The following is a 72,089-nucleotide window of genomic DNA, read 5'->3' as shown; positions in this document are numbered from 1 at the left end:
GAAAAAAGTTTATCTCATTATATTATTTCTGGGTTATGGCCTCTTCCTGTGCTTGATGCAGGACAGAGGCAAAGACTGGAAAGGAAATACTCCACCTGAAAACATTTTAAATCAAGGACCTCAAAAAGTCAAGTAGGCAGTACTCAATTGCAGTCATTAACAGAACAGTCCACCTAATGTCAAACTGCCAGCAGGTAACCAGGGCCACGTCTTGATTTTGCACTGTTTAAATGCACTCACAGCATAACATTCTACTACAGATGAAGAGCGCAGGGCATTTTCTAACCCTGCTTCCCCCTAAGATTCCTGTTCAGTCATTTCCCCTGGGGTTAAAATGGCTGGACAATACCTTTTTTGGAAACAGTATGAATTTCAATGAGACAATAAAGGAACATGTTTGAGGAGCTCAGCTGTGCTCGAGTTTATCAGTTAAAAAATTTAGAAAACGTCTTTCTGCTTGACATCTGCCTAGTTGTGTGACAAGGATGGACATGTCATAAAAGCTGACAAGCAGCATTCTGAGTCTTCCGCTCCTGGTCCCAGAGTCCAGCCAAGGTGATTTTTCCTTCTGTGTCATCATAACTGTGTGTGTGTGTGTGTGTGTGTGTGTGTGTGTGTGTTTGAAGAGTGAGCCAAAGGTCACCTATACATAGAGTTACACCAGGAAGCCCCAGTTCAGGGGCCACCTCAGCCAGGGGAGCCCAGGACGGCCCTCCCCCATGCCACTGTACTTCGCTGGGGCGGCCAGCAGTGGTGGTCGCGGACTTTGGAGTGGACAGGAGATATTCATCATTTAGTGACCCAGGAGCCACTTCTAGGAGCTATGGCAGTCAGGCTCAGAGCTCCCAGGCCAGCCCAGCAGACAAATCAGTGCCCTCAGAACAACTGAAGACAAGGAACAAAGTATTCTGGGGGATTCGGAGCCTTGCAGTTTATGGCTCCTAGTCTCACATCACTTGCCAGTAGTAGCCACACCCAGATACAAAAAGTTTGTTGTCTCTCACTGAATTCCTTGGTGTATACCTGTTTCATTCCAGATGAAAACCACTTTTTACCCTAACTGATAACAAACCACTTCTGAGATGAAAAAAAGTTCTTAGGAGATAGGGATGGCCATCTCAGCTTTATCCAGCTGTGTGACTGTGCTCATGTCAACCTCTCTGGGCTTCTAGGTCCTCATTTGTAAAACGACACATATATAACACATAATCTCTAAGTTCCCTACCTGCTCAAAATTCAGTATGAATGGAGTTAAAGTTACTAGTATTTCAGTGAGGCCACAAAATGATAAAGATGCACATTTAGTTTTTAAGGGTTTAGATTCTTGGGTTGAATAATTTACAAGACATTTTCATTTCAGTTAAACTCAACTCCAGATCCACTGAGAATTTAAACATTTGAGTATATTATGGGTCATTCACTTTGGGACATTTTACAAATATTTGTTCAGCGTCCACTGTGAACTAGGTCCTATGCTAGCAGTTGAAGATAAGTGACAAGTGAGGCATGAGGCATGGTCCCTTGCCCTTGGAGAACTCACAGCCTAGTATGGGAGAATTAAAACAGCAACTGCAACTCACGGGGATGTGGGTCAATGACATGGTTCTGTGGGGAGACAGGGGAGGCACTTGAAGGGCCAGACACAAAATATCCAACCAAAGAACTGACTGAGAGGAAAGTGAGCCAGACAGGAGGGAGCCAGACATGGAGAGCAGTTTGTGCAAAGGCCCAGTGGTGAGAGAAAGAACAGCAGCTTGGGAACCATGAAGGGACTGGAGTCTAGGGACTAAGGATCGAAGATAGAAAAGGCTGAAGAGGTTTTGGATTATTACTATTAAAAAAACAATTAAAAATCAGAAAATGCAAATTAGAACCACAATGAGATACCATTATATACTCATGCTGGCAAAAATTTTTGTTTGACTATACCAGGTATTGTCAAAAAAGTGGAACAATTGAATCTGTTATATGTTGTGTGTAGTGAGAATAAATACTGGTACAACCACATTGCACAACAGTTTTGAGATTATCTATGACCCAGCACTTCTAATCCATTCATCACAGCACTGTCTATAATACCCACACTGACAGCAACTCAAATATCCTTTAACAGTAGAATAGATATGTAAACTGTGGGAAAAACATACAATGGGATACTATATAACAGTAAATAGGCCATCTAGAATGGTGTGCAATAATATCATTTCAGATAAAAAACTTACTGTTGAGAGGGAAAAGGCACAGAAATGCATATAATATTGTTCCATTTACATAAAGTTGAAAAACAGGGAAATAAATTTTACTCATGGGGGATGCATAATATAATGGTAAATCAAATTTCAAAAATAAATTATCAAAAAGTCAGGATAGTTTACCTCTAGGAAAGAAAAGGGGTCTGTGATTTAGAAAGGGCTGACTGGGCATTTCTGTTGCTGGGGAATGGCAGTGTTCTACCCACTTATGTGGTTTACATGGATATTTTCTTTAGCATTAGTTAAACTGGACATTTTTGTTATGTACTTTTCTCAATGTGTGTTATGTTGCACAATGAAAATCTTAAGTGAAAAAAAATCACTAAAATCAAATATGACAAAGAAAGAGGCAGAAAAGGAAAAAAAAGAGAAAAGAGTAATATGTACACTTGATAGCCTGATTATATTTGGGGTTAGGGCCAGTGGGTCTTGGTCAGAGATGGTCTAGAGGAATAGTGTGTCTGCCTGAAGAAGCTTGTTTTCCCATCTCAGCTCGACCTGAGTATTAAGCAGGGTCTGTCTCCTTGGACACCATAGCCAAGGACAGAGGAGGGAGAATGGCAGATAGAGAGAGTCTCTTCCCTATCATGCATGCTTGTAGGTTTTCTCCCCTCTGGGAACCTTATTGCTGGATTCCTATGTCCCCTCACACTAACACTCCCACCTCAGATGTGGGTAGAGCAGGTACTGTAACGTTTATGGAAAAATAGTTGCAAAGGAATAGTGTAGGGTCACACAGCTTGGACTAGAATATGGGCCCCCCTACACTGAATTTATTTCAGAGTCCTGCCCTCCCAGATATTACCAAAGGTAGGGGCTCCTTCACACGCCCCAAGTTTAAACAGTGGCTCTGTACATTTGTGAGAGACACTAACAGCCCAGAGATGTTGTAGAAGGAAGTTATACTAAACCACACGTTAAAGCACTAAATGGCAAAAACATGGAATTTGCCCCAAATTCTGATCCCCCCCCCAGCTTTTGAGTTGAGTCTAAATATCTCAGGAGAGCTTACTGTCTCTGGCGTGGACTTCACATGCTCTCTCATTTCATAAAGCACTGAATAAACAAAGGATTCTATGGCTCACCAAAGGTTTCAGCTTCTTCACTGTTTTATCTGAAAGGAAGGGGGGAAAGGGAGAGTTCTCTTGCGTTTCAAAGATGTAATTCTTGGTACAAAAGAGTAAGTGGCTTGGAGCTGACCCCTTTGAAGCATGTGGTAAAGAATGAGAAAGAAATAGACAAAGAAAAATCAATATTTCTTCACTATTATCTATCAGTCCCGGGAAACCAATCCCAAATGTACATTGCTTTTACTGCTTCTGTTGCTTAGAACTATCATACACTAATATCAAGATCTGGGGCATGCTTCTGAGTATTATAACATTATCTAGGAAAAATTTTAACATTTAAAATTTTTTCATAGTTGTGCTTCATTTTTAAGAGACATACTATGTGAAAATTGTATCTGGTAAAATAGATGTGTTGGTGGGTGATCATTTGTGTTTCAAAATGATTCTTTGCTTTACAAAAAGATTCATTGATCACACACAATCTTTCTTACAGCTCTCCTACCACACTGTGAAATTGGAGTCAGTGCCACCCTAAAAAAAGATATAATTACAATCTCTTAGGACCTTTCTATAGCATAAAGCGAGAACCATTTATATATTCATTTGATTACAAAGCCCCTTTTAAAAATACTCCAGGTATTCTTCTATCACTTTTCTCTCTTTGAAATCTAAAGCCAGCTTGTGCTGTCACCAAAAAAAAAAAAAAAAAAAGAAATAAGAATATGGCAAACCCAGTGGCCACGCAAATGTCCTCAGTCTTTCCAGGAGGTAAAGAAATCAAACTAGGATTCTTACAATCAAAGTCAGAGCAGTGGCTCTGATTAAAAGGCTCATTTCTCTAAGTTATAGTAAATGTGCCCATTTATGTGTATAACATATAAAATATCAGGCATTTTTGGGGTATTTTATAGCTTTTATAGTTGATTTGAACAAAGATAATGTTACTGAAACTTTTTATTTGAGCAAATATTCCACCTCGTTTTCTGTATGAGCTACTTTGCTTAATCTGGCCTCTTCAAAACCAGAAACAAAGCCACCAGTATTTTCTCCTGAATACCTAGTTTAAGAAACATGGAACAGAAGAGATAGAAGTGAAAGGTTTTGCCAAAAGATTTCACCACTGAGTGATGAATTTCCTTCACCTCTTTGAATTTCAGTTTCTCCATCCATGAAGCAGAGATGATAATCAGGACCTGCCTCCTAAGGTAGTTGTGAAAATTCAGTAAGATAATATACAGAATGCTTTTAGCACATTGCCTGGTGCAAAATGAATGAGAGCTGTTATTTTTTGAGCTGGGAGTTAAGGAACATATATTCTGTCACTAGCTCTGCTGTAGTTAGCTACATGGTCTTGGTAAGGTTGACCCTACGTCCTTCAGAGCTTGATTTCCTCATTGCAAAACGGACCTCTTTCATGGACACTAAGGCAAATGCCTTCAGGGAGCAGGCAAGAATTCTGCGTGAAGTGTACTAGGTGTAAGACAATGGACTGGGTTGGAAACCATCCTGAACCTTGGAGTTCTTCCCAACCTAAAAGCATTCCAAATCTAAATTTGCTAAACGCACACACCCTGGCAAACCAAACAACACAGGCCCAGTTCTGTCCATGAGTTGTCAATCTGCAACATCTGGTGTATACTCCATAATATTCTTTTCAGGTCTGACATTCTCTTAGTCTTCTTTTCCATGCTCTTCCTTTTCCTAAAATGTACACTAGCTGAATTCACAGTGGGTCAACCATAGTTGATGGTGTTTGACTTTATCCCTGGAGTCTGCATCCCCCCAACCCCTCACCCCATTTTCTACCTCCACAAGATCATATGTAGTCTTCCCCCACACGTATACCATTGCCTGAAACTACCACTTTGAGCATGTATTTTACATGAACTGTGAACACATACAGCTCTCTGTTAAGTTGTCTTTCTCTTTGTGAGTGTTTGAGAAGAGAGATGACATGCTTTATACACTTTGTTTAATGCTCAGCACTCTGTGGACATTTAAGGCATGATGACGAAAAAGGAGTGCCAGTGCAAGTTCCCATTTAAAGGTATCCCACTTCAGGCTTCTGGATTTTTATTGGTTCTCTAAGCAAACAGCATGATCATATTGCCTCATATGTCTACAGCAAATAAAGTGCAGTTCAAAGTGCTGGATTCTTTTCCTTTTTTCTGCTTTCTTTCAAGGCCTGTTGATGCAGAACAATTAACTGAAAGCTGTTTTTTTTCTCACAGGTTATCCAACTACAAATGACATACAGTAGCAACACTCTGAGGCCTGGAATATCCCAAGAACATCCTTGACTACAGAAACCAGAAAGACACAAAGACTAAGAAGAGCTACCTATCTTCTTTGAGGCCTTGGTCCTTGAGAAAAACCCTTTTCCTATCGCTTTCATTACCTCAGAAACGGAGGCAAATGCTTTAAGGAGGGCCATGTAATACTTTGAAAGGTCTTTTGACACATTGTGGTTATTAAACCCCTGGGAAACAATAGGCTTAAAGTATATGGAACAATTGTACCCCTGGAGGGTCATCTTAAATTGGGATGAAATAAACTGGTTTCTCTAGAGAGCAAAATAAGATTGATTAAGGCTTAGAACCTGTGGTGTTTGGGTCTCTCACCTCTGGCTCTTTCTGACTTACTCTGTAGTACAACAAAATTCAGTTTGAGTCTTTGAAAAGCTCTCTTCCTCCTAGCTATAATGTAACATGGTAAAATGAGCTCAGCAAAGAGTTATGTTTTTCTTTTCTTAATCCTCCCAGTAAGACTAAATTCCAAGAGGGGGATTGAGAAATGAAGGTGGACCGCAGAGAAACACAAGCAGGTGGTGGAAGTGAAAGCTACAACATAGCTTTGAGACTGAAGAATCAGAAAAATGCGTTATCAGTAACAAAGAAACTGAAAGCCACCAGTGGTCTCTACCCAAGCTGTTTGCACTAGCCCTGAGAAGTTAGGGCAATCTAAGTATTTGCTTAAATTCATATAAGTACACTTGACTTATAGGTCCAGAGGGAAAATGCTAATATGGCTATCTGAATCTGATGCAGGAAAACATCTGAAATTTAATCAGTTCTACTTTTTCCTAACTTACATTGTAATGCCATATTCTTTACTGTAACACATTTCTACAAGTCAAGCCAAGTCTAAGTAGGTAAATAATTCTTTTTTCTTTTTTCCCTGTGGTGCTGGAAGTTCACAGTCAGCCCTATAGGCTATTTTGTTAGTGGGGTTCTCAACAGGCTCTGGCCAAAACGCCAAGTTTTTCCTCTCCATTTCAGGGTGGGACACTGGAGATCTGGCTGGAAAGCACCGGAGAGAAGAATAAACAATGTACAATAGGTGAGACATCCATCTACACATGTTAATTTGGGTAAAGCGGGCGGTAGATCGAGGAAGCAGAAGGGGAGGAGCAGCATGTCCAGCCGCAGTGCTCTCGCCCACGTGAGTTTGCCCTGCTTCCAAAAGCTCGTCCCGTATGCACGCATGTTCCAAGCGCTGTAGCTTCGGAGCGCATCCCCACTGCACTCAGCTCTGAGCTTAGGAAGTGGTGCCAGTCCCCATTACACAGGACTGAGCACTTTGAAGTCTGCAGAAGAAACCCACTGAACTTACACACTTAGTGTTCTCTGAATCTGAATACACATTTTATTGATGTCCAGCAATTGCAGTTAGTTATATTTTAATACAGTCTTCTGTTTTGACTTTTAAAAATCAGTATTAACAGAATCATGTCTTCAGGATAAATTCCCTGCAAGGAGAATTGGACTAAAAGTTATGAATGCCTTTATGGCTCTTTGGGTTCTTACTGCCCCACTGTGCTCCATTAAGACAACGCACCATGCCAGCTGCTGAGTGTGAGTGCACCAGTCTCACTAGGACTTTGTTGGCACTGGATTCTTATTTCACTTTTAAGTAAGTATTTAAAGGCATTTCAAAGTTACTCTCACTGCATCTTAAAGTAGTTTTAAAGTAGTTTTATCTCATTAATTTACACCAATAGGAAGAAATTGGGCTCCTTCATAACAGTGTAGTTTCCTCTGAAGATCTAATTTTCTGTACTTGTGTAGTCAGTACTAAATTAGTCTATGGATTTTAAAGTGAAGCTTCATATTGAGGCAATTATCCTTCTACTCTTTGCTCTATTTTAGGAACACACACAAAAAAATGCCATTGCTAGAAGCAGTGATAACACTGCTGCCACCAGGAGAACTGGCTGTGAGTTCTAGATGTTTCACTAATCATCTGGATAAGCATGGTCAAGTACTTAACCTCTGCACTTGGTTGCATCTTCCATAAAACAGACATACTATTTGCCCTATTATATTCACAGAATTGCTTTGAAAGTATTGAATGAGATGATAATTGTAAGGGTGCTTTGAAAAAATAGTATTTATGAAAAACATTATAACATACGAAAATGAATAACAATAAATAACAATAACCCAGAAGTTGGTCAATATTAAATTTACTACATGGAAGACTAAGGAGGCTCAGAATCCAAGAGGAAGAGCTCAAAAGTCCTAGTAGAAAAAAAAAAGCAACAATGCTTCTATTTCCCACCCTCTTTGGATTTTTTCTAAAAAAAAAATGCAGTTTTCAATATGGTGTCAATATTCCTGAAGAAGGTCAAATAAGTATGAATCAAAGATAATATTTACAATAAAATAATACACTAATTAACATACTTATACTTGACACATTGATAAATGCAATCCACAAATCCTCCCAAAACAATTTAACTCAACTTAGTCCATGCATCTCCTCTGCTAGAATTCTTTCTCTTTGTTTTTTTCAGACTGTCACCATCTTATCCTTCTAGACTCTGCTCAGGCCTCCCCATTTTTTCCTTTCCTCAGTAGAATTAATCTGTCTATATACTTATAAGAGCAACACCTACACTTTTTTTCAATATTTATTGAGCATCTACTCTGTCCAAGGTGCTATTGTAGATGCTTGGGATTCAGCCGTGAATACACAAAATTCCTGTCTCTGTGGAACTTACCTCCTGGTGAGAGAGAAACAGCTGGCAAATGACATGAAGCCATAAAGAACAGGGTCAGCAGACAGTAAGAGGAAATAGTGTTTAGATCAGCTGGCCAGGAAAGGTGTCTTTGAGGAGAACATTTGAGCAAAGATCTGAATGAGGCAGATGATCAGTCTGTCTGAGAATAAGACTCCCCAGTGTATGTACATGTCTGTTTTTGTCATGCACGAATATGATTGACTTGAGGGCAGAAATGGTATCCTAATTCATCTTTGTATTTTGGATCATTTAGGGACTCAAAATAAGTTGGTAAAAATGAATGAATGACATGAGCAAGGAAAGGAACTATAGATACGTCAGATTTCATCAAGCTTGCCTAACCTGGACATTTCACTTGTTTATGGCTGAATAATATTTGATTGTATGTATGTACCACATTTTCTTTATCCATTCATCATAGATGAACATTTAGGCTGTTTCCATTGTTTGGCTATTGTGACCATGAGCTTTCATGTCCAAGTTTTCAGTAGACTTATGTTTTCATTTCTCTTCGGTACACATTTGGAGTGGAATTATTTGGTGTGGGAAGTTGGGGTTCCTATGACCAGGATCCTCACTGAACTTAAACCACCTGATGATGTAACTGGCCTGTTGCTAGGCTACTGCTTCCACACCTTTAGGCAATAAGCTATTATTGTGCTACATAGAGAGCTCAGCCCAGTGCTCTGGGTGGAGGCAGGGACGCTAGTGCTTGACCTACCGCTGGGAGAACAAGCCAGGTAATAAACCGTTTCACCCCAAAGAACGTTTTGCTGTCAATTTCTTTGGTCATATTGAATCCATAGTGAACTTGCCTGGGGCTGAAACCCACTGGCAAGACATTTGGTCATGTGATAACTCCATATTTAACTTTTTGAGGAACTACCAAACTGTTTTCCAAAATGGCTACACCATGTTACGTTGTTCATGTTCACAATAGCCAGAAGGTGGAAACAACCCAAACATCCACTGATTGATGAATAGAAAAGGAAAATGTGGTGTATGTATACATACAATCAAATATTATTCAGTCATTTAAAAATGAAATGTGCAGTATAGGCAAATTCATAGAGACAGAAAATAGATAAATGGCTACCAGAAATTTGGATGTGGGGGAATGGGGAATGACTGCCAGTCTTATTGGGGTGGTGAGAATATTCTAGAATTGAATAGTGGTGATGGTTACACAACTTTGTGAAAAACTAAAAACCACTGAAAATGAATACTCTAAAAAAGTGAATTTTGTAGTGTGTGAATTATGTTTTAATTTTTTAAGGAATGAATAAATGAATACCTAGGAGACAACTCAGTCTTTGTGAAACTCAAATATGAGTTCCCAAAACACTATATCCACTGTGAAATGGAAAAGTACCACCATTTAGTTCCCACAGTTTTTCCTGCACTTGGACAAGAGGCTGCCAGCTGTACCATCACCAAAAACAGTACCCAACCCACCAATAATTGGAGCAGTGAGTCCAAATCAGGGCTCTGGCCACAAAGTCGGCATCCAGTGCCAAGAAGGCATGTGAACATCTGGACGATGTCATAGCCAATTCAAACTTCATCCACACATCGAGTGATCATCCGATTGCAGTTCCCTATAGCCCCAAAATGCTACATGGGAAAAATTTGCTCAGAACAAGAGATGACTGTGTTCATTCTATAACAAGCCAATCAAAGGCAAGTGAAGCAGAGGAGGGCATAACAATAAAAGAGAGATAAAGAGGGACCTTGAACAAAAACAGCAAGCTCTTTTGATCCAGTTGTGTCAGAAATCAATAGAGATGTTTTCTTTCATGTTGAAGAGTGAGAATTGGAATTTGTTGAAACTGGATCTTGAGGCACTTAGATTTTTTTTTTTTGGTACTGGAACAATGGCACACATTCTGTTTACTGGGAAGCTCTGACCACTGGGGCACAAAAATTGTAGCAATTACAGTAATTCTATACCCAGTTTTCTGTTTTCAGGGTTGCATGAAATAGGCTCTGAGATATTAATGGGCAATACATTAAGAAAGCCCTTAAGATACTTTTGGAAATATGTAAAATATTTCCCTTTATTGAATGCTTGTTTCTGGATATATCATTGGTCTGTGATGTTTACTAGTAGGTATAAGAGAGCCAACACCATTATAAACTTCTCTGAGTGGAAATTTCATCTCAGAAATAGAAAATGATGATGGTAAATGAATACTCCCAAGCTAAAACAGTTTTATGCCACACACCAAAATGAGGCAGTGCATGTTAGCTAGCTTTATACGACTTTGTTTTAATTAAGGTCTGATTTCCACAGCTGCTACTTGTTTACCTAATAACAGAGTTTTGGTGTATCCAAAGGAGAGAACTCCAGGGCTGGAACTGTGGTGCCCAAGTGTGACAGGGAGCATGTCATGGTAACCTTCAGTGCACAACTATGAATTGCTGTAGGATTTTGCCTAAAGCCCCATGAAATTCATAGCAAAGAGAATATTGTGTAGAGCTATGTAATAAAAACAGCTGTCCAATAATCCCTCCAAATAGGCCAGTGTGGGCCTTCTGCATATCCCTGTTATGACTCAGAAAATTCTTCCACAAAATCCCCCCTAGCTTAAAAGACTTGCTGTTTCCCCTACAGCAAACACTGTGATCCAATTGAAATGAGGACATTCAGAAGTAAATGTCTTTCTTTCTGTACCGTGGAATGTCTTTCTTTCTGTACCGTGAGTTTATTTCCATGTCTTTTCATCTGAGAGGATATAAGATCTTTAATAGGTGTTTCTGGGTTGACAGGCCCTTTAGGCTGATCTGTAACACAGCACTAGACTGGGCCAGTACTGAACTATGAAAAGAATAACTTGTGGGTGCAGCCTGGGAAAAGTTCTGTCTAATGAACTATGCATGCCAGCCAGCCCCAACATGCCTAACTTCTCTGTCCCCAAACCCCATCCCATCTACTCTTCACCCTTGGCCATCTTGAGCTTGGATGCTTAAATCCCAGACTCCACACAGGTATATTTTAAAGCAAATGTTGGACTAGGATAGCATTTGCAGTTGAAACTCTCTTGTACCTGTCCCACCCTCAACTTCAAAGCGGCTCATTCTTTTTGAATTGCCATGAGGGGCGTCATTTGACCCTGACTTCTCATCATCAAAGCTGGCTGGGCTAGAGGTCAGCATCTCAGCTAAAATCAGCCATCAATAATGGGTACTTGGGGAAAACAACCTCAAATTTTTTAAGCTGCTATTTTTCATACACCTTCTGCATCTAGGGTAGCAGATTCTGAATGATGAGGTACTGTTGTTCACTTTCTCAATAAGATGGGTCTCCATGGCAATTTGTTTTCCTATATTTCCTAAACTTTTTCTGCATGTTTACAATAAACCCATAGTATCTTTAAAAACCTGGTTTTTAACTAAAGGAACCTACCCATGTTCCTTGTAAACTGATGGAGCCCAACAAATGCCACAGGAGGAGGGATCGCATCTATTCGTTCTCTGCCATAGATGGGAGGCCTCGAATAGAGTAGGGGGCTCAATAAATACACGTTAAATGCATGGAGGGAACCCCATCATTTCTAGTTTTCATCATAGGTTTAAGATGTGGGAATGTACATTAACGTAAGTGAAAGTTCTTAAACTCTGAATATTGTCAACATTGCTTAATTAGCTTGTCTGAAAAGGATAATTTCAGGCCAAAATGAAAAGCTGTTCAGTTGAAGTTCAGCTGGTAATTGGGAAGAATTAACTGGAGTTAGTAAAGGAAGCTTCTTAATGAGTTTCATCAATATGGTGTAGTGGTTTATTTGCCTTATCTATTGATGTAGATAAGAAGCTGGATGGTCTCATTTAGGGAACATTTAGGCTCCCTTGAATTCACTGGTAGACCGGGATTCAGAGTTCTCCAGCTCTGGGCAAGGGTCCTGAGGCCTACAGGGCAGTGTTTTTCAAATTTATCTTTCATTAAAATTACCTGGAAGGCTTTTTAAAACTCAGGTTATTCCAGAATTTCTGAATCAGCAGATTTACTAGTCAAGGTTCTCCAGAGAAACAGAACCAATAAGGACATATATGTTATCAGGGCTGAGAAGTCCCACAGTCTGCCATCTATAAGCTGGAGACCTAGGAAAGCTGATGATGTAGTTCTAGTCTGAGTTCAAAGGCCTGAAATCTTTAGATGAATTGATGGTGTAAATTCTTGTCCAACTCTGAGGGCCTGAGAGCTGAAGGCCCGTGGTATAAGTTCCAGTCCAAGGGCAAGAGACCAGTGTCCCAGCCCAGCCCAGAGGGAGAGAGAAAGACTTTTCCCCAGCTTTTCAGGTCCTTGGTGGATCGGATGAGGCCCACCCACATGGGGAGGACTGTCTGCTTTACTCCGACCACCAACTTACACGCTCATCTCTTCTGAAAACACCTGCATGGACACATGCAGAAAAAAGGTCTAGCCAGACCACATTTAATCTCATCAAATATGACAATAACAATGTCATAACTTCACCTAATGTGAAACAACTACCCTGCATACAACTGGAAGTCCACTCATCCCTTCCTCAGAAGAGGCGGTAAAAGCCTTGAATGATTTTACCCTTCTCCTTGATATCTTAAATTTTAAATATTTGATAATGTAAACACTGTGATATAAAATTAACAATACTTCATGATATGAATTCAGTATATCTTCTGTTACATGATAAGGGAGTAAGATAAGAAAGAAAAGATAACACACACAAACGCAATCATAACAACATATAAAGGAAATATTTGTGACAATTGGATAGAATTACAGTTCTCATTTTCCTGTAACTGGTCATATGATCATAGCTGATATTTATAACTACCTTCTTCTATTACCTACTCTGTATTCCTGGTGGGGTGACCCAAACCTTCATTCCTGAAGGGGTTGGGCCATTAAGTAGTCTTGCTTGGATTGGGTTGTTTTAGCTTTCCACTGACCTTAATCACAGGACACGATAATGCTAAAAGATTCTCTAAGGGATCCCCTGTATTCCGGACATTTTCTTCCCTATCTCCCCTTGGAGTAGTAGTCCAATTTCCCCTTGTAGTCAGGATCAGTCACTCCAGCCAACATCATAGCTGCCTTCTTTGCTTTTTGATTGAGAGGCACGAGCAGCTTAAAGTGGCCTGGTGTCAATCTACACTCTCAGTTCAATGGAACCATTGTATTTCCTGGTGGAAGCATTCTGCCTTTGGAACTAAGACTTCTAGGCCAGCAGAGCATAAAGTCACAGGAACAGGAAGCACAAATCTTACTAGTGGATCACTAGGAGTGATAGTGAGTGGTACCACTCCCATTTCCACCCCTTGGATTTCTGGATCTCTGAATCCTGGCTATAGCAGGAACAGCACCATGTATTGGATACTGATTGATTGCATATATAACCTGAGGAGATCTTGTCCCAGTGCTGCAAAGTATTGTACCTAGTTGGCATGGTAACTGTCTTCCAAAGTCCATTCCACTGCTCTATCAAGCCACCTTCTTTAGGATGGTGGGGAATATGACAAGATTAGTGATTTCCCTAAGCATAGGCCTATTGCCACACTTCTTTTGCCATGGAGTAAGCTTACTGATCAGGAGCAAGGCTGTGTGTATCAGCATGATGGTGGGTAAGGCATTTTACAAGTCTATGGCTGATAGTTTTGGCAGAAGCACTGTGTGCAGAGAAGGTAAATCTGTACCCGAGGAAATGTCTTTTCCAGCAACAGCCCCTTGCATTATGGAAGCAGTCCAAGGCAATCAATCCATCATGAGGCAGCTAGCTGATCACATCGGGAATGGTACCACTTGGGGACTCACTGTTGGTCTGTACTGCTCTCAGACTGACTCAGCAGTAGGTTCAGCTAGGTCAGCCTTGGTGAATAGAAGTCTGCATTGCTGAGGCCATGCATAATTTCCATCCCTGCCCCATGGCCACTTTGTTTATGAGCCCATTGGGTGAGGAGAGGGGTGGCTGGGGAAACAGACTGGTGTCCACCAAAAATGTCGCCCTATCCTCTTGCTTACCAAAATCCTCTACTGTGATCATCCTTTGTGAGCATTCATATGGGACACAAGTATGTTCATAGTTTTTTGCCCATTCAGAGAGGCCTATCCACATACCTCTTCCTCAAAAATTTCTTTGCCTCCAATTTTCCAATTATGTACCTCCCAAGTCCCTGACCATCCAGACCATTGCCCACAGTCAATGAATCTGTATATAATTGCATATCTGACCATTTCTCTTTCCAAAAAAAAAATAAACAGCCAGAGACAGTGCTCAAAGTACTGCCCACTGGGAGAAATTCCCTTCACCGCTATCCTTCAGGCATGTCCCAGAGAGGGGGTGTGATGTTGCAGCCAGATGGGTGTGCCTTGTATCATGCAGAACCATCTGTTAACCAGGCCCAACTTTTCTCTTCCCCTGTCAACTGCTCATAAGGAAGTCCCCAGGTGCAAGCTGGGAGAGAGACGGCAGCACAGCAGGAGTGGAGACCATGGTCATTTGGGCCACTTCCTCATGTAAATGACTTTGACCTTCAGTTCCTGCCTAGACCCAATCACATATATACCACTTCCATTTGATAATGGACTGTTGCTGTGTACTCCCAACTTTATGACATGCTGGATCAAATAATAGCCAGTTCATAATAGGCAGCTTAGGTTGCAAGGTTAACTAGGTGGCCCATGTGCAAGCATTCCATCTCATGAAGGCCCAGCAGCAGGATAGGAGCTGCTTCCCAGAGGAGAGTAATCATGTGCTGAAGATAGCAAGTCAAGACTTTGCTCCCAAATCCTATGGGCCTGTGTTGTGACTCAACTATAGAGCCTGCCAGAGGCTCTAAGCAGCATCTCTATCTGTCACTGGGTCTGCTGGATTTTATGGCCCAAATGTCAGAGCAGCTTGCACAGCAGCCTGGACCTATTGCAGATCCTTCTGTTCCTCTGGGCCCCTCAAAAAACTAGAAGCTTTTCAGGTCACTTAGGGAATGGGCTGAGTAGCACAGCCAAATGAGGAATATATTTGCTCCAAAATCTAAAGAACCTATTCCAAGTTTGCATTCTGGAACTGGGGAAATAACCATAGGATGGGTTCAGGAACCTACTGGGCCATTGTGAGATAGACCTGAGCTAAAATTCCACTTAACTCCTGACCTCCATGAGCCCCGACTCTGGCTGGTGAACCACAGTGATGTTCTGGGTCTCCTGGAATTAGTTCCAATTTGGAGCCAGTGTCCAGTAGTTCCTGAAAGGCCTGATTATTTCCTTTTCCCCAGTTCACTGTTGTTCTGGTGAAAGTCCAGAGGTCCCTTTGGGGAACACTAATAGAAAGATTAATGGTACAGATCTTTGGTAGTTTCCCAAGGGCCTTCCTCAGAGGGTTTCCCCTTCATTCACGGGGCTCTGGGTCTGTAAATGGCTCAGGTCTGGGAGTTGATGAAGGAGCCATGACTCTCTGTTTTTATGATTCAAGTTAGACTTTTGTTCACTTGGCCTAGAACTTTTCTGCTTATATAGATTAAGTGAAAATTTAGTAAGCTTCTTATCTGTTTCACTTCTAGGACCATCACAATCAACCAGTCAACATCACAGGCCTGTGTGAGTCTGACTAGTCCTATTGCTGCTTTGATTCTGCTGCCTAGCATGGTAAAACCACCTCTACCTTTGGAGGTTGAGGGATGGACACCTGGTCCCTGCCACCCCAGATGCAATTACTCCCATTGCATTTCAGTTTCCCAATCCAGCATCTGCAGTTCACACTGAGCTACAGAGATGAAGCACCACAGAACTCTTCCAGGATGGGACTCCCCTTACAAATTTATTTCTCACAGTCAGGGTGAAAGATGCATCTTCTGGAGCCTCCCAGGGTGAGTAAATCTTGAATTACAAATCCACTCCCACTTTCAGATCTTCCTAAACCTTTGGATCCCTTCCTCTACGTTAAACCAAGGCAAGCCCTGCATTTCCAGTTCACTCACAGTAGGTCATCAACCAGTTAGATTCCTCTCTAATTCCCCAAGCTACAACATTAAATGCAGAATCTCTGCTTAGAGAGCCCATATCAATAAATTTAATGTGATCCAACTTTATCTCCCTTCTACCATTATCCCACACCCTTAATATCCATTCCTAATACACATGTTCTCTGGATTTCTGTCTATATTAATTAGAAAACCTGAATGGTTCTCTTGCAATATAATTGGAATATCTAAGCTCAGCCAAACTGGAGATGGTGAGGCGCCCCTGAGACTAGCAATAAGAGAAAGACCACCACTCCTAGACCTCAGGGAGAGCAGGAGGAGGTAGTATCACTGAAATTCAGGGAGAGGGGAAACTGGAGCCAGAGTGGGCCATCTGGTGGAACGGGAGCCATGGAAGAGATTCAGCTGCTGCAGAAGATGCTGCCCTGGGCAGACAGAAAAGGAGAGCTAGAACCCCCTGGTTTCTCTGCACCCATCTCATACCCTCCCTACACACACACACCCCAGATAACAGATCTGAGGGGAGACAGGTACAGGGCCTTCCCAGAAGGTCTACTAAAAAACCAGTGGTGGATGAGACAGATGTGACCCCTGCACGTCTAATAGATTATTGACCTTACAGTCTAATAGACTGTATGGAGTCTAGCAGCACAGTAAGATATTAGAATCCATGAGGCCTTTGCTCTCTAGAGAAGTGTTATGGACTGAATGTTTGTGTTGACCCCAAATATTCATATGTTGAAATCGAATCCCCAATGTAATGGTATTTGGAGGTGGGGCTTTGAAAGGTAAACATGTAACGAGTGGAGAGCCCTCAAAAATGGGTGGGATTCATGCCCTTTTACAAAGAGGCCAGATTGCTCATGTGCCCTCTTTCTGCCATGGGACAATACAACAAGAAGCTGATAGCCTGCAGCCCACAAGAGGGCTTTTGCCAGAACCCAACCTTGTTGGCACCTTTATCTTGTACTTCCAGCCACTGGAACAGTGAGAAATAAATGTCTGTTGTTGAAAAGCTACTCAGTTTATAGTATTTTGTTATAGTAGCCCAAAATGACTAAGGCAAAAAGTATTTAAAGAAGCTAATCACTTTCTATGAAAAACCAATGTATCTGTAAGAGAAGCTGAGTTTAAAATTATTGAAATTATAATACAATACACTTTGCTTGTCTGTTTAGGAAGAAAGTTATAGGGATATTTTTTTCTTTTGCCCAAATAACCATACTTTGTATAAAATCAATGCTTCCAAATGGAAAAGCTCTGAAAGTGGAAATGGCTACCTTCTGAATTTATGAAAAATGTTACTATGGTATGTCACATTAAAATTAACAAGAGCTGAAAATGTATATTGAGGGAAAAGGAATGGTTCCCTCACTGTGCTTTTGTGGGACCACAGTTGTGCTGAGAAATGGGATTTTAGGTATGATGTATAATCAAGCATGAATTAATAGCATGGTAGAGTGGGGTCTACAATAAAAACACATGGCTGTCTTTCACAGATCAGTTGCTCTGCTCAACATCACAGAATTAAGCTCTTAAATCAGATATCTAAGTTTTTGCCAGAAAAACCCTGCATTTCTCTTGTAAGCCTGAATTTTTTGGGGTGGTGGGGATGGGTGGGCGGCAGTATTACAGAACTGTTCCTTTGAATGTTGTTCACATGGAATTCATTTGAATGACATTGGCATTTGGGGGAAGATTCCGTGAGGATATGCGATCACTGCAGAACTGTTTGCTGTAGTCCTATGGTAATGATATCAGCTTTGCCTGGGAAAAATGACAGCATAAAATTCAGCTGATTTGCATAGACATTACATGAAATTGTGTGTATTTGTCTAGAGCATTCTGTTAATAAGCAGTAGAGGGATAGATTTTTGTTTCTTGGAGAGCAAATGATTTGGAGGCTTAGTTCATATCCAGTCTATTATTGTAGCAATAAACAAGTGTCAGAAAATGTCTTGTCTTTCTTTAGAATTAGATGTTACTGGGTAGTTTATTTAGTGTGATGGCATATTTTCTTCACCATCTCAAATTTTAAGTGGACTCTTTTATACGTCTTCCTTTGAGGTCATCGACTGAGTGTATCTTATCTTTGGGGAAATAATAAAGTAGTGCCTATTAATAAAAGAACATTCTATTTTTCTCCTGATGGGATTGAGTCAATGGTAGTATACATGCTCAGATATGCCTAATATGATCAAATGTGTTCCTAGAAGGTTGTGTATAAATTGAGTCATTTCCCTATTAACTTATATTATTTTGTCCAAGATGTTATATTCCTTCAAGATTGAACTTCAATTAAATTCCAACACTTCACTTTCAGTTTCTCTGTACTCCTGCCCTCTTTCCAAAAAGTTTTCACATTAATCTTGGTAGTTTTCAGAACACAAAAATATGCAGGAAAATTCACAGCTATTATTCAGGCAAATAACTGCCCTTTTTTTTCTTGAAGGAGGACATTCCTATAATAATAAACATATTTACCTTTTGTTGGTGACACAGAAGCCTGTGAATGTGTTTTGAATGCACAGTGTTCACTGTGCTGGCTGCAGCTAGGCAGTCAAGGGGTCCACATTCCACCCAAGAGAACAAGATGGAGCCTTAAGCGTTTCTCAGCCACCACCATTCTGGAAGAATCACTCTTTCAGGCTACTAAAAAAAGCTCAATATCCCAATATTTGCTTTCTTTATTTCTGGAAAATAGTGAAGGACTCCTATATGGTACATACTTATGTGCAAAATCTTTTATTCCCTGTTACCATTTATTGGATGACAGAACATGGGAAGGGCCTGTCTGAAACATGCTGTTCAGTTCTCAGCAACCATGAATCACATTAATTTCTCTTTTTCCTCCTCTTTCATTGTACTTCAGATATTTTTCTATTAAACAGCCTAGCATCTGGTAGATAGACGGCAGATTGTGGAGTCATACAAATTTAACTTTGAAATCTATCTCTGATATCTACTAGCCATATGATGTGTCTGCCTCAGTTTTCCTCATCTATAAAATGGATTTGGTAGGCATATTATTAGGGCTATTGCAAAGGTTAGCAATAACATATATTAAATACCTAGCATAGTGCATGGTGCATAATTGATACACAACAAATGACAGATTCTTCATTGCCTTCTTCCTCATTGTCATCATAATCACCATTGGAGTCAGTTATTGATACATCTTTATTACTACTTGATTTGGAGACCTGTGACTTTAAAAGCAAGCAGTGTCAGGAAGAGCAGGTGTTCAATAATTATTTATTGGGCAATTCATAGGTTACACTGAGCATGTTAATTACACATCTGTGAACTCCGGATTCCTCCTGCTCTGCCACCCCATGGATACAAAACAATCCAGATTTGCTGATTCATACAACTATCCACATAGTTCCTAATCTCCTAAAACATGCTTCTTGAGCATTTATGTGAATCCCCATGGCTGTCTGCTTTATGCCCAGAAAGAAGCTTGGTCCCAGAGGACTTCTCCATTGCCATCAGGCAGCACACCGGAGCCCTGGAGGTCACCAGGCTGCATGGGAGTTGACAGCAGAGGGCTGTGGGAGTACCTCTCTTCATTTGGTATTAAGTCCATTAGAAGGGCTCCAAAGCAATACTGCTTGAAGACCAATGTTACTGACATAGTCTAGGTTACTGACATAGTCTAGGAGAGAGAGAGCTGTGCCATATTCAAAATCAGTCTTCCTCTGGCTAAGGTTCTGTGTGTTGGATCTAGAGCCTGGTTCCTTTCTCCTTAGAACGAATTATTTTCAGGAGGCACTTCAGCCCTCACAAAATAGGTGCCACTCAGCTCTGTCCTAGTGACTCACCAAATGCACTAGGACACAACTGAACTCCTGTAGTGGACACAACATTGGTTCAAGTTGCAACTCCTCCTGTGTAGTTGCAATGCTAGTCGGAAAATCTACATGTTACCTTAGTCTTTGATGACAACCCATTCTTCTAGCAAAGGGTTTGTTTATTGTTTTCATCTGTAGCTCTGAGGGGTAGGGGCTCCCTGCCTGGGGCAAGTACTCAATGAATTCACTGAAACCTAAGGAAAACAAGGGCAAGGGGTGGAAATGAAAGGGTTTATTGTCATGGCTCAATCTCTCCTCACTCCAAACCCTGGCTGCTCTGCTCTCTCCACTGGCACTGCTTGGGGGCACCCCTCTCGCTGGGCTCCCAAGCTCTGTCTCTCCAGCTGCCATGCACTCTCCTTCCCCCTGCACCTTGCCCCCTGAAGGAACTCTACGGTGGGTCCTTGGTGACTGGCAGGTACCTGACCAATTACATACCAGGAATGGAGGGGAGGAGACACTGGGTGTTTCCTCTCTGCCCCTTACCCTGGACCAGCATATCCCATGACCGATCAGTGGCTCTGCCACCAGTAACCATCACATTGAAGTGCAAACAGGCTCTTATATGTATATACGGTGAGCATTATCAAGGCCAGGTGGGAATCCTGGTCAAAAACTTCCATTTTGCTCACATCATCTAACATTAATAGGAATTTTAATGTTGGAGTTGAGCTGAGGTTTCCTTTCAGGAGCCAATACATAGAGGTCTTAGCTCTCCTTTTGAGAAAGAACAGCACAGCGCAACAATAAAACAGCAACTCTGAAACACATCTATCCCCATTAATCACAGGACTCCCAGGACTGTCAGACTGTCCTGGTTTCAGAGTTCCTCTCTGAGTTTGTAGGCAAAGCAGAAACAGCTCCTGTACAAGTGTGGCACCAGGAACCACAGGGTTAAACTTCTGTAACTCTGTGTTATTTGGAGCCAGGTGGAAGGCCAGGCCCAAATCAGGACTTGCCTCTTTATCAATCAAGCATTAGCTAATTGCTAGAGCTCTCAGAATCCTGGAGAACCTCTAAGCCCTGGGGAGGATTTGCAGCTGCTCCAGGAACAGGCCAGGAAGACCAGTGCCCCAGTTCAGGCCACACATGTAGTGGGGAAATCTAGGTCAATGGCCAGAAGAAAAGCATAGGAGGGAAGCAGCTCTGCGGAAGCACATTTACCAACAAATGACTGCTAAGTACTTTGTGTTTGTCAAGTTCCTAGGGCCTGAATGATAATGAGAGGGGGCTTGGACAGGCTAATGACTAATGGCCCCTCAATTTTCGGCTGATGCTGGAACTTTTGTGTCATTTTGTTTTTATGTTAATTTATGCACACAGGATTAGAATGTAGCAATATGTGGTCATTTAATTTAATTGAAGTATGGAACTTCACGGGCCCAGTTTTACATTTCCCTTATAGATTTCAGTGATTTTTATCTTTAGCATTTAATCTCCCCCCAGATCACCATTCCTAATGACAATCATAATACGTTTACACTTGCATCGCACTTTTCCTTTCTAGGAGCTCAAAGCACGTCATGGTCCATTACCCCACCAAGAGCTCTGCAAGGCAAATGCCAGGGAGGATTTTAAGCACTTTCCTTAGGTTTAACATACATAAAAAGGTGCAGCCTTTATCACAGAGATAAGTTCCTGGCCGTTTAAATTACTTTTGAATGCAATGAGAAGCTTTGCTTATGCATGAGGCTTCCACTGTGCTCTGTGTTTTTCATACCTGAGAAATATGTGACCTTTAAGCCTGACAGCACTACTCAGGGTGTATGAAATTTATTAGGGAGATTTCATTGATAATCCCACCCTCTTCTCTTCAAGAATGTAGTGTTTGTTTCACATTGCCTTGAAAATCTGCCAAAGGGCACAGGACAGTGATGGTTGAGAAGCAGAGGAGAGAACACAGGGTTAGCAATTCCCTTTAAAAAGTCATTGGCTTTTCTCTGGTGAATACAAATGGACTCGAGGAGCCCTCTGAGCCTGCGAGTCACTGGACCTATTCATGCTCTTTCTGAAGAGCTGTGCAATAAGCCACTTGGAGACACTGGCATTCAGCATTCTTTTTTCTAAAGGCCAAAAGAATCAGGAAAAAGTGGCAGTAACTGTTGAAGCATTCATAAGAGAAGGAGCAGATCCTGAGCCTGATGGAGGAAGTCCTCCCTGTGTCTGAAATAAGGTGCACAGAAAGGGAAAAATATGGGGGTGGCTGTGTCACACGTGCATTTCCCTGGGGAGGGCAGTGAAGCAGCTGGGGCATTTCTTTTACTAGAACATCAGAGAAAACACTGTCTGGCTCAGGTCTTCAGCAGGCTGCAGGATCCAGTGCTGGCAGACTGGCACAGTCTGCTGTGGCAGAGGAGGAACGACAGGAGAAGTGGGGTGATAGCCACTGACCTGTCCACAGGACTGATGCAGAGAATTCTATTTCAACTCCACCTGGTTCCCTTCAGTTCAGTTTTGCACTAACCACCTGCAGTTAGCACACTTAGTTAACTTAGCCGTGAGTTATTCGCACAGTCCCACAAGATTGCTCCCACTTCAGATGCCAGCCACATGTGATGTCCCCAGCGCACTTAAACTCCTGACAAACTGGCTGGAAATTGGGGAGTGGGGTTCCATGACCTCTTCAGGACCCATAATTCACTTAAATGACTCACAGAACTCAGGGAAGCACTACACTTGTGATTGCAGTTTTATTGTAAAGGATAAATGTCAGACCAGCCCAAAGAAGAGACATTTAGGGCAAGGAAGGTCTGGGAGGGTCCTTAATGCAGAGGTCTGTGCCCTCTTCCCATGGAATCAGAGCATGTAACCTTCCTGGCATATTGACGTATTCACCAGCCAGGAAGCTCCACTGAGCTTCCAGCCCAGAGTTTTTATTGGGACCCCACTTTGTAGTCATGATTGATTCAATCATTGGTGATATGATTTAACTCAATCTCTAGGTTCCCTCCCCTCAATTCCTGTATATCACTACCCTGAGGCTGGACTGGCTCCAAGTTCCTCTAAACACAAGGTAGATCTTTCAGGTGACCAGCCGCCATCGAATTTACCTAAGGGTTCACATGAGTCACCTTGTCAGCCTAAACTCAGGTGAGCCGGTGAATAACAAAGACACTTCTATCCCTGGCAATTCAGTGGGTGGTGTTTAGAAGCTCCATGCCAGGAACCTTGGACAAAGACCAGACATATTCTTTATTAAACAATAAGTCTTCTGAATCAGGAAGTGGGGAATGCGACAAGTGTATTCATTTCCACTCTGGAGATTCACAGAGCCCCAAGGGAGAGAGTGGAGAGACTGAAACATTGAAGCTAAGGATTTAGGAAGCACTTCGAGTTAGGGGCCAGGAGAAGAAAAACATTTGCCTTACTTTTTGAAATACCTGAATTCTAACATCTTTTAGTTCTAGCACCTTTGGATTTATGGTATCAGTTAGCAATTGATGAGTAGCCTTCTTTAATTCATCAATACTGACTAACACCAGGGCCTATATTCTTACTGACTTTATTTACTTAGTTTGCAGTTTTCTTCAATTGTTCTAAATCCAAAGAAATATCCTGGTGCATCTCTGTATTAACAGTCATGTGAGAGATCCTTTGGAAGTGCTTTGTCAGTTTTCAAAAATGATACTAATGCAGTCGGGCATATGATATATTACAAGGCATGGTGTACAGAATTATGCATATGTGGGTTGGAGATAACTATAAAGCATGTGAAATGGGCATGAATTTCCCACCACAAACGGGTTTGCAAGAACTGTCACTCTATTTTGTTTAATTTTAAATATTAAATCTAACTCAGAAACTCCATCTGCTGACTTGTAGAGAACTTCTTTCTTGGTCATTATTAGGACTTCTCCCTCATTCCTCAGCCCCAGAGTCATTACAGCAAAGCACCTGGGAATCCATCCCCGACTGCTCCATACTAGTCACTGCTAATAAGTCCACTGTGGGAAGCCAGAGGAGCCCTTAAATCCAGGGGCCTTATTAGGGAAATGTAAATTAAAACCACTATGAGATACTACAGTAGCTACAGTAAAAAAATACAGACAATATCCAGCTGATGAAGATGTACAATTGCAACTCCCACACATTGCTGGTGGAAATGTTAAGTAGTACAGCTACTTTGGAAAACAGGAGAGCCATTTCTAATAAAGTGAAGCATACTCTTATGCTATGACCCAGAAATCACTGCTAGATATTCACCCTAGAGGAAGGAAATATAATCATATAAAAATCTATGCACAGATGTTCATAGCAGCTTTATTTGTGATAGCCAAAATCTGAAAACAACCCAAATGTCCTTCAACAGACAAAAGAATAAAGAGACTCTGGTAAATCCACACCATGGAATATTACTCAGGGCAAAACAAAATGAACCATTGATACCCAGAAGAACATGGATTAATCCCAAAGATGCCAACCTGGATGACAGAAACCAGTCTCAGAAGAATACCTGCTGTATGATTCCATTTATCTGACAATCTCATAAAACAGAACTATGATGATGGCACACAAACCAGTGATTTTGTGGGGTTATAGGTGGGGATAGGCTGTGACTATGAAGGGACAGTGCAGTGGAGTTTTGGGGGTCAGGAACTGTTCTCCATCCTGGTTACATGAACCTATACATGTATTAAAACTCACTGATCTGTACAAAAGGAATGAGTTCATTTTACTTTCTGACATTTAAAAAGTACAATTTAAAGGATCAATCCCAGGGCTGCTCCTTCAATGCCATGTTTGGGTGGAGTATGCTGGGGCTCCAGTGCCCGGGTCCAGCCTCCTTGGGCACAGAGGACCTTCCCCTTAAAGAGCTTGCCACCTCCTCCTGGGAACCCCAAGGGAGAATGTGGGTCCTTGTTGCCTTTATAGAATGTTCATTCTCTCTGACATTTTGGTCTACTTCTCTCCATTCTTCTCCCTATGAGGGGCCATTCTCATTTAGTACCCTTAAGACTCAAGAAAGCCAGAAAGAGAGGTTGTTTCAAGTACTTTCTGCTTCTAGCTCTTCAAATACCCCTGAAGTACAAAGGCCTTGAGCCTTCTAGGAAAGAGAAAGGGGAAAATAAAATAGACATGGTCCTCATTCTTGCTGACGTTTTTAGAAGCAAGAACAAAACCCATGTTAATACCTCAGTAAATTACTCTGCTGCTCAAGCGATAAGGAGAAAATTTTGTCTAGGCCGCTGTAACGAACAAAATCATGAAGTATGAAAAAAGATCAATTAAAAGCATCATGCACAACCCAAAAATGTGTGCATGAGCTCATGTGGATTAACAAAGGGAACAAGAAGCAACCAAAAGTGAGACAGGCAGGGAGAGCAGCCCAAGAGTCCCCAGTCCTGCTGCTGGAGATGAGTGACATCAGGAGAACATCAGGCCTCCAGAAAGCAAAGCCTAAATCCACAAGTCCTCCCTAGTGGTAGAAGGGGCCATCAAGGGCTCTAGGCAGGACCTGCCCTGAGACTGAAGACATGCAAGATAAAAAATGGTCCCAGAGACTGAGAGGTGAAAGAGCTTAGGCTGTGCCCTACATGGAGGTGTCAGATGAGAAACACAAGTGAGAGTGAAATCCAGCCCAATCTGCCTTGCCAAGCCACGTGTCTTGTGTTATTGAAACCTATATTTGGCAGAGCAATTCAAAATAAAATTTTAAATATTCAGAAACATTTTTAAAAGATTACTAGTATTCTTGTTGAATTAAAATAATTAAGCACTAAACTTAGCCCTAAACTGTCTGAACATTGAGGGGAATAGAAAAATTCCATTGAAACCTTCACCTCCTAGTTATCTGGTAAGAGGAACTCTTCAAGCTACTTTATAGCAGCAAGCTATACACTACAAATAAATAGTATTGGATCCTATTAAGGCAGACATGGTAGACAATGGTGTCAACTACATTTTTGCAAAATATGCAAAGGTATTCTTCAAACATTCCTACATCTACCCTCAAAAAAAGCCAGCATGAAGAACTAGATCTGGATATATCACTTTCTGATGTTCTGAATTAATAGAAAGATAAAATACAGAAGATTCAACACTCAATGGGCCTCTAACACATGGAGATTCCAAAGTGTTCGCAAGTCTAGATGCACCCAAAGCACTGTCCATGGCTCATATAAATAAAAGAAAAACTCAGGCCATGTAGGTGTCAGCAGATTATCTCTCTACTTGACAAAAGAAATCCAACACATCATCTATATAGTGTTTCAGTCCAGCCAAGTTTATTAGATTCATAACCTGAATCGAATCAGATAAGCTAAAAATAAGAAACATTCTATTAAAAATGGAGGAAGGACTGTATTCTTCAAAAATGTTAATGTCATAAAATACAAAGAAAGGTTATGAATGTTCCAAAGTAGAGACTAAAGGGACATGACAACTAAATGCAATATCTTCCTAGCAGGGATGGTGCACAGGAATGGGGAAACAACTCTCTGTACAGGGCATTACTGGGTCAGTTTTGAATACAGATGCAGGCAACACTTGCATCTGGATATACCCCTGACCCTTGAACATCATGGGGGTTAAAAATCCCAAACCCCAGCCAGCTGAAAATTGCATATAACTTTTGACTCCTGAAAAACATAATTACGAACAACCTACTATTGACCAGACACCTCCCAATAACATAAACAGTCAATTTGCACGTATTTGGTATGTTATATGTATTATACACTGTATTTTTTTAAAGCAGATAGTGTTTGTTTATTGACAAGGGAAGCAATCAGCATTTGTTCACAAACTTATGAAACAGACAAGGGTACTCCCTTCTGTCCAAATTGCTATATACTGTATTCTTACAATAAAGTAAGCTAGAAAAAAGACAATGTGTGTTCAAATTGTTGAAAATCTTCACATGTTTTACCAATATATTTACTGAAAAACACCTGTGTATTTATATGCCTACACAGTTCAAACCTATGTTGTTCAAGGGTGAACTGCAGGTTGAATAAAAGTATTGTATCCATGTTGGTAATTGTACTGTGGCTATGTAAGAGAGTGTTCCCTATTCTCAGGAAATACACATTGAAATATTTAAGGATTTAGTGTCATAATGTATATAACTTATCTTTAAATGGTTTACAAAAATACTATACTGAGAAAGAGGAAGAAAGAGAACAAATGATCAAGTAAGTGAGGTAAAATATTCATAATAAATGAATCTGGATATCTAATATAGTTCATTTTCTTCATAGTCTTGAATTTTTTCTGTAATTTTAAAATTATTTCCAAACAAAAAGGATTTTTAGCAAAATATTCTTTTAAAAAAAGGAGTCCTCTCAGTGTGATACTATAATGGTGGATATGTGCCATTATAAATTTGTTCAAACCTATAGAATGTGCAAAACCCAAGAGTGAACACTCATATAGACAGTGGACTTCGGATAATACTGTTGTATCACTGTAGGTTCATCAATTATAACAAATGTACCATCTGGTGGGAAAGGCTGATAGTGTGGGAGGCTGTGTGTGTGGGGGGGGCAGAGGACATACGAGAAATCTCTGTTTCTTCTGCTCAGAATTGCTGGGAATTAAAACTGCTCTAAAAATGAAGCCTTTTTCAAAAAAACGAGTCCTCATGCTCAAGAAGGTTGGGAACCACAAACTTCAAAGAATAAGTAATTAACATATTTACTCCCAAAGCAACCTTCTCTAGGTTGAATCACAGCAAATATATGGTTAAGTTCTGAAAAGTGACTGAAGAGTTGACAGTCTTCATTGATGGTTAGAAAATGCCTCCCACTGTTTAGTGAACAGTGGCTGGTGCTCGGTTATGAAAATTTGGAGTCTCCCATTCTTGGATCATCATCCTATTTTTTCAAGGAGGTGGGCCCCTAAATGTGTAGGGACATGGTTCCTCAGCCACAGAATTTAGAAGGACTTTTTAGTTTCTACATTTCAAAAGAAAATCTAAGCTGCTTATAAGTGTAAACAGACCAATAAAATCTGTCTTCCTTCTATGCTTTTTTCGTAAGCAGTAACTCTGGGCTGAATGCACAGCAGAGTCCATGATCAACTCTGATGGGCAAGAAAACACCAAGAGTGTCAGGCAGGTAGGCCAGGCACTTGAGAATTTGATAGATTAAGAGTGGCACCAGCAGAGCATCATACTCAGATCACACTGGAGAGCATTAAAGTTGGGGTGTTGGTTTCCTACGTAGCTGTGACACTGGACATCCAGCTTTTCACTCATCGATGCCATCTACTTGGCCTTCTTGACCCCAAGGGGATATCCAAATTGGGTTAAGAAATGTCAAGCCATACGTCTTGTCTTTCACCACATCTTGTTCCCAGCTAAATCTGGATCTCCCCAAAGAAGAAGTAGGTGGGGGAGAGGAAGAGATTCTGTATTATGATACTTCCTGAGAATTCTCTTTCATTCATCTTTGCTCTAAAGGTGACTTTGCATGGCTCTTGGTGCAATGAATAATGTTCACACACAATCTTTCCTGTCAAACATTTTACTCACTGCAACGTCTGACAACAGTTTGGGAGCAGTGTCTTTTGCTATTATGTTTTCCAATTGGCTTTCTAATGTCACTTCGAGAAGTGCGGAAACACCTGATTTATGAGAGCCTGGCATAAGAAGTGTCATTTCCATTGCTTCCTTAGTAACCACCTCAAATAAGCAGAGGAGGGTAATTTGGCTCAAACTTGCTTTGAGAACCTTTAAGTTTAATTTATTCATTGCATAGAGCTCTCCAACTCATTGAAATTTTCCTGAATGCATCCTCAGAAAACACCTGGAAGACAACAACAAAGCTACAGTATGTGTGACCCTAAAGCTAAGGCAACAGCTGTGTTTGTGATACAGTCTCAAAGCAGATGCTTGTTTCCCTTCCTTCCCTACACTGTGAGAATATATGAAAAACAGAATTTCAATGAACTCAGAAATTATACCATGGTTAATAATTAGGCCTGTTTCTCAGAGGCATTTTAATCTTCATCTTTCCTGAAGTACCTGTCTACAGTTTGTCTATGTCACTCCTGATATATTTTCTCGGATAGCCTCATTTACGGGGCATGGCTTAAAAGTCAGCAGCAAAGAACTGACAGTTTGTGAAAAGAGGAGGTTTAGTTTAATATATGCAGGCACTGGAGTCTCTTAGAAGATGATTGGTGCCAAGAAATTTAGAAGGTCATTAGGTGGAATATCTGTAGCTCAGAGTCTTTTGAACCTTTTTAAAGGGTAAGGAGGAACATTTATGCATAATGGTATGGGACTTACTGTACCCTTGTCCTCAAAGCTGTCCATCACCCCATGGCTCTAAGATTGGGTTTGCAAATACAGGATCACACCAAGCTGAGCAAGCAGTTTGGAAACTCCTCTCAGCCTCACGCAGTGAGAGTTTCCTAGAGACTGTTTCTCAAACTTTAATATGCATGCAAATCATTTGGGGACATGGTTAAAAATGCAGAGTCTGATTCAGAAGGCCTGAGGTAGAAACTGAAATTCTGCATTTCTAATAAGCCTCTGGGTAAAGTGGAAGCTTCTGGTCCCTTACCTGCACTTGGAGTAGCAAGAGCTCAGAAAACTGTGTTTCCTAAGTTGCTCCTCGTGGGGAAACAAGGGCTGGAATACTGGGGTCTCTACAGGTCTCCTGCAGGCTGTGCATGCTCTCCAGTTCCCGTCCATGTTCATTCTTACTTTTTCTGCCAGCTACAGAAGGCCTCCTTGTGAGAAGGGAAGAAACTAAGGCAAGAATTCAAAGGACTTATTAGAATCACTGAAATTATGGTCTTATGCTTTTTTTGGTCTTAGAAACCGGAGGAGTTATGTTGGTCCAGCTTTTAATTCAAATACATTAGCAAGCAAATAGTAATTTGGAGATGTACAAGCAACAAAACCTACACTCAAGGATGACTTTTCTGTGCTCTGTGATTTTGTTCTCAAATAAATAATGAGGCCAATGTGGGACTGCCAGGTTTTGCCATAATTTGGACAATTGCTTCCATGAGTGGAAGTTAAGTTAGGATTCTCCATTCACTGTGTTTGTCATTTGCTTTTCATCATTTCATTAGAAAAATGTATACTGTCAAAAAGGCCAGCCTCACACCACAAGGACGTGTTAGGGATACTAAGTGTGAAAAGAACTCAGACTTTTTAGGTTTTTTCAGGAATCTTTTGTAGTTCTGGTGCTCCTTTCCAGGCTTCTCAAGCATTTTTCATTCACTCCATTTAGAGTATAGAACTTTTCTAATAATTTCCACCAGGCAAATATCTCATACGATGTTGTCATGTGTATTAGTGGTAAGGTGGGGGAGGGCAGGGATGGTCAAAGCCTGGGACAGTGGAACTATGAAGGATCAACATCAAAGTCACCATGTCATGGTAACAAACCAACAATGACATATCTGCATAAAACTTTGCCAGTTAAAAAGATTGTTATTGTGTGTTTTGATCTGGAGAGTAAAATACAAAAGTTAAAAATGGCAGTCCCCCTCTTTACTGGTTCAATTATAGTGTAACAAAGGATATTTGGTGTTACCAGAGACTACAAAGTCCTGAAACTACAGGAAATACCCATTACAGCTAAACCAGCTTAACTTAGTCTCATAAAGACCAATTTATTAAATGCTATTTTGCATAGCATTGATTTACCTTGGGCCAGGACAAAAGCCTTCTCTTCTCCCCAGACCTAAACTAATGGTAATAACAGCTAACAGTCATTGAAAGTTTACCATGAATCAGGCACTGTTTGTGTTTAATATAATTTAATCCTTACATAACCCTATGTGTAGATAATAATGTTAGCCCCATTTCACAGATGAGGAATTTGAATAAGCTACCCACTCAGCTAATAACTGGTGAAATCAAGATTTAAATACAGGCAGACTGACTCCAGAGGCTATGTTCTTAACCAGGAGGTCAAATTGTCTTCTCTCTGGAAGGAAGGTTGAGACAGATTTAACTGGCATTGAATGAAGTGTGTAACTTACTGTTGCATAGGCCAGGCTATGTCTTCATCATAGCCTGGCCTCCTATAGGCTCTGAACCTTTAGGACATCACTGTGCCTAGAGCTTGGCTTGACAACACCTGAATGTCCCCAGCTGATGCTTTGGCTATCTCACAGTCGTTTCAAGGTCCTTTTGCTTGCGTTCTGGCAGGAAAAAATCCCAAATTCTTTAAAAGAAAAAGTACCTGTGTGAAACTTGTTGACCAACATTCATTCATGCATTCCTTCACTCCCCACCCCCCACCCCCCACTCTACTTAAACAGGGCTTAGGAAGGTTACCCATCACTCCAACATTGCACAAGCTCACAGTCCCCTTTGCTTGGTCTCGTCATTTGTTATTGCTGATCATTCCTTCCACCTTGGCACACTTTCTTGAGTCGCCCTCCAGGAAACCACACTTTTTTCCTGGTCTTTCTCCTATATTTTGGCCTCCTCTGTTTTAGTGTCTATTGCTGGTTCTTTTCATCAACTTGTCCCCTAACATCAAAGAGTCCCAGGGTTCAGTCCTTGGGTCTCTTCTCTCCCTTTGATGGTGCCCTTGGTAGTGTCAGCCAATCTCAAGTCTGAGCCCTCTTAGATTTATGCCTCCAGCCTATACCTCTGGCCTGAATGACACCCTATAACCTGTACACAAACAGCCTATTCCTAGATGACTAGTGGGCATCTCAACCTTACAATGTCCAAAACTGAACTCATGATTTTTCCCTCTCAAAGTCTCTTTTGGTGGTTTTCTCTGCCTCATAAATGGCAACTCTATCCTTCTAGTTAGTTGTTCAGGTAAATCTTTCAGTCATTCTTTTCCCTCCCTCCTTATAACCAATCTATCATGGTATCTCTACCCTCAAAATATGTCCTAAATATCTGTTGACCCTTCCTTCAAAATATCTCCAAAGAAACCACTTCTCACCATTTCTGTTGTTATCATCCTGGTCCAAGTCTCTCTCTTTGGTTAGAAAAATCTCCTCCTAACTGCTCTCCATGCTTCCAGCCTTGCCCTACCACAGTCAGCACCGAGCATGGCAGCTGGAATCATCTTTTGTAAATGAACATCAGATCATACTACTTCCCCCTCAAAACCTGCCAGTAGCTTTCCATTTCAGTCAGAGGACAGGCCCAAATTTTTTCAATGTCAGGAAAGTACCTGTACAACCTGCACTCCTCCAGTGCTTTCTGACCTCATTTCCTGCTACTTTCCCCCTTCCCTATCCTGCTTGCCCACAGCAGCCTCCTAACCCTTCCTGACACGTGTCGTGCAATCTCCCTGAGGGGCCTGTGCAGTTACCTTTGCCCTACCGTGAATTATCTCCCACCAGATATTGCCAATGCTCCCTAACCTCCTTTGCATTTTCACTTAACTTAAATGTTACCTTCTCAGTGCAGCCTCTTATTTCAGTTACAGCATGACAAACAACTTCAAAACTTGGTGATTAAAACAATAACCATTTTATTCTGCTCAAGGATGCTGAGGGTCAGGAATTCAGAAAGGGCACAGTAAAGGTGGCTGGATCCTTTGAGTGTGAGGGTGACACGGCAGCTAGGAGTTGAAGGCTCTCTCACTCACATGTCTGGATTGATGTTGGTTGTCAGCTGACCTCAGCCAGGACACTTATATGTGGCATCTCCACGTGGCTGCGTGGCTTCCTTACAGCGTGGTATAACTGAGTTCTGAAAGAGCGCCAGGAGGAAGCTGTATCAGCTTTTATGATCAAGCCTCAGAAGCAACACAGTATCCTCTTCACCACCGTCATAAACCACACAGTTCAAGAGGAGATACATACACACCCCTCTTCTGTTGGGAGAAGTATCAAAGTTAGACTGTAAGGAAAGCACGTGGGGTGGGAGATACTGTGAGAGCCATCTTTAGAAAATGCAGTCTGGCAACCTTTCCCTGGTCACCTTACTTTGAATTGCTACCACCCGCTATCCTCTGCCTCCTCCACCTCAAAATTCTCTATCCCCATTTCCTTCTTTTCCTCTTTATATTTGTATTCATTTCTCATTGCTGATGTAACAAATTACTGCAAATGTATTGGCCTGAAACAACACATGTTCATTTTCTTACATTTTACTTTCTTTCACAAGGATACTTGTGATCATACTGGGCCTCATAGCTAATCCAAGACAATCTCTCCACCTCAAGATCCTTAATTAAGTTCCATCTACAAAGTCTCTTTTGCCATATAGGGTAACATATTCACAGGTTCTAGGGATGAGGATGTGGACATCTTTGGGAGCCATTATGCAGCCTACCTGAGCACTTCTCACCATTTAATACATTATATATTCTGTATGTTTGGTTATATACTGTTTACTAGGATAAAATCTCCATTATATTAGAGAAATATAATTTTCCATTTTGTTTTCTCTGTATCCCATGAGCCCAGGACAGTCCCAGGTACATGTTAGGAACTCAATATATATTTCTAGAATGAGTTATTTTCTTGTCAAATGAATCACTCCACAAATATTATTTTGTGCCTATTATATATCAGATAATATGCCTAAATTGAAGCCTTGCTAGCATTTTTTTCCTGAGAGTTCTTGATGCCATGCATCCATAAAGAAAACTTCATGTGTGTGGTTCATCAAGGTAAAAAGTCAGGGGTCTAGCTCAAAACCACACAAAAAAATTATTTTTTTCATTTTTCTTTGAACATTATGCAAAAAAATTAATTCTTTATTATAACAAGTGTGCAGCCTAAATCTCTGTGATCTCCCCATCTCATTCACTTGTCCTGTATAAAAGAGATGACATGGGGCATGGAGGGAGAATCAGAACAAGAGTCTTAATTACCTGCATAGGGTGTGGGCACTGCTATTCATATAGCTCTTGGCTGAATTGTCCCACAGTAATGTCTTTTTTCATAATATTTCATGATATTTCTGGAATATCACACTGAAATACACAAATAAAAATGGTTTGTATTTTACTTTGAATTTCCTGATTCTTTCTGGATCAAGCCAGATGTGTGGAAATGTCTGTGTTTGTGTGCGTGTGTGTTTAGACACTGATCCATATGCTTGCATGGATGTGAATTCTGTGACCTTCTGTTCTTTCTTTTGCTTGATGACTTGTACACACAACCTCATAAGGCAAATCTCATAATTAAGTTGGATCTGGTTCAACCATGAATTTTTCAAAAGATTGTAATCACCATGGTTTTCATGTCTGTTTAAGAAACAATGTAGGCACATATGTCCACAAATGAACCTCATAGAATACTGCCCTTATCAATTTGATTTTGGAACATGAGCCAAATTGGGTTTATTTATATTCATTTCAGATGTAATGACTTAGCCTGTTACTAAACATTACATGGAAAATAGAGTCTCACAACAAAATAAAATAAAAAAGAAACAAATACTGTTTTATATCTTAACTAGAGTTACAAAATATAGGACCAAGGAAGCAAAGAGTAGTTAAGAGCTTCAGTGTCTCTCTCTAAGGCTCAGTTTTCTCCGCTGTGAAATGGGAATGCTAAGAGCTGCCTTCGCAACTTACTTGACTTTAAAAACTTGAATTCTTTATGAAATCAAGATGGTAATAATGCCTACCTCACCGGTAGTTGGGAGGATGAAATTAGTTTCATCTTAAAGTGAAATGCCTCCTTTCAATGCCTGGAGCTCAGTTAAATATTTAATATATTTTTAACCCATTATTATTAGTTACTCCTAGGCAAATTCTAGACATTTGATTTATATTAACTAATTGGTAGCTGTTATTTTTGCAAGCAGAAAAGATTTCTCTAGCCAAAAGACTGAAGAACCACTTACATAGTATGATTTCAGAAGCACTAAGAATGTTCTGCATGTCTTTAGAATGTTCTCTTCCACCTTGAGATAAAGCCTGCTGTTTCTCCAATAAAGCTTAATTTATCTGACTTAAAATGTTAAAATGAAAACACTCCTAGGAGAAATATTGCTTTAAACATTGTTAGCTATTTACACTTTAGAATGACTGAGTTTTATGTCTTCTTCCAAGAAATTTCCCCAGGGGTAGAGAAAAACAACATGAGACAATTGGCAGTAAGGAAAACAGCTTCACTTGCTCCACGATTATAAATAACTTAAATGAATATCAAATTTGATGACATATATAAAGTTTTGGTCCCAGTGCATATTCCACAACCACCTCCTAACACCACAGTTGAGTCATTGGGCCTCAGAGATATTACTGATACAGACAAAAATCCTTCTCATGGACCATGACTGGACATCACAATTATTGTGTTAATGTTAAATACTTTTCAAAGAAGAGTTATTACTGTTCCTGGATGACATTTGTTTGTCATAAAATTTTATGGCTGAGACTGAAGCTTAGAAAAAAATATAGAAAAAAAAAATAGCTGTTGCTCCTTGCTCCCATTTCTCCCTCACTCTTGACTTGGCCAGGCACCCGAGATCCACCCATCTCCCCGACACGGCCTCCAGCCAGGCCTGGCTTGGCCAGTTGCTTTCGTGGCAGAAATAGAAGCACCACACGAAAGCTGCGTGGCACAACTAGATGGCCTATTGAGGAGGCAGTGAATATTTCACTCAGCCAGTCAGGACTGAGGCTATCATTCCAGCTCTTTCATAAATGAGCTCACTCTGGCAAACCACTCCCATTCTCTTGGCATTGGTTTCCCTACCAGCGAAATGAGGATTGCATAAGATAATGTGTAAGACAAATCCTGTACTTCTAAGATGCTATGATTACTCCTTGACAGTTTTATGCTTCACCTAATGCCATGTCAGTTGCTCCTAGGATTTCATGCACAACTGGAATGTAAGCTCCTTTAGGACAGGGCACCAGTGCTCCCAAGCCGCTGGGACAGCTTGTCTCTTGTTGCCTATATACAACAAAGACAGAGAAGTTGGGCCACAGTGATTTCCAGCCTCTCCTTTTCTCCCCCAGTCATCCAGGTAGACAACTCTGAAATCGGAAGCCTTGCTTGAATAAGTTATCTAAATTCTCTGAGCATTAGTTTTTATTTTATAAAATGGGAACAGTAATATCCATCTTACTGGGCTTGTGGTGAACATGACTTTACATAACATATATAACTTACCTAGCACAGTGCCTGGCATATGGCAACTGTGTCTTCCCTTCAACTTCATTGCCCTATGCTTTCAAAATCCTCATTTTTCCTCCACATGAAAGGAAGGGAAAGGAAATGACTTGGTGAGACTGAAACTCATTTATACTGGCTGATGGTTCCTCCAGGCTCCTGTGGGATCTGGTCTCTTCTTTCTGACTGTGAGGGCTTTGACTGTTCTAAAAAAGGTCCCAAGCATCTGGGGTGCATGTGGAAAATAGGGTTCTCTTGCTAAGCTGGGACTTCTCTCTGAGCCTGGGCTCAAATTTCCTCCAAATCAGTTCCTAAGTCTACTTGAGCTGTTTCCTAGGAAGCCAGAGAGCTCGGTAAGCCTGCGCTGGAAGGAATAGCAGATCTCCACAGCTCCACTGGCCAAAACTGACAGCTGTCTGGGCTCTCGTGGGAAGCTGCGGCAGCTGCGGGAGGCCCTTGCCTGGGAAGCGGCGGTGTGGGGGATGAGGTGCTGGCACCGACGGTCGTTCGTGCTGATCTCTCCTCCCCCTGCAGCTGTCCACAGGAGTCCCTGTGCGGAACAGGTGGAAAGAAGAGCCTGAAGAGCCAGGAACAGCTGGACTTCGGTGAGGGTCCCACAGAAAGGCTGTTTCAAGATCTGAGCACTTGCACCCAACTCAGGGAACTCAGCCCCAGGTGGTTGGCACGGGACTCACCCTCCCTGCTGCCTGTTGCAGCCCAAACCACCTTCAGGGTGCCCCAGGCCCCACCTGCATAATGCTGCCCAGCTCGTGCCCCACGACTTCCCACACGGGCTCATCACCCCTAGGCGGCATCCACGTCTCCAAGGCTCCTCAGCCTAGAATGCCCCTCTTCCTTCTTCTGTGTTGAAAACCAACACAGTCACAAAGACCCATCTCAGTCTTGTGCTCTTTGCACGGGACTTCCAGTCTCTGTCCTGTGCCTCCACAGCATTCCTACCTCCTCCATGACTTTTCACAAGGTTCTGCCATAGCCGTCTGCTTACATGGCTGTTTCTCTGTTAAGATATGAGCTACTTGAGAACAAGCACCTCCCTTAATGCCCCTTATTTCCAGCCCCAAGCCTGTGCCAGCTTGCTCAATAAATGTGTCTTAAATGGATATTGAGCCCTAGTTGCAAGAGAACTTGGTCGTCCCTTGCATGGCCATGAGCATGGCTAAGAGAATGAAGTAGCTGCGATATCAAGAACTCCCCCAGCCCTGATGCTGATCAGTGTCAGCATATTAGAAGGTCAACCAAAGAGAAAAACTAGAAATCTGACTCAACTGCTTTAAAAGAATACTGTAGTCACTTTCTTCTATATTCAAAGTATTTCTTCCTTGACCATTTTTAAAAACCTTCTATTGTGTTGCAGTATTGTAAGCTCAGCTTCCAAGGAGCCTGGCGGGGCATTTCACCCCTTTCCTCCTTATCTTTATAATCCTAGAGAAGCAGCTGGAGAGAAAAAAAATAATGATCATGCGCTGATAGATTCAGAACTCTGTCACAAAATGATGATTAGAGCAGCTCGCTGAGGGTAATTTTTCCTTAAGAAAAAACTGTAATGTATTAAACATACAATAGTGCTTTCCAGATTCTCTATCCATTTCCTCTACCCGTAGAGGAATTCCAAATCTAATTATAGGCATTTATGGGAACTGCTTTCATTTATGCCTAATTACCACATAGTACAATAACTATTATGTGCATACTATGTGTGTCAGATGAAATTTTCTATCAGTTTTATTGGCTATCACATGAAACTTCCAAAAGCACACCCAGTCCAGTGAAGCATGTTTGTCCACTCTGCATGGCTGACCGCTTGAAAAGGACAGTTTCTCCACTCACATCTTACAAAAACTAGTCAGAGATTTGGTGAGTTATTTTTGATAACTCTTGTGCACCCGTCACAACTCCTAGCCTCGTGCTGTGTGACTGCCTTAAACGATTTCATAAATACCTGAAAAAACAGTCCACTTTTTGAGGGAATGTGGGACTCCGTAGAAAATGTTGAGAGTCAGTACAAAATGCTTAGCGGCCAAGAAGTCTTAGAACACACCCCAGGACTTCTCCTCCAGCAGGAAGATGCAACACATTTTTAGGGAGTGTTTTGAATAATTATTTAAAGAGAAATTTGGTTTTAATTTTTTGTTACCTTTGGACTCTTCAGATACTGCTAAACTAACAGTGCTGCCATTAGCACCTTGGATCTAATATGGGAGCATATTTCACCTGCAGCAAATTTCCTAATACCAGGAGGGGAAGGACGGAGTGGGAGACAGAAAGAGTGAGCTAGAATGGGAGTCAGTCCCCATTCTGTCACTAACTAGGGATTTGGGGCATTCCCTCTGGGCTTCCTTCTCATAAGATGCACTTGATTCAGCCTCCAGCCGCCCATGTCTGGGGAGAGCTAAGGGCAGCCAAGGGGAGCATGGATGTGACTGTCATGAGCTAGGTACCACGAAGGGCTGGAGATGACATGACGCACACGCGAGCTTTCATGGGTAGCCCCCTCCACAGCCCTGTGTGCTGCAGCGGGTGCTAAGGGAAGGGGATATGTAACAGAGTCCTAAAGCCTCAGGGAAGATTCACCGATCTGAAAGTCCTCCACAGCTTTGCCAAAGGTCATCTGCCGTGCCCCCCACAGCTCTTGTAGACCTTTCAGGCCTTCTTTCTTCCAGATACTCCTTCTTGATCTGTGCTTTAAATGATCATCTGCTCTGAGTCTCAGGAAAGCCAAGGAAAAGGGAACTTGTAAAATCGCTTCTGTTTGCCTAGGCTTGAACGATGGGGCAGGAGCAGCTGGTGTGGTGGATCGATTATTTACATAGTCTCAAGATGGGAGTCAAAGCCCCACGTAGAAGGAGGTCACATTCCTGAAGAGCTAGTACCTGGAGGGCCTGAGTGTGTGGAAGCTGAGGAAGAAGGATGGCGACAGCCGTGGTGGCCCAGGCTCAGAACTCCCTCAGGAGAGCATCTGCGCAGGTGAGTGTGAGCGACTGCTTCCAGGCACGGGTCCCAGGTCCAGCAGCTCTCTTTCCAGGCAGCTTCTGGCCAAAGAGTGGGGCTGAGCATGGCAGGGGGCCCAGGCCTGGCTCTTACTGCCCAACACAAGCCACCTCTAAGAGGCCATCTCTGCTCTGGATGGAGCTCCCTTTGGGCTAGCCACAATTTCTCAGAGCTGTGAGGCCCTTCCTGCCCAGACCTGCCTCCCTCCTGCATGGACTGCACACCTACTTCAGGGATGAAGGCTCTCCCCACCTGCTCCAGTTCCTGCTTCCCTTTATCCTTCATCAGGCTTTTCCCCCCAAGTGCCTCACACTTCCAGTTCTATTTTGATGTCTGTTTCCTATAGGAGGTGCAGAGAGAGTAGGTATATGCCCAAGATAGAAGAAATTGCTTTTATCTTTCAAAGGTTATTTCGACCCGGAATTTAGGTCCATAATATTTCACTCACAATTTAAAATCCAAAAATATCTGAAAAAGCCCAAACTTGATCTGCCCTTCTATGGGCTATTTGTAGTCAGTAATTATCAACGTGAGTCATACATTTTATTACAGAATTATTAAGGTACTTGTTTATGGGGTGCTGCACCAAACTCCGCTGGGTATGTGTTGTAATATACAGCATATGCATTATCTTTGTTCTCTAAAATCTAGAGATCTGAATTATGAAAAACATCTGACTCCAAGAGTTTTGAATGTGAAATTTTTAGATCTACAAAAATTAAATCCTGCATAAAGTTAACCAGTCTCCAAAAAAAGAGACACCCAGGGAAATATGCCTGCCAGTCTTCATGCCCTTGTGTGAAAGAAGATTCAGGTCCTCTCACCTTGCATCCAGGTGCTTTACCAACAGCCTGTGACAGAAATGATGTTCTGAGCCTTAAGAAAGTCTAGCAGCTTCCACTTTTGCATCTCAAAGAAATCTGATCCACCAAGAAGTCTGGCTGCCCTTGGGACCGACCACATGAGAAACTAAGTGGACAGGAAAGATCCTGAGATTACTTGAGGAGAAGGATAGACCTAGCCATCCCATCTGCATCATTTATCTTGCTGCTCCTGACGTGGTATGGAAGCCATACGGAATGTTGCAGCTCCTACCATGGGACTGACTACAGAGACACGAGAGACCCTAGGTGAGATCAGCATATGAAGCATACAGCAGAGCCCCCGTCAGCTCACACACTTGTGTGTTAAGTCACTAAATTCTGTGGCAGTTGTTATATGGCAGAAGCAAACTGAAGCCCTGTACTAAAACTTTTGATGGCAAATGAGTGACAGGGACTCAGAAAAGCTAGGTCTCCCTTGGGAAGAGTTTGGCTCTGCAGAGCAAACCATTCATTCAGAATTGCTGCCTCCTTTTGTGCACAGAGAGCACCCTTCAGTGTTTGCAGTGTTTTAATGGTTTTTGCCACACATTCGAGGAGAATGACTAGTAGATGTTAATTCCTTGCAAACCCGATCAATCACATAACTAGACCTCTTCTCATGTGGAAAAGTGAGAAGGAGCCCCAGGGAGAGACCAGGAATGTTACTTAGGAGAAGCCCTTGCCTGGGAACATGAAGCCAGGGACCTGTAGGTACATTATGTGAAAGGTCACACAGAATCAAGAGCTCAGGAGCTCAGGAAGCTGGCGGTACGTCCCTGGAGAAACACAAATATGATGGTTTCTTTGGTAGTTGGGAGGAACAACCAAAATACCCAGGGAATCTGTAATCATGAAGTGCCTCTGTGAGTGCTTGAAAACACTGATTAGGAATTTAGAAACCATGCATTTTACCCACTCAAGCAATAATATTTATGGCATGTAGAACAACAAGCCTCTTTGCTAACATATCTGATGACATTTCTGAAACAAGAACAATTGTAGCACTTTCAGTTTACTTGGATATGTGGTAATTTCTTGGTTTTAATGGAAAATGGTGGTTTTTTTATATTACAATGTTCAGGCTGAAATAAATGAGTTTTTTTTTTACATTGTTTAGAAAACTTGGGGGGAAAGTGCAACCTCGGCTCACGTTCTATTATAGATTCAAATGCAGGGTGTAGTTGACTGATTTTTCACATTTTCAGGCTGTTTTGTTCTTAGATTATAAATGAGAGAGAAAGTTGAGCTATTTTTTAAAGAAATGGCTATAGAGACCTCAATTTAAGTGTCAACATGGTCAAAACATCTTATTTTCCTGGAACTCTGTCCCCTCATCCCCACCTATAAAACGGGGAAGATTATAATAAATACATCCCAAGGCTGAAGTAAGAATTAAGTGGGACAAAGTGCATAGAAATCTGTAGATCGATGCCCAGCATTGAATGAATGCTTTTAAAAGTAGTCAGCAGGTCATCCCAGGATGTTAATGTTACCACACCCACAGCTGCCAGAGAACTCGGGGGATATCTAATTTCAGGCTGCTGGAGTTTTGGCCCTGGTGTGGGCTTGTCCCCTATGAACACAGTGCAACTGCTAGTGTTGCATTACAGAAACAACAAGGTTCACTCTCGGAAGAAGAGAAAAAAATAATAACATTTCTAAGGACTTTCTCTAAGCCCTGTGCTAAGGACTTGGAGACTGGAATTGTTATATGGGTACTCAGGACACAGGGACAAGTGGATGATGGGGACATTGGGGAAGGAAGTCTTTTTCCCACAGTGCATATGCAATTGGCAAGTAGCTACACAATGTAAGAAGTCATTCATTCCAACCTGAACATTCAGCATAGTCCATTAAATATTCACATACACGTATTCAAGTATGCCAAGAGCTGAAGTATAATTCAGACTGTAGGATCCGTGCTGTACAGAGCAAGGAACAAGAAAACCAGGTAAAAGGAGATCTGAGGGAATAGCCATTGCCTGTCTCAAAGTTTTCTGTACCATTTGCTTATAATTCAGTCTTTCCCCAGTTGGAATTTTGGACAGTGAACAGACAAAAAACTAGATAACATGACAAAAGCACATGTCCTAGCATGTTATTGTGGTTCTTGTTTCAAAATACAATTGTCTGTGATAAGTTCAAGGTTTTAGTCCAAAGATGTACACCTATACCTATCTTCCAATGGACATTAGAATTTTGATTTCCTAATTTGAATAGGCAATATGGGACTTGCAGAATTAATTTGATCACAAATATTATTAAAACTACATACAGAATTTTAAGTTCCTTGAGAGCAGGAATTATATTTTTAGCCATTACTTCTTCCTTAGCACCTGTCTACAATAGCCTAAGAGAAATGCAATACATGTTGAATTAATACATGTCAATTTAAGTAGGTTTTTAAATATAATAGATGTCAGTTGTTTTCCATATATTTCTGCAACATATAAAAGAAAATGAGATGTAATAACACATGTGGTATTAGGAACACCTTCGCTCCATTTTGAATACGTGTGATTTCCAAATGATAAATATTATCCTTTTTTTATGGCTGCTTCTTGAAAGTGAGTCTGACACAACCTCAAAGGCAGGTCAACTGATTCAGGTCACTGGGGTATTATTTTGTGTGTTGTTGAAGTGCTCAGAACCTTACAACACTGCATCCAGTATCTCATCCCTGTCCTGCTTGGGTATTGCCCATTCTCCCCACCTTTCTCTTGCTTTCCTAAATATAGCAAGAATTTAATGTATGTGGAGATACCTGGTTTCTCCATTAGAAAGGACAATTCAGCTCATAAAAAGTGACCAAAATATTACCTCCAATAAAATAATTTTAGTTGAAAAAAGAAAGCCCCAATAACTCTTCGTCTACGCCCCTTCAAAAGTGTCAGAAAGCATGGCAGTTACTCTAACAGGAAAAAGGAAAAATCCCCACTCTGCCAGTAGTGCAGGGTTTACTGTCTAATATCACGAAAGATAGTAATTATACTCTACTACCTTGTTTTTCTTAAGATAGACTGATACCAGAGCTATACCTTAACTATGGAAAACTCTGAAATGAACAGTGTGGGAAGTGGATCACCTGGGATCCGAATGCGGCTGCGATGTTTTACTAAAAGTTAAATATTCTCCTGTTTAATTTCCTCCAGGATTTACAAAGGCAGAGCCACTATGAAGTTTTATTTCCCAGGACATTCTCTGAAGCACTCCAGCACCAGGGCTACGAGGATTGCCTCTAGGTTTTGCAGCGTGGACTCCCCTTTGCTGGGGTTGGCTGCCAGGGCCTCGCTGGGACGTCACACACCCAAGGGTGGAGACTGATAGCCTGAGCCTCATGGAGCCAGCAAGAACAGGCTCCCAAGGAAATTCCTGTATTTGTTAACTAAAGAAAAATGAATTACTTCTTTTAAGCATGTGTCTTGGAAGTCTCTGAAAGAGTTCTCTAAGACAGACAATAAGAGAAAATCCAAGAAGAAAGTAGGAGACAAGTAGATAGAATCAACTCAGAACAGCTAAAATGAGACTGAGAACAATACGGTGCTTTGATAGATAAGGTGATTTAAAAATCAAAGGAAGGGAGTCTTTCTGTGAGCTGAATGCCAGTTACCAAGGATTGATGGATGGCATGCATCCTTTTTTTGTGTGTGTGTGGCATCTTTCAGATAAAAATGTGTTTTCTTTTAGAGAGGATCTTTATAAGACAACTGCTTGACTAGTAGGAGGTTGTATGTGTGTGCGCATATGTGTGTGTGTGTGAGCAGGGCTTTGTGCCTAGAATGCAAGGCTGCTCGATAGCTTTGCAAACTGTCTATACTTTCCATCTCTTATGCACAGATAACACACCTTAAAAACATCCGTCCTGGGTGAGCCTTCATTTCCAATTGTGTCTACGCACCGTGTGGTAGCCAGCATGATTAAGGAAAAAGTGATTGTGCGAACCTCCAAATCCATCTGTCATGTCATCAGCATTGAAGAGCCTCACTGAAAAATTAGCCTCCGCCTTCTCTCAACTTGTGTTTTCCCATCCTCAAGACAATATGGGAAGCTCTCAGCTGGGTAAGAGGGGAACAAAGGGGCAGGGAATTCAATAAAAAAAGAGATCCTAGGCAAAATGAAAAATGGCTTCCCTGTCTGTACTGCTTCTTTCTCTCCAATCTGCCAGAGCATTAACCACTTGTCTGCTGCACTGTGAGGCTTGATCACTTCTAGGATTTGCCTGCACAAGGCAGAAACCTCCGAAGCATCAGGGATGTCCAGAATAATGAGTAGTCTGGAACACAAGAGGCTAAACTGGACATGAAAATAACAGCCAAATGAGAAAAAATTCTCATACTACTTCTGTGGAATACTTCTAGTACTCTTGGTTATTTAACTGCACATATAGTTTCAAACATGTATTGGATTAATATATTCTCTGCACACATTTGAGGACTTCCTAAAATTGCATACAGAGCCCTATAGACCTGTTTATATGTGCATTTTTCTGGGGAGAGGATCCATAGTAATCTTCAGTTTCTTTAAAGGGTCTATGAACCACAAAGTTAAAATTCACTGCAATAAGGTATTTTCTGTTCTGTTTATTTTCTTAATTTTAGAGGGTTTATTTTCCATCATTGTAGATTAGGAATTGGAAGATAAATTCTATCTATAAAATACTTAGAGCAATAACATACTACAAAGAAAACACAAGTAAACAGATGCTGAATTAGAAGATGAAAGGATAAAGTGAGGATATTAGATTTATAAAGATTTTTTTCTCATTTCATAATTACAATTCAGACTCAAACATATAAAATGCACATGTATGGATTTTTGTTGTTTTTTAAACTAATTTTTAGGAATTTTCTTTTTAATTTCTTATTTTAATTGTTGAGAGGAAATGATGTTGGGTATTTGGGCTAACGAACTCATTTAAAATTTCCTCAATGAATATTAGATTTAAAGAAACTTAATTAAAATGGGAAAATTGCCTAGTAGCAGGCTTGTTTCAGGTTCGGGGCTTTTGATGGAAAGAATTATTAACATAGCTTGCTGTGAGCAGGCTGGCTTTCAGTCCATGAAAATTTTAAACTGTGTATGTTTTCTAAAAGTTAAAAAAAACCAGGGTTCATAGGCCATGTTAGAATGGAGTATTTTAGCTATAATATATATAAAAGTTATTTTAGTCAAGAGAGTTCCTTCCATTATTGGGGTAGACTATCTCTCATCAGGAACTGAATCCTAATACTGATGATTCATTTAGCAGAGTATGTAAAGAATCTTAAGGGGCCAAAAAAAATCCCTGTCTGATCAAAATATGCAACAAACTAGAAATAAATGGAAACTCCCTGAGACCGGTAAAGGACATCTCTGAAACACTAAAGCTGAGCCCCTACTTAATAGGAAAGACTAAAAGCATCAATCGTTAAAGTCAGTATGTTAATCAGAAAAGTCTATTGATTTGCCATCTGTGGTGGGTTGGGCTATTTGTTTCAATTCTCCCTTCCCTTGGACAATACTAGTATGAGGTCAGACTATATATAATTGACATTTTTGATTAAGGAAAAATGGTCAAATATCAGTAATTGCATGTGGTTTAACCTAACACACCTGTATCTTTTGCTCTGTGACTTTGCAGGGCTCTTCCAGTGCAGGGGGTGTATTCTTGCTCATTCCCTTGATGTTGGGCTTGGCCATGTGACTTGCTTTGGTTAGTGAATGTTTATAGGCAGAGACTTTCCATGTGCTTGTGTGGTCTGGTTTGTACATCAGCTGTTCATTGTGAGACCATCCCCTGGGCAGTCACTAGTCCGAGGAGGACAAGATACACATGGAGCAGGCCTAGAGTCAAATTCCAAGAGGACTGCAGCCTCCCATCTTAAAGCCACTGAACTCCAGTCTACCCACAGACTCATGGGAGTGTGAGAACACTGATTTTTACCATAGGCCATACAGGTTTTCAAGTTGTTACACAACACCACTGTGGCTATAGCTCACTAATATTGCACGTAAACAGTGAACAAAGATCGCAACTGAAACAGAAGTAGACTGTGTCTGCCCCAGCAGCACCCAGAGTAAATGGAGTCTCATTAAACAGATGTCAACTGATGAGTTTCCTGAAAAACTGAAAAGTGGGGAGGCAGATGGGTGGAGTGCAGTGACAGCCACTGCCACCCCAAGCAGTTGACAACAGCCTGAAGACAGGCCTTGGATAGTTGATTATCACACTAGAGGGAAAACATGACAAATATCAGTTTTAGCACTTCTCGGTTTTGACCCATGTCTATGTTGCAGTCCAAGCTTTAATCTGAAGTCTCAAAAATTGGGGGAAAAAAATCAAGAAAAGAAAGTTTGATTATTAACCAGGACACTGTATTAGTTATGTCTGTAACATGCCGAGGAGCAAACACTGGGATTCTATATTGCTTTCATTTGCTCTGAATTTTATGTTAAGTATTTTTTCATTTGTGCAAGTCCTGGAGTTGGAACAGTTTCAGAAATGAAACTACAATTAACTGAAGTTGTTGGAAAATGTCTAATCATGGGTTCATGCATTTATTTATGTCAACAATTCCAAAGGAAATTGCTATTAAGTCTTACCAACTGTCATCCACTTGTCCTCTTTCATATCCTGGGTTAAACTATTACAATAATATCCTCCAGTCCCTGGAATTGTAACAATAGCAAGTATTTATTAAATGCTTATTATCATGCACCAAGACCTCTACCAGGCACTTTTCAAATGTTTTATCTAATTCTCACAATAAGAGAAAGACAAGCATTATTATCCCCATTGTAGAGGTGAGGCAACTGTGGCTCAGGAAGATTGAGTAACTTCACCAATAATATCACACGGCTTATCAGAGGGGGAGAGAGTTTGCACCCTGGTCTAACTAGAATCCTATTTAATGTTGGACAAACATCGGTTTAAGCTGGAGGTTTAGCTGTTGAAATAAAATGTTCTATCTATGGAGATAGAGCTATTGATATATAAATTTTAAAAAAACAGCTTATAACAACACATAAGTTATCTTACTTATCTACCTACTGAAATCTATCAAAAAGTTACCAAAAAGTGCCAATTTGATCTAGATTTTATGTATCTTCCTAATGTTTGGCTGAACATTTAATTCATTTTCATTTCAGTTATTTCCTATTCCTTAGAACATGTTTGTCATGGGCTTTCAGCTCAGTCCAGAATGGAGGAAACATAGCCTAAATAAGAATTTCAGTCTTTACCTATATTTCTGAAAAATACAGTATGGGATATGAGTATAAAACCCCTAACAGATCTTTAAAATCCTACATCTCCTGGGAGTCTTTTACTCTCCATCCCAGAAAATTCTCTCCCTCTCTCTGTCTCTCCATCCCCCAGTTCCCTTCTTTTTCTCTTTCCTCCTGCCCGTGTCCTTTTCAGTCTTTCAGGCCTGGGTTCTGCCTCCCCGTAGAAGAGCTTTCCTCCTCCATGTTTCCTCACAGCTCCCACGTACTTGCTGACAACCTGTCCAGCCCCACAGGGAACTTAATGCCACTTTTTTGATAACAGTCTTTAGGCAAGAACCTCTCCTGAGGTGCCGGTCATTCTAACCCTCCCCCTTTCCTCTCCTCTCACTCACTTTCTCCTCACAAAGATAAAAAAAACCCAGCATGCTCTCTAGAGGTAAGGGATGGCTAGGAGGGTAACTCCAAAATATTCTATCTCTGGGGAACAGTCAGGGAAAGAAAAAAATTAAAAGTCTGAGAACTTCTTATATCCCCATCTTAATGCTATTTGCCCCTCACATGGTGTGGTAGTTTCTTATTGCTTCTGTGACAGATACCTCATATTTAAACAGCACAGATGCACTGTCTTACAGCTCTGTAGGTCAGAAGCTCAGCACGGGTCTCACTAGGTAATCAGAGTGTCAGCAGCTACATTGCTTTCTGGAGGCTCTGGGGGAGAACCTGCTTCCTTCCTTACCGGTGTTATAGGCAGGCACAGCAACAGGAACTCAGAAACCGGGACTGAGAGGCCCATTTTCTTGCTGCCTGTCTATGGATGGCCATTTCTAGCTTCTAAAGCCCACCCGCTTTCCTTGGCTAGTGGCCCCTTTCTTCCATCTTCCAAGTCAGCAACTCATCAGTCCCTCTCATGCTCTGAATCCTTTCTTCTTCCATCTCATCTCTCTAACCCATCCAGGAAAGGTTCTCTGCTTTTAAGGACTCATATGATTAGATGGAACTCACCCAGATAATCTAGCATATCCTCTCCATCTCCAGGTCCTTACCTTTAATCAGATCTGCAAAGTTCCCTTTGTCCCAGAAAGTAGTATATCCAACAGGTTCCTGGGAATAAGGTGTAGACATCCTTGGAAGGGCCATTATCCTGCCTGATACCCATGATACGTTTCATTGTTATTTTACAGATGGAAAAGCTAGGGTCACGAGGGCATTGCACTGAACTGAAGTCCCAGTATAATACAGACTAAACCAAAGACTGCCCTAACCTTTATCATATACCTCTCAACCTAGGCTATGCCCTCAGCCCATATATGATCCCTGTAGAAAATCAAATAATCACCTTTGAAAGTTATATGATAAGTATGTTTTTTGACCTTTCCCCAAATGTTGTTATGAAATTGCATCTATTTAGAATCTTTTTACTTGTGTAAGATATAAGTGAGAAAACATGTGTTCTTAGAAAAAAAACCACTAAAAAACACAAGTATCTGTGGTCAAAAAAAAGAGAGAAAGCCCAGTTAATATTTTTATAAGGCCACTTTTCTGTAAGATTTGGTAATTTTTTGCTGGAAGTTCTCCTCCCAATGGTTTTCCAAGAAAATCACATTTTCTTACAACAACCTCTCTAAAAGTCCTGAGTTGGCTAGATTGATATCACTCAAAAGTCCCCAGTCACTAAAACACCAGAACATCACCTTTTGCTTTATTTCCTCTGCTGAAGATGCTGAAGTTGAGACATTTGAAAATATGCAGCTAAATGGAAGGTTTGTCAAGAAGTGGGGTAGGAAATATTTGTGTTTGTTTTATTACTTTTCAGAGTAGCTCCTGCTGGTGCTTTATGCTCTCTAGGAAAATTAGAAGCCCAGGTTACATCAGCTAATTGCAACATGCAGAAACAAAGCAGGATACACACACAGAGGTTGCCAGAAGCAACTCTTATTAAATTATCAGCAATGAACAAGTCTAAAGGAAAAACAGAAAGCAAACTGGAACACCAAAGCAGAGCCGGACACCGTCACACATCAACGCTAATAAGAAGGAAGGTGCATTAGAATGGGAGATGTTGCCTGAAAATGGGACAAGAGGCTCTCCATGCTGTGGGACAGTCTGCAGGTCTCTTGAAGGCCTTTTTCAAAATAAATACTGTCTTATAAGGCTTGGCAGTAGATAGAATGGAGTGCTTCGGTACATGGCTTGTGGTGTGGATTCACACATTACAGGCTTTGTGCTGTGTCCTTTGTTGCACATTTTTATCCCACCTGCCATAACTTTCTATTTCAGCTTTCTCTCTCTTTTTTTTTTTTCAGGCAGAGAGCAGGAGAGTTGTAACGAGCAGTTGATAAAAAATGTGGGGTTGAATTTACATAGTCATTCAATGACTGTCATGCACCCTGATGCTTATGGAGTACGATTAAGAGAGTCCCTCATTTGAATAAAAATCTGTTCTTTTCGTTTTATGTCATGTACAATATCACCACAAGCTCATCTACATAGCCTATTATAATGCACACTTTCATAGTACTATAGTCTTCACCTAATCAATCCTCCATGAGCTAATCAGCTCAAATACTGTCACAAGTGGCATAATGTATGCAATTATCCTTAATTCAACTTCCAAACATGGAGGTGAAAGATCAGATTTAACCAAACAGGCTTATCAGGAATTCATAAATTGATAGTCATGATTAATAGGAAATCACAGTGCAAAACTTGTTTTAATTTACCTGTTCATGTAACTTGTGTTACAGAGAAATGTGAACTTTCATCCAGAGCAAACAAAGAATGCCTAGACTATCAAGTGAATTTTAACCCCTGGGTAAGAAACGAGCATTCACTATTTCAAGGATAATCTTAAGTGGCAGAAATCTCTGTGGCTAAGTAAAGATTATAGCTTTGAAAATATCCCAACCTTGACTCACTGAGAAAGAAATAATTACTCAGAAATGGAATCTCTAGTTAGCACCAATAAATGTTTGAAGTGGGGATTTACTTTGAATGGGATAAATTGAACTGCTTGTCTTTGTACATCCTCAGATTTCATCAGTGCTGTGCTATTTTTGAAAAGCACAGTCTTTGAAGGTAACTGCATTAGGGTCTGTGTTCTCCTAAGCATTGACTGCTTACTTATAAGAGACTCAGAACACTGACCTATAATTTATTCATTTACCGAGATAATATTTATTGAGCAATTATTACATGGCAGAACCTCTGCTAAGTATTGGAGATAAACATGATAAATAAAGGAAGTCTCACCCTTGAGAAAATTGCAGTCCAGTGGGGAAGATAATACCAGGAAACTGATATAACAGGGTGAGATGTTGAGAAAAATGCTGATGGGTGTTCTATTTTGTTACTGTTTTGCTATAGTGAGTTCACCCAGGGAAGGATAAAATATGTACTAACACACTGCCAGTATTATGTCCCTGAAAGGTTTGGGTTTTTCTTCCAGACCTGTGGGGGGAGTGGGGGAGAGGGAAGTGGGGTGAGGGTGCAGTAAACATCTCTCATGTTCCAAGCAGGAATAAAAGAGATAAAATAAGATTATGCCAGTGGTGAAAGAGGTGGGACTGATGTTCTGGGTTAAAGTGGGACATGGCTCAATCCCAGGAGACAGCTTCCCCAAAACTGAAGGGGAGTGGAGGTTCAGAGGCTCTCAAGAGAGGCAGAGATGTACCCCCCATACATGCAGCACTCAGGAGGGAGTAACAGCCTGGATGGTGGATGGCTGTGGGATATGTATGGAAACTGAAAATCTAAGTGCTGTGGCTAGGGTCTCTGTCACCGAGCCCGCCATCCATGGAGAGGACCCTGGGAAGGCACACCTCTGAGCCCACCCCCCTTACCCCACAGCATGGCAGCAGTGCACACAGACAGCAGAAGACCCACACTGGGCAGGACAATGCTGGTGAGGCTGACCCCATTTTCTGGGAACCATCCCAGCACAGAACAGTTGCAGGACATTCCTGTGCATGCCTGGGAATTCCACAAATGTGACAGAGATTGAATTTCTTGCCTAAGCAACCTGTGGTTCAGTAGAATATGTGTACCAGGTGTGGCAAACCAGAAGCCTACAGGTACTATCTAGTGATGGAGTGGGCCTGGTTTGACTAAGGTCAACTGGAAACTACCTACTTTTTTAAAGAGAATGACTGCTACCCAGCTCCAGCTGGTGATGACCACATGGGAAAGCTGTCATAGTGTGAGAGCTTTGATTTTTCCGATTTGTTTTCGAGAGTAGCTGAATTGTTATACAAGCCTCTTGAATTTTTAATGGTGGTAACTAATGCAAATTTAAAAATATTGTGTAGCCCAAACAAAATTCATCTGCCATATTTCATCCATAAACTGGTAATTTGCAACCTCTGGATAAAAATTTTGAAATAAAATAAATGTGGAAAGTTGTAGGGAATGGTAGAGAAGCTGGATTTTGAGATGGGAATAGGGAAATAGGTGGGACTTCTTATAAAATGTGAGTTATTAGAGACAACTGAAAAGATGAAGCACCAAAATTCTTGTTTATTCGTTTCTCATTCAATCAATATTTATTGGGTCCCTCCTATTTATTGGGCACTGTGTTAAAAGTTGGTACTGATATGGGGGGGATGGTCCCTATACTCAAAAAAACTGACAGTCTGCTGCTTAGATACCTCAAGGATAAAATATCTGCCAGAAAAATTCATAGGATAAAGGAGAATGTTCAAGGCAAAGGAACAGAACACGGGGAAGCCCAGAGGTGAGTAATGAAAAGGTGCCTCTGCAGGATGCAGGAAGCCTGGATTCCTGGATGAAGAGTTCAAGGGGAAAAGGGAGGCTAGAAAGTCTGGCAGAGGCCAGAGCCTGGAGGGCCCCTGGCGGAGGCCACAGAGGAGTTTGTGCTAATGCTAAAGACAATAGGAAATTAATGGAGAATTTTAAGCAAGAGTCCTATGGCCAGGTTTGAATGATCAGAGATCCATCAGGTTAGAGTGTAGGGCATAGAAGGGAAGACCAAGTATGAGGCAGAGCTGCAATTTGGGTAAGAAAGAAAGGTCAGGGAAAAGAAGGTAGAGAACTGGGAGAAGTGAATGGATTCAGAAGCATTCAGGAGATGAAAGGAAGATAAAAGGTCATTCGTAAGTAGGGAATGAAGGAGATGGGGGCACTTGAGGTAAACCCCCCACCAGATTTCTGATGTGGGCACATGGGGTGACGTTGCCAGTCCCTGAGACAGTAAACTCTAGCCCCCGAAAAAGTGAGTTTAGGGGACAAGCTGATTTCTTCTGCTTGGCACGTTAAATTTATGGTGTCAGAGAGATGTGCAAGTAGAGATGTCTGACAGGCAGCTGGGCATAAGGGCTCTGGACTTGAGAGGAGGGTTTGCACCAGACATGTAGCTTTTGGTGCCCTCGGCGTGTGCCTGGTACCTAAAGCTGGCCCATGGGACATTGTCCATAGAAAGTTTAGAGGAAGGAGATTAACCAGCCAAGAAAGAATTCCCTTAGGGCTGGTGATATTTCAGGAAATAGTAGAGAGGAAAAGGTTGTAAAAACATGTAGGAAGAAGCAGTCAGGGAAGCAAAAGAAGAATCAGGTGATTGTAGCTTGAAGGCAAAAAAATAGAACATTTTAGAAAGAGAGAAAACAACTGCTGAGAAATATCCCAAGGTTTCACAACATGTAAGACGTTGGGATTATGCAAGAGAAGCTTCCATGGCCTGGAAGCCCGAAGATAAATTATGTCCTTATCCTTGGTGAAGAAATGGAAACAGCAAGTGTAGACAATTCTTTAGAAAGTTTGGTTGTGAATAAGAAGAGTGAGGCTGCAGGGTCTTGATGAAAGGTTAGCACGGAATTAAGGTAAGGGGGGTGTGTGTAGTAAGAGATTGAGCTTATCTAGATGTGGATAGGAGAAGGAACCAATTGACAAAAATATATTGAAAATAAGAATGTTAGCTGGGGCAAGCCTCAGGGAAGCAGCAGAGGAGCTGCCAGTGGTCTGTAGAGTTGGAGTCAGGGGATTTCATTCTCACATCTGTGTTGCTATGAAATGCGAGGCAAGCTTATCGATTGAGAAGGAGAGAAGCAGATGGGAAGCTGGGGACAGGAGGAGACTGGGAAGGGTTTGACATAGTTCACGTGGTAAAGGAGGGTGAGAAGTAAAATTTCTGGGTGGTATCAGGAGACCTGTTGAGATTTGTGCCCATAAATGGGTGGCGACACAGATCTACTGCACTGTGATGTTTCCTTTGGTAGAGCTCAGTAGCCCAGATGACTGGCTACAACATCAAGAGCAGGGCAGCTGGGTTCCTCCAGGGCTGGGGTACTGCTGGGGGATACAGCAGTAGGAGACTGGGGCTGAGGGTTTGGGAATCATAGAGAAAGAGTTGGACTCTGGAATCTCACAGTCCCCCATTAATAACAATATTATAATAATCTTGAAATGATGATTATTAGTATCATTTGTAAAACACTTCTTCCATGCCAGGCAATCTTCTAAGTACCTCACATAAGTAACTCACAACAACCACAAGAGGCCAGTACTGGTATGTCCCCAATTTTACAAGTAAAGAGACTAAAGCCCAGAAAAGTTCATCAATGTGCTCAAGGTCACACAGCTAATAACTGAAGAGTTAAGATTTGAACCCAGGTAATCTGACTCTAGAACTTGTGTTTACAACTCTCTGCCATCAGTATCCATCCTTTGTCTCTTGGCATCTTTCTTTGACATCCATGAGTAGATATTCTTTCCTTCTCAAAGAGAGAACAAATGAGCCAGACTTGATATGTTATGATATGTACACATGCAGACATAGCCTGGAAACAGGAAGCAGAATTGGGAAGTTCTCAACTCCATTTTTCTTTATCCTAAAATATCTAGATAAGATAAGATATCTAGATAAGACTTGGTGTTCCAACCCAGAAAGATGGGGAAGCCTACTTCTTTCAAAACCAGCACATATGATAATTGCAGCTGTACCCCACCCATACCACCTTCATCATCCCCATCCACACCTTTGGGCGGTGCTGGTGGGTGTAGCATCCATCAATCCCATGAGGCTGCCTGATGGTGAGAAAGGATCCCTGTCCCCCATCTCCCTCCTCTACTCCCTGACACCCTACGTCCCTGTTGGAGATTTATGCCTCTGCATCCAGTTAAAGTGCACATACTCTGCAGATCTCTAACTACCCCATCATTCATTCACATCTCGTCGTGAAATTCTATCCAAACACAATTTTGAATAGACAGAAAGAGTGACAAATAGCAAGATCATGAAGGCGAAAGAAAAGAGGCATATAAAGTGGACAAACACAGTGCTTACTTAAACTTTACCCTCCAGCTGATGGTTACCCTAAGGTTTAGTTCTATTTACAGAATAGTTAGATTGAACTATTCAGACCAACTCGAGACTTAATCTAGATTGTGATTCAGTCTTAAATTAGGAGAGTTTTCAGAATGCATGTATCTTTTAGTATCTTTAGGATAATGGAATCTTGCTTAGTTTATTTATTTATTTTTTGAAGTACAGATACTGCACAAATAGAGCATTTTTCATAAAGTGAGGTTTCTTTGAGATCTTTTAAAAGACTCCAGCTATATAGAAATATCTCATTAGTGACAAACACAAAGCAAGTTTTTTTCTTCTTTGTTTGATCTAACAATGAAGGACGCATCACACGCTGGTGCCTCCAGTACTTACAACAGACTCTTTAAGTTGGGCATTTTGTTACCATTCTTTAAACATCTCCCTCCTCCTAGCATCTGTCCATGTGTTCAGATTTCCTTCCAAAGTCGCAAAATACAATATGAGTTGAACATCTGGCTCACAAAAGTCTTTTTGAAGGCAAAACATAATGCCTGTCTGGCAAAGAAAGATACGGAAAATAACTATGTCACCAGAGGACTCTTACCAGATATGGCTTGGGGATTCCTTATTCACTGAAAACTAGAATGGTATTGTCCTTCCTGGATACTTGGCTGGTATTGAGATCAGGAAGTATTCATAAACCAAGCATTCACCCAGAGAAAAGAAAGAGCAAACATCCTCTTGGCCTAAGCATGCAGCCCAGGGAGGTGTAACAAGTATTTCATGCCACTGACGCAATAACCATTCAGAAGATAAAAGTGCTTAATGGCAAAATATAAAGCTCAGGAAGCAAGAGGAGAAATGTTGAAGCTACTTGTGCAGAAGAATGATGAAAAAAAATCTGTACTTGATTAATCCTTTATGATCCATTGAACTTGAGGCTAAGATGCACTAAAAGGTTCTACTATTCAACTTCACATTACATGTAGGGGCAATGGATTTCAGTTGGTCATCCAAGTGTCAGCCAGAATGCAACATTCCCTCTGAGGGCAGGAATCTTGTCTATCTTGATCAACACTGGGTCTTTTGGGCATTGTGCAAGGCCTTGTATCAACTGGGATCTAAACAATTTATTGACTGTTCTAAAGACTAAATTATTTAGCATAAATCATTCTATAAATTGCCTATGAAATTATTGTCAAAAACAAATATTTGAAATATGTTATTTTTGGTATTCAACTCCAAAGTGGATGGCTTCGTAAATGGATTTCTTCCCCCTCAGCTTTGCCAGTATTTTAACGGCCATACTCAATTTACTCACTGACCTTCTGTTCCAATAGGAAAGAAACGAAAAGATCTTTCTCCTTGGTAAGGCCTTCCAGAAGAATATATTGCCTCTAGAATTATTTAGTGAATCTCTACCCTGTTGGGTTCAAATCCTGGACACCCAATTTAGCAAGAAAAGAAAAAAACTATTGTTTCAGTAATTAAAAGGGCAAAAAACAAACCCAGGATCCTGTGGCCCAATAAACCCCTAAATTGGGTGACAAATGGGTACTGGACCAGCACAGAGCCTGAGAGAAATCCAACAGCATCCACCTCCAGAGCAAGCTAGTCTCAGGGGAGGACAATTATCAAGTAACCAGTGCTTACCTCTCTGTTAACTTAGTGCAATCAAGTACAAAGACACCTCTGAGATTCCCTGACGCTTCCTTGGTGGCTCATCCACAGCCTTTGACTCTGGCCCCTGAAATGATCAGAGGCAGTAACATTCAGAGACACCTCTTACTCTGCCTTAGCAGCTTCACAAAGCACAGGTTTATGGTTTCTTTCTCTCCTTTCACCTTCCTTCTCTCCCTCTCTCCTCCCTTCTTGTCTTCCTTTCTATTTCTTTTGATGGTTCAAGGGCTAAAACTTTGCAGGAGGAAGAGGACATGCAAAAAAAAAGAAAAAGAGAGAGAATTTTGGAAGAGTGTAGTAAAGGGGCTATTGACAAGAGTAGTAAAGGCATGGGGCTAGCATCTGAGGGACTCAGCACCAGGTCTTGGGGAGCAGGGAGAGGAGGGGTTGGAGGCAGGCCCTGTGTGGGAGGGCCTCCTGAAAGGAGCTGAGAACTCCTGTCAGTTTTCAGGGACCCCACCAGGAGGGAGCCAGTCAAATAAAAATGAGTTTCCTCCAGTCTCCTTTCCATACTTCCTATTGGCCTAACCCAATGGAGGACAGAGGGCAAAGGACCTACCAGCATGTTCGGTACAGGTCAGACTTCTGAGGCACCGAGAAGGTGGTGGACTGTGGATCTGGAGGGGGAAACAGAAATCATCAGCATAGCACTATAATCCGGGCCCCACATTTAATTTCTAGCTTAATGATACAATTAAGACATCTTTGAGCCTAATTTTTCCTGCCTCAATTGGACTTCAAGGAATCTTTATTTTTCTGCCTGTTGACTATATGGATTATTTTAATTGCATAGACTTTCCAAACTTCATGATTATTTTGAAAGTCACATACCAAACTGATCACTTAGATAACCAGTCTGGTATTTAATATCAGGCAGACAATGATGGGCATTTAAATATTCACTGTTAGGATTTTAAATATCTATGCTGTACTTTACCACACACACACACCCATACACACTTTTCCTGGAGCCTGCCCTAAAAGAGTAAAAATGAAAATCCATGTCAGAAGCCAGACTAAAATGCTAGTTCTCTTAAAGTTAACCACATATCAACTTCGTGCTACAATCCATCCAGAGCTGCATATACACTTTATACAACAGAGGCTTGCATCTGAAATAATACATGGAATTCAAACTTGGAGACCACAGAGAACATTTTACTTGCAAAGGTTTTACTTTCTGGCTGCCTATCCTCTCTGCTCCAATTCCATAACATGGGTAGATTCTGCTCCCCTCCCTCACCCTCAAATGACTGTAATAAAATCCTGCCTCCCCCCACAACCCCATTTGGGTTTCTTAGGAGAACCATCAGCTGATGATATCCAACCAGATAATCATAAGGACAGGTTTTAAACACAAAATGACTTCGTCACACGTGGGTCATTTTTCAAGCATGCATCCGTTTATATGAGTGGATTTTCAATCCAAACACCATGTACCTCAGGATGACTATTTTGGATCCCATATTTTCCAAGTAGAAAAGTAATCATGAGTGATCAAGCCACCTGGCCAGGTGCACCTCTCTAGCACCCCACACTAAAGCAGCCCCCCACCATGATTGAAGGCAGATGCCATGGACACCGCAAGACAAGTAGATGTAAATACATGGAGACACTGGTAGAGCAGATATTTGACATTATCTCTTCATTTGTTCCATGGATCTATACTCAAACCAGAGTTTCCTGAAAGTAATTTAAGAACTATCTAGCCACAACAATACCAGGGAAGAGGAGTTTCTGGCTTTCTAACATATTTAATAAGTTTAACATGTGTTTAAATTAATATTTAACATATTTAATATATTACCTCTGTCAGGCTCCAGTTACATTGCACTTAGAGTTAAAGCTAGTTTAGATAACTCCATGTTTGGTCAAGAATATCTTTATGTAACAATTCTAAATGTCTCCTATGATTACTTTGATATCAAACTGTATATGTTGTGTCCTTGAAATCTACTGTTCTGTAAGTCATGCAGCAAACTTTGGTTAAAAGCAATACAGTTCTGACCTATAGTACACTTGTTTCATTCTCAGTGCATTTTTTTCTTTATCTATTCATTTTATCTTTCTCTTAGGTAATCAGATAATAAGCATTTTTAAAGTCCCACCACCTGCAACATGATGTGATAAAAAGAAACTGAACCTTGGTGGGGGGAAGGTGCCTGAAAATAACCCTTCAGTCCAGAGAAGCAGCCAGCCTTGGAGACCCCCACATAAAGAGGACTCCTGAAATAAATACCTCCATTTATTCATTATGTGGTTTAACCTTGAATTTTTTGCAAATTTGGGATGTTGATAAAAACCTATTCTGTTGGGTGGCTATAATGATTAAATGAAAATATAAATCCCTTAGGATGTCATCTATAATACTTATTAAATAAACAATGGCTCTCTTCTTCCTCTCCCACTTAATACTTATTAAATAAACAATGGCTCTCTTCTCCCTCTCCCACTTCAATAAGGTGGAAAAAAGCAGCACTTACAAACAAACTTGGAATCACAAAATTGCATCCTTCAAAAGGATCATAGAGGTCACATCTCCTCCCCTCCAAAAAGGAGCGCTCTCTCCATCATCCTGTCTTTGCTTCAAATAGGCAGACTCATTTTTAAAATTAAGTCACTCATCATGCTCTTATATATAAGATAGTTTTTAATTCTATAATTTGTTAAATTTACTTGTTACATTGTTTATATTCTTTAATTGTTAAAAAGTTATTTCTCATTTTGAATAGAAATATATGTCCTGGAAACATTTATCCCTTGGCTACATATACAATGTCTAATTCTACTATGTTGTGGAAATCTTTCTGGGTTCACAGTGAGAAGATGTGAGACTTAGCCTCATTTGGACATTGGGTTGCTTTGTGACCCTGAATAAATAAATAAACTTCCCTGAACCTCAACTGATCTAGGAAATGGGGACCACACACCTGCCAGATCTCCTTCCGAGGGTTCTTACGGGCACCGCCTGACAGCCCTGTCATACTCCTTGTTGGCCACCCTTCAACCTTCCCCCACATACAGCATTCTCACTTCTTTTAGCAGTGTTTCATTTAAAAAGTTTAAAGGACAAGGAATATTTTATAGTTAAAAACTGTTGAATAAAATTGCCTAAGAAATAACAACAGTGAGCCAAGGCCTTCCAGACGAAGGGCAGCATGAAAGAAGTTGTGACTATGAGAACCCATAGTCAGGACGATGAGGAGATGGTCCCAACATTACTAAGGAAATAGCATGCCCTGCTGAGGGTGTGGCTGGCTTATGGAAGGTATTGGGGCCCAGCTAAGGAGTTTAAATAAGATATGATAGAAACAGGGACATTTTAAAGGTTTTGAAGCTAGGGAAGAAAAATGATAAAAGTGTCATTTAAGGAAAAGATCAAGCCCAAGAGTGCACTAAGGATGGAAAATATGAAAGTTTGGAGTAGGAGGTGCTAAATATATATCATGCAGTAATACATGCATGAGCTGATAAGAGCCTGCACTGGGATTGTAGTCATGAGATAAGTAGATGAGCACACACAGGAGACAGTCTGAGGGAACATATGACAGGATGTGAAGACTTCCTAGTTGGAGAAGAAGGCAAGAGGAAGTGTGAAAGTCAACTCTGAGATTTCACATCTGTCTGTCTAGGAGAATGTGGAGACTTTGACCAGAGGCAGGAAAGTGGCAGGAGAAAATTTTTTGTGGAGTCCAGACCAGAGAACCCAATTTAAGAGTCATCTGTGAAGTGGCAACAGACAGAGTGGAGGAACAAGCATGGCTGGTGGTCTCCCCAAGGGGCACAGACACTGGGGCAGGTGGCCAGTCTGGCTCCCATGCCCCCACCAACTTGGTTTATTTTGGTTTATTTGTCATCTTTGAGTCACAGTACTTTTTCTGCATCTCCATCATTTTACTCTTACAGTTTATGAGTCAAATGTGATATTGTAGTTATTTATATACATCTTGTCCTCCCCACCAGACTGTAAGCTCTTTGAGATCAGGGATCATGTCTAACTTTTCTTCATATCCTCCAGTGTGTCTAGAGAAGTGCTTACACACAGTAGGTGCTGATTAACATTTTTAATAAATGAATGAGTGAAATATGAACGTGATCCGGGAGCCTGAATTCGTTACATGCTTGATAAGATCTTTTACTACAAATGCAAACCAGATAAGACAGGATTGTGACTTTGATTTAAAGCCTGCCACCTCTACTCTAGGCACACAGCAATGAAAGATAACATACGAAAGACATTACTCAAAATCAAAACCAAAACCAAAAATTTTCTTGAATAAGAAATGAAACAATGATTCAGAACAGTAAGCCAGGAGTTAAGCTATGGGTGCCCAAGCAGTCAGAAGCTGCCAGAGGTCAACACTTGCACTGTAATGAGGTTACAAGGGACCCACAGCAGGCAAGAAATGAGCCAGTGTTCCTTTCATACATTATGGGGTAACAAGCCACCCCAAACCTTAGTGGTTAAAAAGCCAACAACCATTTTATTATGCTCATGGATTCTGTGGGCCAGGAATTCATAAAGGGCATTCTTCTCTGCTGCACAGTATCTGGGTCTTCAGCTGACCCAACTCACATGACAGGGAGTGATGAATAGCTGGTGGCCAGAATAGCTGGGGCTGGAGAATCCATTTCCAAGATGGCTTCTTGACTCATGTGCCTGGAGCCCAAGCTGGGATGACTAAAGGACAGATCCAGCTGGGACTGTAAACCTCTCTAGAAAGTAGGGAAGTGTGGAAAGAAAAAAAAAAAGATATACAAAATAGCCAGTGTTAGTAAGAATGTAGGAAAACAGGATATATCACCAGTGGAAGCATAAATGAGTCCAATCTCTTAGAATTTACGAATATATAGAGCAATTGAAAATTCACATCCCTTGTAACCCACCAATCCACTTCTAGGTAAAAATCTTCCCAGTTTTCCTTCATCCACAAGGCTATTTACCATATTCATGAAATGTTGTTGCATAACAAACAACCACAACATCTCAACGGCAGCCAAGGAGAGATACTTACAGAGCTTGTGCATCTGTAGGTTGCTGGAGGTTAGCTGAGCTCGGTGGCCCTATTGATGTCAGCTGGGGTGGCTTACACCCATCTGGGGGTCAGCTGATACAGGCTGGACACAGCCAGGCGGCTCAGCTCTGACTCACATGGATCAATCTCCTCCTTAGTCTAGTGAGTAGTCTAGGCACATTCTTTCCAGGGCAATGCAAGGAACTCAAGAGTACCAACCCAGTCACCCGGGTACTTTCCATGCCCTTGGTCACAGCATGCCTGCCAACAGTCCGCTAGCCAAGCAAGCCGTAGAGCCAAATGGAGAGGTGGGAGGCACGCTCTGCTGGGAGGAATGGCAGCCGCCTGACCAAGGGTGTGGTTACAGGGCTCAGTGAAGGACTGAGCCTGTTAATGCAATCTACCAATGTCCTGCAAAGTTGTTTGCGATAAGATGAAAAGAACCTAAATATTCATCCAGAAAAAAGAGAACGGGGAAATAGATTGGGGTATTTTCATCCATCAGAAGAAACCAGGGTTGCCTCTATCACTGTGTATAAACCTCAAAACCAAAATGTTGACTGAAAAAAAAAAGTTACAGAATGAAAATGTAGAGCATAAAAGCATCTCTGACAGGTTTTTAAATACTCCAGATTATAGTACGTATTGTTCATGGATATATACATATATAGTTTTTTACATGAATAAGAAAGATATACTTAAGCCTCAGGGTAATGATTACTTCTGGAGAAAAAGACAAAATAGGTTCATGGAGGGAAGACACAGTGGAGTTCCATAGTACCTGTGACTATATTCCCAATAATAAAAATATGAAGCAAATTTGGGGGAATATTAATGTTTGCTAAATCTGAATGCCAAATGACCTAGATGCTTCTTATACTAGTCTGGAGGTTTGGTGAGGAAAGAGTTACAAATAGCTGAGCAAATTGTTCCTTGGCCCTGGAATATAAAGGATTGTCTGCTACAAAACACCAGGAGATTCTGTCTACTGTCTGACTGCCCTACTCCCTGTCAATAGTTTAGAAACAGCTCCAGATATGGGTGCCAAGCAAATTAGACAAAAAAAGATTACCAAGACTGCATAAACTCCATTCATTGCATTCTGATCACTTGTGGGCTTTGGTTTTAAATTCCAGGCACACAAACCGCTATTTTGTGACATGTTTGGTTGCTTCATGAGTCAGCAAATCCAGTGACTAGGACACACAATCAAGGTGCCTTTGTAGAGAGGACTGAGCTTAGAGTTATTTCATTCACCTTTTTTTTTTCCTTAAGTTAATTTTTTATCAGAACAACTTAGAGTCTCTTTTCATCCGTAGGGAAATGAGAAGGACTGTTAGGAAAATGACACCCATATTTTGTTAGCAAATATTAGGAAAATGTTAAATCATGGTAAGAAAAACTACCAGGTGGACTGGAAGTACATAGGAGTGTTGGTATAGGGGTCGGGAGGTAGAATGGCTGCAAAGCTCTTTGCTTTAAAAGCAAGAGTAAAGCAAGAGCCAGAAATAGGACATTGATTTTTAAGTAATATAAGGTTTGATACATTTCTTTCCCCAGCAGAGTTAAATTTACTGTCATTTTATTTTCACTGTGATATTTCACTCTAAAGATGGTCACTTGGAATTGAAATGTATATGCATATGAAAAAGCATATAAAAATCATGCAGTATAAGACAGCTTTTCTAGATGGTCTTCCTGTTAACCCATGGATGACAGCATCAGTATGTATTCATGGTAAACATAGCTGCTTAATTGAAGAAAATAGCATTGTTGGATGCAAGGCCACAAAGGGGCTAGCCGGCATATTTTCCAGACACTCTCAGCCCCAAATGAATCTTCTTGCCAATTTGCAACATTCAACATTAATCTCAATGGTTTTTCAATGGAATGATTTTAGGGTTATTAACTGTGATTTTGAAGTTGCTTACAGTGTTTATTAATAAAGGCAAATATATCTCTCCCCTCATCTTATACTCCTTTAAGGTTATTTATTATATGGTTCTACTTCCAAAGTACATCTTGAATTTTCCACCTCTCCCTGTGTCCAGCAGCACCACTCTCCCACTGTCACCCAAGCTCCCCTCCTGGCTCACGTGATCATGCAGCCTCGCCACAGCCACTTTGGCCTCCTCTATTCTCCATACAACAGCAAGAGGAATCTTTCTTAAATATAAACCTGCTCAAACAATTCCCCTTTGAGAAAACCTTTCCTTCACTTGCTTCCTATTGCCTTCAAAATCCTTCACAAGACCTGGAAGATGTACGTCCCTGCTTGTGACTCCAGAGTCTGCTCACGCCACTCCCTACTCCTTTCCCATATTCCTGCCACCACTTGAATTTTATTTTCAACCCAAGTTATAATATGCTTATAGAAGAAAGTAAAAAAATTCTTCAAAGTCCATTATACCCTCACCTGATGAAATATCACTCCCTACCCCCGGTTTCCATTTCCTCAAGGGCAACCACTTGCAACTATTTCAGTTGAGTCTTTGGAATTTTGTCTCCACATCTCTAAATACCATGCTTTTAAGAATACTCTTATTTTTGTTTTAAGCATATTCTATTGAGTTCTTACTATGGAGAATTAGTTCTTTCTCACGGTTCTCCACTCCTCCCCCAACACCACCTAAACCATACCCATGTCTTCCTAACCTGGTTATCTGCTAATTGTTGCTAGATATTTTTTTGGTGTGCTTACATTTTTTTGGCTATGCAAACATTTTTACTGCTGAGCCATACAGTATCAGAGATCACTCTTCCTTTCCTGAATAATTTTTACTTTCCCTAGAATTGATTGTTGTCATTTTTTTCCCATTGGTTTGATTTTATTTTCACTATGCCAACCCTAAGCTGCCCTTTAGGTGCATAAGCATCTCCATACCTTCAAACATTTAAGTGCACATCAATTTTTATCTTCTTAACAACAGTTCCCTAGCCCAGACTTCTACATCAAATGAGCAGCCGTCATCCTGGGATAGCCCTTTATTATAATTTTAAAGGAATTTCCAGAGAAAGCAAAGTTAGTGTGTACGTCCCATTTATAACCTTTACCCACACCTCCTGGCTTTCTTTCAGATCTTTTATCACGAGCCTCAGGGCCTTCACACATGCTATTTTCTCCTCTTCAAATCTCTTTCCTGGTCTTTGCCTAATTTCTTCTCATCCTTTAGATCTGAGTTTGAAAGTCACTTCTTCAGAGGCATTCCCTGATTTCCCAGCCAATCGTCTTTGTTACACTTACTCACAATATCCTGTACTTTTCCTTAATAGCATGTATCAGAAGTATTAGTGTGGTGTGCTAATAACTTGAAATATTAATTTTTTTCTTCCACAATTTATACATGACCTTTCCCCTAATCAGACACATCCATTTGCTCAAGGACAAGTAGGATTTTTATAGAGGGAGTGACAAGAACAAGAAACATCGAATGCTCAGTTTTTCAATTTCCAGTAGAGGCTTGTGAGAATTAAAAGGGCAAGTCGTGAGGATGCGAGTAGAGAGCAAAGATGATGCCGTGACCTGAGAGGAGAGCCTGGGTACCAGGTAAAGAAGAAAAGGGGTCAGCCTTAGGAGACTAACAAGCACCATCGTTGGCCAGCCCCAGGGAGCCCTGGGCCGGAGCAGCAGCATACACTCAGGGGCGGTACTCAAACATTAGGCCATCTGATGCTAATATTCACTAGCATATCAACCAATATATAAATAAAAAATTAAAAACACTCCCCTTTTTTTGTCTAAATTTACTATAGAACTGCTCACCATAAGCACAAGTTGTGGCACAAGTCAATCATCCTAACAATGTCAAAAGTGTTTGTTGGATTATAGCCATTTATGTGCTCTTGTGTCTGATGCAGCTGCCACTACCTGTGGAAGATCCCCTGACCCCTCCACCTCTCCTGGGTCCCTCTGATTTCAGTTGCAGCTGAGGTAGTTGGTTTTAGATGATTGGCTAGCATCTGCCACAAGTGCTAGCCAATCTCTTCGGTTTTCTGCCTCAGGTTTTTTTCTGAAGCCACAAGAGTTCACCCAGTCTTGTGCAGGCACAGCCAGGAAGTGCCCAGGAGTGCAGACCCTGGGGACAACCTCAGACAATGATAAACAGGTATCCATGGAAACAGTGCCTCAGACTCCCAAGCTTCAGGAAGACAACTTTGAGGTGTGCTCTATGTGGTTTCTCAAAGGATCCCTAGCAGGATCAGGCCCCAGCTGTCCACAGTGAAAACCAGCACAATAACATACCATTTGTTGGCTTCTCTTCTGTCCCCATTTCATTCTTCCCATTCCCCGGTTTTGCTTTCTGAGATCATCTTCTACACATACTATCTGCACTGAAGTCCTTGTCTCAGGATCTGCTTTGGAGAGAAACCCAAACTAAAACACTCTCTGAATTATATTCTGGAATGACTCATGGTTTGACATTAGGATTTACATTTAATTCTTTCAGTGACTTCCCCACTGCACTGATAATCATTAGGTCACTGGATATCCCATTAGAGCCTGAATTATGGTTCATGGAGCTCCCGCATCTCAGACCAGCTGCATCCACTGTTCTCCATGCCTCTGCATCTCTCTCGCCTGCCTTTTCTCATCTTATCAGGAGTAGACAAACCAGATGGAGATATAAATAAGAGAAGAAGAAGAGGGAGTGAGATGCATGAGGAGCCTGGTTAGAAGATGGGACACACACAGAGGGGAGAGCAAAAAGAACAGAAGAGGTAAAAGAAAGGAAAACACAAATGGTGGTTATTGACAGTGAGACATATATGTGGACAGTTATGTTGCTCTACCTCTGCATGTCTGCTCTGGTGAATAGAGAGTGGGCAGGCATGGAGGGAATAAGGAAATGGATCGGCTGCTCAGAGACCAGAGACAGGAAAGAGTTGGTGCCAGAGAGGACTCATGCTGTCACGTGCTGGGGCACATGGATTCATGACCATTAAATAGAGTCCTAGAGGTACCTATTCAGGAATAATTGCCCCCAAGTCAAAGGCTAAGATGCCAAATAAAAGAAAGGTTGTGGAAACCTCAGAAGGGATGTGGACACATAAATTCCAGTCTGCACAATAACCCGCAAAAAACCTCTTCAACTTCTACCTAAATCTGGACCCCGCTTCTTCCCTTGGGCAGAGGTGGGTATACAGAATAGGTCCTCTTCAGCTCTGCTGGTCAGGCTGCCATCCCTACCAGGTCTTTGGAACTGGAGTGATGGATGTGTTCATTAACTACATGGGAGGAATCTGTCCACAAAGTAGGTATATATCAAATCACTATGAGGTACACTTTAAATATCTTACAACTTTATTTGTCAAATGTACCTCAATAAAGCTGAACCTTAAAAAAAAAAAAGACTTTAGAAACTGGAAGCAACTTTCTAATACCTGAAATAAATAACCTAAAGTCCATAGCAAGTTCTACTGATCTGCATGCCAAGTGCCAAAACCAGAAAAACAAATCTGTCCTACAATGCATGGGATTTCTGTGATAAAACAACGTGTGCTGGCATGTGTATTATTTATTTCATTGTACTGCATCTCGCAGTCATTCTTTTTCTTTTAAATGTTTGCTGTTGGGTTTTTGTTTGGCTGGCTGTGTGTACATGCATTTATTCTGATGTTGTTTCCCAACTGGCATGAGCATATTTCCAGATTTAAATAGCTAGTGCAGTCATATTAGTAAGGCCTGCAGATGCTCAGTCTTACCTGCAGACTTCTTTCACCACTCCGGGACAGGCCTGCCAGGCCTGTGGATAAACCAGCAGATCACCTGTCCATCCCCAAGACTTTATCAAACTCCATCCAGACTTCAGCTTGTGGAACCCACCCACCCCACCCTATCCAATGGGTGGCCAGGCCTTGTTTCAGTCTCCTGCCACTGTACAACCAATCATTCCACAACTTATAACTTAAAACAAACATTTATCATTATCTGTAATAGTTCTGAGGCTCGGCCGGTCTCAGCTAGGTCGTTCTCACTTGGGGTTCCTCACAGGCTTGCAATAGAATGCCAGCTGGGGCTTGTCATCCAAAGGCTTGACTGGGTGGGACAATCAAGATAGTTTCCTAACCACATGTCTGTTCCCTGCCTGGCTGGGAAGCCTGGAACAAACTGGAGGCTATCCTCCCCACGTGGCCTCTCCACAGAGCTAGCCAGGCTTCCTCACAGCATGATGGACTCATGTAAGTGGCTGGGTTATCTCAGAGCAAGCTTCCCCGAGAGACCAGGTACCAGGCTTCCTCGAATCTGTGTAGAAGCCACACAGCGTCACTTCTACCATTTCCACTTTGTTACAAGCAAGTTACACGTTGCCAGACTTAAGGTAAAAGGATGACTACAAGAGTCTGAATCCTGGAAAGACAATTCATGGGGGTGGCTGACTTTTGCAAGTTCTGCTGATCTGCACGCCAAGTGCGAAAACCAGTTATCCAAAACTTTTGGAGACTTTCTTCCACAGGCATTGATATTAGAGGGGGTGAATGGTAGTGAGAAAGGTGTTTGGGTAAGACCAAACAATAGTAAAACCCACCCACTTGCTTAAATATTTATTTATTTGTGTGATTATCTGTTTGATTAATTCCATCAAGACCAGAAGTTGGAAAACTTTTTTTGTAAAGGGCCAGATAGTAAGTAGTTTTGCAATCCATGCAGTCTCTGTCACACTTACTCAGCTCTGGCTTTCTAGTATGAAAGTAACTGGAAACAGTGTGCAAATGAGTGGGTGTGGCTGTGCAAAATAAGATTTTAATTATGAACACTAAAATCTAAATTTCTTATAATTTTCATATATCAGAAAGTATTGCACTTCTTTTAATTATTTTTTTCAACTATTTACAAAAGTAAAAAACATTCTTAACTTGCAGGCTGAAGAGAAACAGGCTGCATGGGCCAGATATGGCCCATGGGCTATAATTTGCCAATCCCTGGTCTAGACTAAGGCAGGGACCGTGACTGCCTTGTACACCCTTATAAACCCTGTATTTAGTATATCTTAGCAGTCCTCAAAAAATATTTATTGAATGAATGAATAGTTGATTTGTAAATAAATTATAAAACCCTGAAATAAGAATTCCTCTGAAAAGTCTTTAGTGTTCACCTCAACATCAATCTCCTTCACTTAAAATCTAGGTCAAAAAATACATTTACAGCTTTATGACATTTTTCTGGAAGTATAGCAGTATCAATACACTCCAGTCTCACCCATGCTAAAGACGCCCAGAGTACCTTGAATAATTTTAGCTTTCAATACTAAAGAGTGATGGAGGTTTATTGCCTTCTCAGTTTCTCAGAAAGACGCAAGCGCAGCCAAGAACCAATGGTATCAGAACTCCTGAGGCACACGTTACTATCTAATAAGGGCCAGCAATACAACACCACGGAATCCTACAAGTGCCAAAAGTTGTCCTGGAGACTCTTGGTCACGTCCCTTGACTTTCCAGCCATCCTGCTGGACGTCCCCACCATGGATACCCTAACCACAGGACCAAGCGCCAAACCAGGGGTCTTCCCTTTGTGCACTGCAGCCTGCCCCTGCCCATGACTTCCTTGTTACTATTAAGGGTACCATCAGTTCCCAATCCCTGGAGCTCAAAACTTTGGAATTTCCTTTTTCCTCTCCGTCTCCCCTGTTTTCCATCTTCTCATTGCTGTGGGCGCATTTTAAAGCCTTTTAATTCTTGTCTACCTCCTAGGCTAATGTAATCTAAACATTCCCCCTCCCCCACATTTTGCCTCTCATACCTTCAACAGTCAATAGATCCTAGACTAGGAGTAGCTCTCAAATGGCACTTAGTAATTATCACCTTGTTTTATACTCATTTGAGTAGCAATCTTCTTAAAGTACAAATCTGATCATGTCATTTGCCTGCTCCAAAACCTTTAACATTCAAGGGCTTCTAACCTCACTTTCTAGCCTCATCTCTCATATAGAGCCTACATTTTTGGCAAAGCAGGAGTAGAAGAGACTGCTTGTCTCCGATATTTATTCTTTCTTTTTTCCTTAGAAACGGCACTCTTGGTTTTTATATGGTTACAGGGCTACTGCATTTCCCAGCTTGCCCTGCAATTAGGCTTGTCCACTTGACAACGTTTTGGCAAATAGGATGTAAGCAGAAATGTTATGTGCATCATGTGGGAAGTATCTTGAAATGGTAGTGGCTCCTCACTTTTTCCTTCCTTCCACTTAATTAGGCAGAATGTGCATGTGATGGCTGGAACTTGGATAGCCATCTTGGACTGTAAGACAGAAGCCACATATCAAGGATGGCAACATGACATGGCAGAAAGGGCCTGGGTCTTTGTTGTTTACAGTGCCATCCTACTAACCCTGACCTCTCAACTTGTGGAGTCCTTTGTATGAGAGAAAAATAGATTTCTATCTTGCTTAAGCCACAGTTTTTTTGTATCTATTCTTTTGTTCTATTACTTGCAGGCAAACTTAATCATGAGGGGTACCAAAGGCTACTCCTTATTTTCTCAGAACATGATATTCTTTTTCTGCCTCCAGGCCTCTCTGTTCTCAGTGTTCCCTCCCCCCACGGCACCAACCGGTTTTTCTCCCCATTCCCTTTGGCTACACTTATCCCTACTGAGGGAGAGATAGACATCTTTCTCCTAGCTGACCTGTCAGAATCTCTCTTAGAGAGACAGAAGTGGAGTTCCAAGGTGGCATGAAAGCTGTGGCTAAACCATGTTTTTCCACAAGGGCTGAAGAAGTGGTAAATTGTCAGTCTACAGTACAAGAAAAGATGCATAAGGGATGGAGTGAAGTCTAATGACTTTCCAGCTTCTTGGCCCAGCCTTCCTAGAGGTCAGGATTCAGTCCTGCACTTAGGTTCTGTGAGGCACCTTCCATTCTTATTGTGTTAAAAGTCCACTTTTAATTCTAGTGACCTTTTGCTCCTTAAAATCAAAATGTCAATATGTGTCTGTGGAATTTATTCAGATGGCCTGCTGGAGGGTCACAGATTGTTTAGTGGCAAAGTATGGGAGCCTTTCTGCTATATCAATATCATGTAACCACCACATAGGTTAAGAACTTCACACACTTCTTTTTCTTTCACCCTAGCCCCGAGTTGTGCCCTCTTTCGGATTTCTGTGACATTTGTTATCTGTGGTACTCATGACATCTACCACTGACTGCCTTATTTGGCATTCTCCATGCATAAATCTAGCTCATAAACCACACTGAGACCCGGCTCTATCTTGTCTTCCTGTTTCCAAAAGTCGATGAATCCACTGGTATGTTAACTTTTCTGTATTTGCACTGGGAAGAACCTGAACTATCGCAGGCCAGTTTTTGGTATCTTAGTTAGGTTAATACCAACACTGAGTTCATCTGTAATTCAATTTGGTAGAAAACCAAAGTCCACAGACAGAAAAAGAGAAAATTGTGTATTTTCTTTACCACCTAAAAATCCAGACCCAAGAGAGAAGGGCAAACTAGAAGTGAGAATGTTCAAGAAAAATCAGTTTCAGTAAGTGAATAACTTCAGGCTTTAATGTGAAATCCACTCTCAAGTGTGCTGTGCAATGGAACACGTATCCTTCTGTTCTCTATGTTCAGCAGACAGCTGGAAACCCACACAGGATGCCAAAACTATGTGACCTACATTTTCAGCTAGACGGCATTTGCTAAAACAAAATCTAAGATTCAGAATCTTTTAAATTTCTCTGGGAGTTTTAAGTGCACTGGATAATGGAGTAATGGATGCATTCCTCTTTCTGCTTCCAGCCATATTAATTTGTCTCCCCTTCCTTAAAAAAAAACAAAAATAAAACAAAACTCTCGCTTCTTGAGGGCTTTTTTCCAAGTATTTAATATTAGTCTACTGAAAGTTTAACCGCATTTATGCATCTTTGGAATTAAGATAAAATCTGAAATAAACTGAGTATTTTGCATTCTGGCTTACATCTGCTTCTTGTTAGTGTGAGTGAAATAAATATAATAATTAACATTGCAGTCAGTTTCATTTTGTCTTCATGCAAATGGTCTGTGTGTAGATTTCCAGAAGTCAGAACCAAATGTTTTAAGGGGAATTCCACATTTCCATGGGACTCCCTGAATAAGCCAACTCAGATCTAACAACTAAACTCCTTAAAAAGTTCATTTTGATGATTGTGGTAACCATCGGGGTGGTGGGGAAGGTACATTTTTCTGAGGCCCAGTCAGGATGGGGTTTCTCTTAAAAGTCCAGATCTGTTCTTAACCAAAGTGTCTACACCCTCTGACTTGAGTCCCCAAATTGAGCAAAACAGCCTAAACCTGAAGTGGCCGCAAATCCTTGCAGCCTTTGATGTCAACTCACTGAGAGCCTTTCATTTTCTAAAATTTCCAGGGGAAATTAATAACTAGCTATTTCCACATTTCCATGGCTTTCACTTCTGTCTGGAATGTTTTTCTAACTCTTCTTTATGATCCCTTCCCCACTACCCCCATCCAACTAAAGCGCTGAGGCTGGCTCAAAGGTCATTCCTTCAGGCAGCCTTTACCAGCCCACCAAAATCAATCATTCTCCTCTCAGTGCCACCCACAGTTGTGCTTTCATATCTACATAAACTCTTCCAGATCACAGACACACGGGCACACTGTCCCTCCCCTCCCAGCCCCTCTCCCAGTGCATGAATTCCCTTTGGGAGGTGGCCCGATGTCTGCATCCTCGGCACCCAGACTAGTCAGAGTTTAGGAGAGCTACACGATGTAAGTGAGTTAATTGCTTTGCTACATCAGTTATCACTCTCTCTCCTATATCTCCCGTGGCTCTTTTTTCTACGCCTATCAACATGCTCAAATGTCTTTAAAAACTACGCATGGTCAATGACTTAACACTTTGAATAAGAATCCATGGATCCACAGTGGCACAAATGAATAATA

General features: G+C 41.2%; 2 long non-coding RNA genes across 2 annotated transcripts; both read right to left on the bottom strand.

The window, feature by feature from the left end:
- Positions 1 to 32,550: 32,550 nt before the first annotated feature.
- Positions 32,551 to 65,568, bottom strand: LOC130684095 (uncharacterized). Its single transcript, XR_008998234.1, has 4 exons — positions 65,462 to 65,568; positions 56,763 to 56,820; positions 56,177 to 56,270; positions 32,551 to 32,780 (listed from the first exon to the last, which is right to left on the bottom strand). It is a non-coding gene; the product is annotated as an uncharacterized LOC130684095 (long non-coding RNA).
- On the bottom strand, positions 60,668 to 61,402 carry LOC118920086 (uncharacterized). The gene is made up of 2 exons (XR_005027753.2): positions 61,219 to 61,402; positions 60,668 to 60,919 (listed from the first exon to the last, which is right to left on the bottom strand). It is a non-coding gene; the product is annotated as an uncharacterized LOC118920086 (long non-coding RNA).
- Positions 65,569 to 72,089: the final 6,521 nt, after the last annotated feature.

The sequence above is a fragment of the Manis pentadactyla genome, chromosome 6, assembly GCF_030020395.1.
Source record: "Manis pentadactyla isolate mManPen7 chromosome 6, mManPen7.hap1, whole genome shotgun sequence".
NCBI lineage: Eukaryota > Metazoa > Chordata > Mammalia > Pholidota > Manidae > Manis > Manis pentadactyla.
Note: the sequence above shows the minus strand (reverse complement) of the source record. Positions and strands in the feature narration are given on the sequence as shown.